A 60,948-nucleotide genomic window follows, 5' to 3' on the forward strand; every position below is an offset into this window, starting at 1 on the left:
AATATCAATAATTATAATATAACAATTTCTGTTCAGTTTCCAAAAATAAATATAAATTATGCCGAATAAACACGGAAGGTGTTCCAGGAGCTTCAAGGGACTTGCACCAGCGGGTGTGTGAGATCCCCGTCGCAGCAGCAGTGAGACTGCACGTTGAGTGCAGTATAGTGGCTGGACCGCATCGCAGATGCTGCTGATATCCTCGCAGTCCATAGAGTGCTGCTGAAGTCCCGTCAAGTTCTCCAGCACATGTATTGGTCTAACATGCCAAAGGGGTTATAAATTGTCTCGTCGTTGCTTTTACTTCAGGTCTCTTCCTGTAGAAACAATACGATAGCTCTCTTGCGTGGAATGTTCTGCCTCAAATTACGTCAAGAGAAAAAGAATATTTTATTAAAAAAAATTCCTAAAGTCATAAAGTATCACGCAAAAGATAATTATAATCACTTGCTTGATGTAATCTTTTGGACATATACGTATGTCCAAAAGTTAACATCAAGTCATGCACTCCATTGCACAAATCTTTCAATGATAATATTATAATCACTTGCATCCCCTTTAAAAAATCGAGATTAAAATGTAGTAAATAACCGGTGAGAAAATTTTACACACAACAGCAAAACCCAGAGAGGTATTGGAACCGTTAACAGGAAAATGCATTGGTAATTAGTACAGTATTTCCATAAAATAATGTTCCAGTTAGAAAACAAATTAAGTAATATGTAAATGTTTATCTGAGCGCTGACTTCTGGCTGAGGAGCAAGTTGCCAACCGCCATATTAGATTGTGAAGTCACGGTGGCCATCTTAGATAACCTTGACCTTTAACCTCCACTCCGATGGCCATATTGGATTTGCCATTTAGTTTTCCTGCAATTTTGGACCCACCATATTGGTTTCTAGAAATTTCAATTATTTTGTTTTCCGAAATTTTTAATTTTAGTATTTTCCGCCAACTAATGCCACAATTTCTAATGTAGCCTTTTTTTTCAGCCGCCATCTTGAAAATCTGCATTTTTTCAACAACAAAATCGGAAAAAATCTGAATTAATAAAATGTTTATATTAAATAAAATTTTAATTTTAACAAACTTTGCTATTTTGAAAATAGACCGCCATCTTGAAAATCCGTAACTATTATCATATTTTAAATGGAAAAAAATTGAAAAATTTTTTTATGAAAAAATTTATTATAAAGTCATCGGTTCGAACCCGATGAAGTCAATCGATTAAAAATGACAACAGATTCTTCCTCCATGGAAGCCAACGGCAGAATGACCTCCCACTACTTATTTCAAGGCAGATATTATGTCAGCCAGTACGATAACACGTTCGCTAACTTGTTTTCGTCTTCTGGAGGTTGTTGCCGACATATTGTTTGAGCTATAAGGCACTACAGCCATATTAGTTTAATTTTTACCTGCTACAGTGCATTATTCATTTATTTCCAGGGTGCCCGCCAACTTGGCCGCCATCCTAAAATTCTCTTATTATATACCTAGAAATTAGGAAATATCCAAAAATTCATCAAAAACTATAATTTTTTTAATTTTCCGATTGATTTTATCGCATAAAGTGCTTAGTTCAATCCGTTATTTATACAAAAAAGTAATTTAATTAAAATGACAGGTTCGAGAAATAAAACAAAAAAAGTACAAACAAAAAATATATTACGTAATTTATAACAAGTAAATTATAGAAATTATCGATATATACAGATTTCTTACAGTACAAAGCAAATCCATTACATGTATTGAAATGTCTATTTAGTTTATTAATCGTCTTATTGGAAAACCATATTTTTAAGACAGAGAAAAATTTTCAATTTCATTAAAAGGTCAGTGATATATTTCATTACGTTTTTCACTTGGAATAATTTCTAATGCTTTGTTACAGAATATATATTTGGAATCCGATAAATGTTCAGTCAGTCCTTTGTAAAACCATATGTGCTTTTTCATGCTTTCATAGCGTATGAACTGACTGTAACACCTGTTGCACTGATATTTAATGCGTTCAGATTTATTATAACAATTGTGTATTACATAATCACGAACTTTCAAGTTTTTAATGTTGTCACAGTATGTACAGTCAGGTGATGGAATACCATCAATTAATTCTTCTTTTATCAATGTCAATGGCACTGTTGACATCGAGATCTGCATCGTAATCAGCATTGCTGGAGTCAGGGTCTTCGACGTTGATGAAGGAGTTGACCTTACCGGTGTTGTTGGTAATATGTCAGACTGAGCTAAAGAACCAACAGATACTTTTGGTATAGATATAATTAAAATCTAAGTTTTCAACTTTCAATTTCTAGTAACACTATTGAGTAACTAGTTACACAATTAAGTAACTGTACTGTTTCTTCCACGAAGAAAGACCACCTGATAGTACCAGCCAAAGCAAGCTGGTTACATATTCATGCGCAACAGTTATGTGAAATTGAGGAGCCAATAAAATTTCATTTTCTACCTTTAAAGTTTTGGGAATGTATTTACAAATAGTCGGGGCATCGGTTTAACACTCAACACTTTTTACACTGAGATTAACGTCACGACGTGTTAAGTTAACAGTTTCAATTTTCATGACGTCTCGCATGCAGCGCTAGCATAAAGGACCTGCCACAATATCACAAAACAGGTTCTTGCTTGCACTTAACAGACCCAGTACATATGTCATAATGTCGAAGGAAGATATCTGGACCGTTACATACTATATTGAATTTGATGCATTGAAGAAGTGTTCTTTGCAGTAAATTATTTGGACACAGTGGCGTAGCTTGGGTGGGGCGGAGGGGGCGGCCCGCCCCGGGCGGCAGCCCGCGGGGGCGGGTCGCCGGTGAAGCGGGTTGAGATCTGATCTATGATTCATTCATTACATGTGTCAGACACACTATAATGTTCCATTTTTATCTCAAATTTTGCGCACCAGCTATTTTTTAATATTTATTTAAAAGAAAAACTGCAAAATCACTGACAGAGCTCTTTATAACGTTTGTTTCTTTACATACGAACAGCAACATCGCATCACGCCGCGCCGCCCGGCGCGCGCGAGCCGAGTTGAGCGGCACTCCTTATTATGTTCATTACTCATACAAAATCTTTTGTTTCACGCGTCGGCCCGTGTCGATGCCTCTCTTTGAATTTAGTACTACGCATTGTACTGTAAAGTTTGACCTTTACCCAGGGCAAACCAAACAACTTCCGCAAACCGGGACACAGTAAAACTCCTATATTGCCCCGTACCGCGAGCGCAGGTAAACCCAAAAAAATTTTAAAACCCAAACTTATATCAGGCTTAAAAATACTAATAATGTCGCGAACAGTGAGAGGAGGCAGCAAGTTAAAAATACGCAAAATTTATATGACAACATTTAATAAATATATCTATCATAAAATAGTTTCATCACAAATCGGCGCATCCATCATAAAATACATACCCTATTACTACTTATAAAAAAATAGCTATATAATAATACTAAAAAAATACTTTAACCATTTCCCCAAAAAATTATAATTTGATCATATACTTCGGAGCTCCGAAAATTAAATATAATTTCCAAAAAGGCATTAAAAATATATAAGAACATATTAATACAAATACAAATACAAAAATAGATACGCACCGGGCGTATCACAGCTGTAAATACCAATTAACATAGGCGAAATCTAGCAAAAAATTGACACAACTTAACATGCAAATAAATATACCAAAAATTTAGCAAATTACAAATTATGGGTTTACAAGCCCTTCTCAGTTAAGTCATTTTCTAACGGTCGACGCCTTTTTTCTTCTAGGTCTGGCAGGGATTGGGTGAAACACGCTGAACGTAAAATCCCAGTTTCAGTTTTATTAGTCCGTTAATTTAAATCCCAAAAATCCACAAATTATAGTTTCGCACCAGGGGTCAAAGGGGTCAACGGCTGGCACATACTGGCTTTTTGACGTCGTGATGTCTGGTCACCAAATACACTCGTTTGCTCACGAGTGTTTTTAATGGCAAACCCTTGCCATTATACGTTACCGTAGCTGCAGGTAATTGTACGGATATGACGAATCCTTCGCCATACCGTCTTGGAGTTTATTTCGGCGCACATAATTCATCCTTGGAAAATCCTCGCGATATTCACACACGCCTCACCAACCACTCGCGTTTATCGTACCAAAGCGTTCTAAATTATATATATATATATATATATATATATGAACCCCGTTCACATTCAAAAAGGAACACTCGTATACAGTTACTTCGATGTGGAACCATCACCATGGCCAACCCGCGTTTTACTTCACGTGCGCGCCCGCCTGGGCCTACCAGGCGACTCCGCTCGCTGTTCTGCTCGCACGCCGTCTAGCGCAGCGATTACCAACATATAGCTGTCAAGATGCTTAAAAATAATTTTGAGGTAGTTCTTGAGGTACTGGAACAATTAACAGATTCATCTCAAACTTCCGAAACAAGATCGGGAGCCAGTCTTCTCCTGACAGCCATGCAGTCATTTAACTTCCTAACTTTTCTTGGCTTTTGGGCTGCAGTGATACCTGAAGTAGATGACGCACAGATTTACCTGCAGCAACGAGGACTAAGTGTGGATAAGTGTGCTCAGAAACTCTGCGCTTTGAAAACCCTCTTGGTGGAAAGTAGAGACCGTTTCGTGCAAGAAGCAATAGACTTTGCTAAGACTCTCTGCGAAAAACTCGGAATCGAACTCAAAACGAGAAGAATTCGCAAGAAAAAACGCATGCATGGCGATGAATCTTCTGAAGATGCAGCTTTGTCTCACGAACAGGAAATCCGTCGAGAGATTATCGCATCATTCGACAAGATCATTCAAGAAATGACGACTCGATTCCAGCAAATTCAAGAAATATCGGACAAGTTCGGATTTTTGATGCAAGCGAAACTTTTGGACAGCAAGTTCGAGTGTGATCTTTCCCATGTATTAGAAGACATCGACAAGGACGAGTTTCAGATGGAGCGGAATCGTCTTCAGCAGTTTGTTGTTGTTGCCTGTTCTGAATCAGAGGAAGATATAAGTGGTAAAGGACCACTGGAGCTCCTTTAGTTCATTCAATAACTGAATCTCGGAATTTTGGTTCCAAATATAGTCATCTTGATTCGTATATATTTGACTTTGGCGATTAGTGTTGCAAGTTGTGAGAGCGGTTTTTCAAAGTTGAAGCTAATAAAAAATTACCTCAGATCTACTATGAGCTCCGCTAGACTATCAAACTTAGCTATATTGTCGATTGAACAAGAATTGGCTGTCAATATTGATTTTGACAAAGTTATTTCTAACTTCGCTGCTCATAAGGCCCGTAGAATCCGCTTGTAAAACCGCTCATCCTATTTTAACTTCAATAAAATGTACCTCATTGCATATGAAATTTAATTTTAATTAAGCACCTATAGAATGGGGGCGGCAAAATGAGTCTCCCGCCCCAGGCGCCGAGATGGCACGCTACGCCACTGTTTGGACACCGGCATCTTTTATGTCTGCGATCATTTGTTGGTTTAGTTATTGATGCACCACAGTATTTGCGCTGGTGCGATGAAACTTTCATTGCATTTTAAAGTCTTTGAGATTGCCGACGAAACTTCAAGTGATATCTGAATACCTGTCGATGTCTCCTCTACAGTTGGTGATACAACTGCCACTGGGACCTCTGCAGTTGGCAGCACCGATGGCGTTGGGATCTCCGTGGCTGCCGTCGGCATACACTGTAAAAAAAATAGTTAAAATACACGTACAAAAATCAGGTATTTTTACATTTCCTGCGAGTAACTTGTAAATACATGTTCATTGTGCGTGTAATTTTACAGAAATGTTCCTATTTATACATATTATAGTATATTAACAAGATAAAAAACACAAATATACTGGAAAATTTACTTGAAAAATGTGTAAAAATACATATTTATATGTACATGTAAAATCCACCAGGAATTAGTACTATTAAACGAATTTATGTTATTTTACAGTCACATTTGTCATTATATTATAACACGTACATCAGTGTACTGTCCGGACCAAACGTTGTGATAGCTGGCAGCGCGTGGGTGAAGGGGCAAGGCGGCGGAGGCGCAGGCGATGCGCGCGCAGGTCGGTACGTGTAGCGTTCAGCATGAAAACATTGCTACGTGACCAACTCGCAGCGCGTGTTACGAGACGTAAGGAAATGGACGGACGTGGACGTGGACGCTGCCGACGGCTCATAAAGTTATTCATAGTCGAGAAAGAGACATTATTGCTGAAGTAGTGAGCAATGATTCAATGTCTTAAGGGGGAGGTTATGAATACATTGTTTATTTATAATATACCTTTATATTTTTGTTTGAAAATTGTATTTATTCTGTAGACATTGATACTTACGATTTTGCTATTGTGAATGATATTGTATCTTTCATAATTTTGTATAGTGGCATTTTATAGTCTAATTTTGCATTTTACAGTATTATGAATTTAACCAAAACCGGCGACCAGGTCAGTTTGATTTTTAAATTCCTGAGATTTATGTTTTATTGTTTCATGTAATTTAACGAGTTAATTACCCGTACAGGGTGATTTTATTTTATTTTCTTTCTACAGTATGTGGCACTTTTACCAAGAGAGTATTATATTTTCATGTAATTGATTTTTTTAAAGTTATACTTGTGACGAGGTATATTAAAAATACGTTTTTTCCCCCTGCAGTAAACTTCATTTGCTAAATTTGTTTGCGCGTAACATATTTATTTCATTACACATTCCTTGATACCGACTCATATCTATATTTAACTTTGTTTTTCATCTAACAACATTTGGAGACAGATGATTATTGGATAAAATATCTGTCGAGGTGAAATTCAGACTACTGGTAACGTGTGCATTGCATTCATATGGGTTGATTACATTGCTGTTTTTGGGTTGCTAATATGTCACATCATCGGTTTTACATTTCTCGTTATATAGTGAAAAAATTATATGGGCCTAACGTGTCATGATAAGGACGAGTGAAACCCAAAGCGTTGTGGCCCAGGGAGCGATGAGAAAGCGATAAAACGCATATGTTTTTGTAACAGAGACAACACGTCCGAGGCGTGCCGGGCCGTGCCGAATGTGAGCCGCGTGTGACCGGGCCGTGCCGACATTACGCGCCTACAGCACTAGGGAGTCCAGCTACCACAACGTTTGGTCCGGACAGTAAAGCTACCCATTATTTTTTTTTAACTAAATTGTAGTACATTCTTAGTGTAAAATAACACAAGAAGTACTACTAAATAACCATAAAATGTGTGTAAAAATACAATATAGAATGTACGGGTAAAAAACTATAACAATAAGTATTATTATATGAATGTATGTAATTTTAGAACTACAAAAGTCACTGTATTAAAACACGTACATCAGTGGAAAACTACCGATTATTATGTTACACATAAAAAGTGGTACCTTATTAGTGTAAAATAACACCAGATGTACTACTAAATAACCATAAAAAGGGTGTAAAAATACAAAATATAAGTACGGGTAAAAATACCCTAACAATAAGTAATATTACACAAATTTATGTAATTTTACAACCACAACAGTCATTGTGTTAAAACACGTACATAAGTGTAAAACTACCCATTATTCTGGTACACTTAAAAAGTGGTACATTCTTAGTGTAAAATAACACAAGAAGTACTACTAAATAACCATAAAATGTGTGTAAAAATACAATATCGAAAGTACGGGTAAGAAACTATAACAATAAGTATTATTACACGAATGTATGTAATTTTACAACTACAACAGTCACTGTATTAAAACACGTAGGGGAGACTGGGGATAGTTGTTACAGGGGCACGTTGATACAATGTAGTTCACGGGATACCCACAGTGAGCAGCACGTCCTTGTTAACGCCTGCCAACCAGCCTCCCGCACTCCACATCGTGTGTGAGTAACAATGCTATCGGGCGCGTTTTTCTCGGATTACAGGCAAAAGTGTGTTTTTCCTTTGTGTGTAGGCAGGTTTTTTGTTTTTTCCATCGTCTGATACTTGAAGATAAATCCTGGTAAGTCATTTATTGCACATGTACTGAGACTCTGTAGATATTAGCTTTCAATAGTAGCTCTCATTGTATTTTTACCCTATGTAGTATGTCTAGTCTAAACCGAAACATAAAATGGCTGCTCTTGGGGCTAGTTGTTACATTATTTTTGGGGCACGTTGTTACACTGTAACAACGTGCCCCTCACTGTAACAACATGCTCCTATTCCAATAATGCATTTATATATTTCTGTACATGCTAGTGTTAGCTCTATAATAGGCCTAATGCGGTTTCTACACTTGTAAAATTATTTGAGTGAAGGTATATTACGTTCTTTTCACTAATATTTTATTATACAGCCTATTATGAGACAAAACATTTCAGGGTGAATATCAGCAACACCTTCTGCAACGTCGTAAAAAGACAGAGAGAGGAAACACCAAGATAGAGATCTTTGAAGCAGCTGCATTAGACGTTAAGATCAAAAACCTTTCTATCAGGAAAGCTGCAGCTTCACATGGAATAAATTTTATGTCTCTTCAGCGATTTCTTCAAAAGTAAAAGAAAATGTGTGGTAAGCCAGCGACGCCAATTCCAATGGGTTATACTAAACCGCGACAGATTTTCTCAGAAGAAACATAAATTGAGTTAGTTGATTACAACACATATAGTTCTAAAATACTTTTCGGTTTGACTACCAAGGATGTTAGAGCCCTAGCATTTGAATATGCTGTAGCAAACAACATATCTGTCCTTCACACAGTGGCGTAGCTTGGGTGGGGCGGAGGGGGCGGCCCGCCCCGGGCGGCAGCCCGCGGGGGCGGGTCGCCGGTGAAGCGGGTTGAGATCTGATCTATGATTCATTCATTACATGTGTCAGACACACTATAATGTTCCATTTTTATCTACAATTTTGCGCACCAACTATTTTTTAATATTTATTTAAAAGAAAAACTGCGAAATCACTGACAGAGCTCTTTATAACGTTTGTTTGTTTACATACGAACGGCAACATCGCATCACGCCGCGCCGCCCGGCGCGCGCGAGCCGAGTTGAGCGGCACTCCTTATTATGTTCATTACTCATACAAAATCTTTTGTTTCACGCGTCGTCCCGTGTCGATGCCTCTCTTTGAATTTAGTACTACGCATTGTACTGTAAAGTTTGACCTTTACCCAGGGCAAACCAAACAACTTCCGCAAACTGGGACACAGTAAAACTCATATATTGCCCCGTACCGCGAGCGCAGGTAAACCCAAAAAAATTTTAAAACCCAAACTTATATCAGGCTTAAAAATACTAATAATGTCGCGAACAGTGAGAGGAGGCAGCAAGTTAAAAAGACGCAAAATTTATATGACAACATTTAATAAATATATCTATCATAAAATCGTTTCATCACAAATCGGCGCATCCATCATAAAATACATACCCTATTACTACTTATAAAAAAATAGCTATATAATAATACTAAAAAAATACATTAACCATTCCCCCAAAAAATTATAATTTGATCATATACTTCGGAGCTCCGAAAATTAAATATAATGTCCAAAAAGGCATTAAAAATATATAAGAACATATTAATACAAATACAAATACAAAAATAGATACGCACCGGGCGTATCACAGCTGTAAATACCAATTAACATAGGCAAAATCTAGCAAAAAATTGACACAACTTAACATGCAAATAAATATACCAAAAATTTAGCAAATTACAAATTATGGGTTTACAAGCCCTTCTCAGTTAAGTCATTTTCTAACGGTCGACGCCTTTTTTCTTCTAGGTCTGGCAGGGATTGGGTGAAACACGCTGAACGTAAAATCCCAGTTTCAGTTTTATTAGTCCGTTAATTTAAATCCCAAAAATCCACAAATTATAGTTTCGCACCAGGGGTCAAAGGGGTCAACGGCTGGCACATACTGGCTTTTTGACGTCGTGATGTCTGGTCACCAAATACACTCGTTTGCTCACGAGTGTTTTTAATGGCAAACCCTTGCCATTATACGTTACCGTAGCTGCAGGTAATTGTACGGATATGACGAATCCTTCGCCATACCGTCTTGGAGTTTATTTCGGCGCACATAATTCATCCTTGGAAAATCCTCGCGATATTCACACACGCCTCACCAACCACTCGCGTTTATCGTACCAAAGCGTTCTAAATTATATATATATATATATATATATATATATATATATATATATGAACCCCGTTCACATTCAAAAAGGAACACTCGTATACAGTTACTTCGATGTGGAACCATCACCATGGCCAACCCGCGTTTTACTTCACGTGCGCGCCCGCCTGGGCCTACCAGGCGACTCCGCTCGCTGTTCTGCTCGCACGCCGTCTAGCGCAGCGATTACCAACATGTAGCTGTAAAGATGCTTAAAAATAATTTTGAGGTAGTTCTTGAGGTACTGGAACAATTAACAGATTCATCTCAAACTTCCGAAACAAGATCGGGAGCCAGTCTTCTCCTGACAGCCATGCAGTCATTTAACTTCCTAACTTTTCTTGGCTTTTGGGCTGCAGTGATACCTGAAGTAGATGACGCACAGATTTACCTGCAGCAACGAGGACTAAGTGTGGATAAGTGTGCTCAGAAACTCTGCGCTTTGAAAACCCTCTTGGTGGAAAGTAGAGACCGTTTCGTGCAAGAAGCAATAGACTTTGCTAAGACTCTCTGCGAAAAACTCGGAATCGAACTCAAAACGAGAAGAATTCGCAAGAAAAAACGCATGCATGGCGATGAATCTTCTGAAGATGCAGCTTTGTCTCACGAACAGGAAATCCGTCGAGAGATTATCGCATCATTCGACAAGATCATTCAAGAAATGACGACTCGATTCCAGCAAATTCAAGAAATATCGGACAAGTTCGGATTTTTGATGCAAGCGAAACTTTTGGACAGCAAGTTCGAGTGTGATCTTTCCCATGTATTAGAAGACATCGACAAGGACGAGTTTCAGATGGAGCGGAATCGTCTTCAGCAGTTTGTTGTTGTTGCCTGTTCATAATCAGAGGAAGATATAAGTGGTAAAGGACCACTGGAGCTCCTCCAGTTCATTATTGCTGTTAAAGGCAGTAAACAAGTTGGTGCTATTACTTCGGCAGAACGAGGACAGTTAGTAACAATGGTATTCACAGTCAGTGCAAATGGGAATTCAATTCTTATGAAATACCCCAAGTGTCTAAAAGAATAATTAAATAATAAGGTAAAAAGATTTGGAAACTTTGATTACTGGGGCCCTCAATTAATAACCATAAAAGTCAACAACAGAAGCGACACTAGGAGTAAACAAAGAAAATTTAGAGACTCCCTACGAATACTTAGGAGTAAAAGGATCGTTATTATATATTAAATAAATAAAAACAACTGTTCCGTCTATAGACTTCCTTATTTTATTAATCATTGTTCTTTTTTTTTATAGATTGACTTTTCCTTAGTTATATCGGTTTTTTATTGATAAGTGATCTTATATAAATCCCTCACAATTACACTGACTATATTATATATATTTTTTGAACTAATTGATTATCGGGCCGGCCCTGAATGTTTAACAAAAATAACAATACTTAAAAACATGAATGAAATCAACATTGGTAACTTTAAAGGTTGTACATATAGTCCTTCCAAAACATAATATAAATTTCTTCTCCTCGAACTGCTTTTTACTGTCCGCTGTCTTAACTGGGTTACACTATTTCTGAGCTCGTGAATAAAAAGATAGAATTATGCGGGTATCACCCGGGGCTGTAGGTAGACGGTGATCGAGGTAGTAGGCCTAATGATGTTGGATTCTGCGCAGGAACCGACTCCAGAGGTTCTGGCAGAGGATTTTGGTAGCCCTAAACTTGGAACCCTGTCTGAATCAGAGGTCCAAATTCCAAAGAATTAGACCTGTTTCCAGACAGTATACATAAATGGCGCAAAAGGCCAAAAGAGGGTAATTAAAAGGGGGGGATGACGTCAAGACTTACCAAAACAGGGTGTTGGTCCTGGTACTCAGGATAGGGCGTCTCGTCTCCGCAAACTCGAACCACGATTCGCGGTAGCCACGGAAGTCATCATGATTAATTAGAAAATCATTTATATTAGAATACTAAGTTTCTCTACTTTCAACTAAACTACTGACTGGTTAATAATTTTAGCTAGGGACTCCATCCCTCTAGTCTGAGAAGACTACATAATATACGATGTCGATGATTCGCCGAAGATCGCAGATACAAACGGTACCAGTCAGCCAGGAGGCGCGCACCGAAGTAAGTTCAGAGCGGGATATCACCAGAATATCATAAGCGCGGGGTCTCTAGAGAATGGGAGGGGGGTTAGGCTCTGAGCCGAAAATTACCGAGTCCACCTGAAGGTGTCCGGCATAAAAAAATTAGATCTTACTGGAGTGACTGCGCGACTGAGGCGCTATCTTTTGGTGGCGAGCAGAAGTACTAATAAATCGAATTGTGGCCGACGAGTGTGTCAAGCTAGGGGGTTAATGGAGTAACCAGTGGTGCCACCTAGCGGCCTGAGACATAAGGAGGGGAAAGGTTGTCGTTACCTCCGCGCGAGCGCGGTAGTGTCGGCGCTGCCGACGCCTCACAAGTGGCATTAGTTACCACAGCCGTCGCTAGGTGTCGCTAAAGTTCAGAATCGTAACTGCGGCTGTCAAGCCTGAGATGGCCTTGACTTCGGTTAACGTACCCGTGCGGTCGTCGCTCCTAGCCACACTTCTGAGAAGAAAGTGGTGGGTGAGCAGGATGAGGAGGATGGCTTCAAAAAATGCATGGTCTGTGGGACACAAGGCCCACGGGATCCTCCTGTCGTGTCTTGCTGCTAGTGAACCTTATACCGATTCGTGACAGAGTTAGCAGGGCTCAGCACTGCTTCACAAGCTGCTGTAGGCAAAAGGTAGTCACGCGAAGAAATAAAGTTACCGGCCCCGACGTACCTGGAGGCGGGAGAAATATTAGCCAGAATGCTAGCCTAGCATGAGGCTGGGAAAGAGAATCAGTTCGCCTCTGAGAACAGAGGCTGAGGGCCTGGCCGTAAATAAAAAAAGATGAGAGAAAAAGAAAAGAAAAAAAAATATATTTTCAAAAATATTTAAGATTACAAAATTTTAAATAAAACGTGCCTAAATCCCTAATACACGGCACATACTCCCCCGCGTTAAAGCGGAGCTTAGGGGAAAGCAAAAACAGAAACCAAAAACTTTAGTAGGACGACTTACCAGGTTTGCCTGTATCCTACTACTTACATGCTAACACACAAAAAAGATTAAACACTCTTATGAACTAATGTGCACATTCTTAATGACTAACATGATTAAATTCATTATCTTAAATAAAATATTAACTTAAGTGGCCACTTAAACTAACACCTTATATTAAGAATTCTTACAAACTAGTACCATGGATTTTTATTGTTACTTAATGTTACTACCTAGGTTTTGTATTCTTCGGTTAAACTCCTTATTGAGTCTTAAATATATATAACTGTATGGCATGCCAAGGCTTAGAGAAAGTAATCGCTCCTATTTTAAATTCGGATGCGCTTTCTTAAGGTGGGAGATGTGCGCTCGTGTCACATACTCTCCGGAACTGGGGTCGGCTAGACTCACAGTCACTGGGGTTAGAAATCGTTGGATCTGTAATGGTCCAGTCCAGCGATACGATAACTTGGCCGATCGCTTATCGATGGCCTTACTCTGCGGGTGTGCTTTGCATATTACCGTGTCACCTACCCTGTAGGGGTTAGGGAAGCGGTACTTATTGTACCTTCTCTGATTTGTTTGGTGAGCCAAATTTAAATTCCTACGCGCCTTTCTCCAAATCTCCGTGATGTCCTTGGGATCATCCGGCAGTAGGTCTTCGAGAGACCAAAGATTGGAAAGGGGTGTGTTGGGCTTATAAGTAAACATAATCTCAAATGGGGTGGATTTGTGTCCTTCATGTCAGGCATAATTAAATGCCATCTGTAACCACACCAAATTACTGTCCCATTTTTCCTGCGCATTCGCGTGGAACGCTATAAGCGCCGAACAAAGGTTTCTATTAAATCTCTCCGTGTGCGAGGGTTTGGGGTAGTATGGCGATGTCGTCACATGCTGTATACCATGCGAGAAACACATGTTCTTAAAAGTTCTGGACGTAAACTGTGTTCCGTTGTCGGATACAATTATGTTCGGTAATCCTGAAGTTTTAAAAATGTGATTTTGTAATGCACGCACAGTGGTGTCAGCTGTAGCCTTACGGAGTGGAATAAGCCAAACAAACTTCGAAAAGGCATCTATGCCCACAAGAAGCATAGAGTGTCCGGAATTGGATCAAGGAAATGGCCCTACAAAATCAATAAAAAGTTTTTGCATAGGTCTTTCGGCTACTTCTGAGGCAAGAAAACCGTACTGTGTATTTTGTGCAGGTTTACTTAGTGCACATAGCTTACATAACTTAACTTGCTGTGTAATGTCCCGGTGCATTCCTTCCCAAATAAAATGGCGTCGGATAACTTGAATGGTTTTATAAATACCTAAATGAGCACCGAGAGGTGAACTATGGTAATATGTGAAAATCATATCACGCAGATTTTGTGGAAGGACAATTTTAAGGTGCCTTGACTGTTGTGTACGTTTTTGTAGAAGACCTTTAGCTAACTTATAAAATTTCGGAGCTGTACCAGTTTTAACTTGTTCAATTATTTTTGCCAAATATGGGTCGGCTTGTTGATGTGTTTGTATGTCCTGAAAAGCTAAGGGGAAATCGGTTAGGAGTGCCTGACACGAAATCTGAGGTTCCTCCTGAGATATTGTTTCGGAGGGGTTCTCGAACATTCGAGAAAGTGTGTCAGCCACAATGTTTTGAGTACCGCGAATATGTTGAATATTAAATTTGAGAGAAGAAATTTTGGTGATCCACCTTCCAAGTTTTCCTAATTGTTTAGGGTGAGCTAACAGCCAGGAGAGTGCCTAATTATCAGTTTCCAATAGAAATTCCCTATGTTCCAGAAACTGTCGGAATTTATCAATACCAAAAACTACTGCTAAACATTCCAACTCATACACCGAAGATGCTTTCCTTTCCTGAAAAGTTAATGTACGTGAGGCAAAGGCAATGGGTTGCCTGGCACCATCTTTTTCCTGAGACAATACCGCCCCTATAGCAACACTTGAGGCGTCTGTTTGTAAAATAAAGGGTTTACTAAAATCTGCCATGCGCAGAACAGGTGGATTCGCTATAGCTTCTTTTAAGAAATTAAATGCCTTGTCTTGTTCAGGACCCCAAATATATTGTGTATTTTTCTTACGTAATGCATTCAAAGGTGCCGCATGCTCGGCGAATTTTGGTATGTATTTGGCATAAAAATTAGCCATTCCAATAAAACGAGCTATGCCCTTTGTGTCTTAAGGTGGTTTGAATTCCCTGATCGCCTGTGTTCGTTCTGGATCAATTGTAACACCTTTGTGTGATACCAAATGTCCAAGAAAAGATATTTCGGAAGCAGCAAATTTTACCTTTTTTGTATTTACAGTGAGGCCTGCCTTGCGCAGTCTTTCAAGGACAAGAGTCAGATGCTGGATGTGTTCCTCAAAACTTTCTGAATAAATTACAAGATCATCTAAATAATTGTAAACAAATTTAAATTTAAAATCTCCTACTACTTGTTCAAGAAGTCGTGTGAGTACTTGAGCACCTGTGGCCAAGCCAAAAGGTACCACATTATACTGGTAAAGATTCCAAGGTACGCAAAATGCGGTAATAGGTTTCGAGTCTTGCGTGAGTGGGATCTGATGGTACGGCGAATTGAGATCGAACACACTGAAATACCTGGCCTTACTAAACCAATGAAAGGCCGAGTTCAAATCTGGGAGGGGTGTTTGCGGTATTTTAATCTGTTTGTTCAGTTTCCGATAATCAGTGACGAAACGTTGTTCCGTGCCCTTGGGCACTAGAAATGCAGGTGAACTGAAAGGAGAATTAGAAGGTTCTATTACCTTATTATCTAACATTTTCTGTACGTGTTTTCTCATAATTTCCATTTTAGGACCTAAAAGTTGATAAGGGTGACTTTTGACTGGCATGGTATCAGTCAATTCAATTTGACATTCAATTAGGTTAGTTCGACCTAATTTCTTAGTTAGCACATCTGAAAATTCATTACACAAATCTCGAATAGCAACTTGTTTACTGGGCTCGAGATGATCCAGGGACAAAGAATTTTTCTCGTCAGTGTTGGTAGAAACATTAGTAATTTGTCCTGACCTTTTATTTTCAGGTTCCACGAATGATATGACAAAATTTTTATTAAATTTAAATACAAAACTTCCTGCTTGTAGATCAATTAAAATACCTGTTTTAGCGATGAAGTCGGAGCCTAGAATAAGCTGCGTGGCTAAGTTTTCTGCCACAAGAAAAGGGAAATTCCAAGTGAATAACTCTATCCTGATTTTCACTATAGCCACTTTGGATATACTAATTGGTTCGTCCGCTGCAGTAAAACAGCGCACATCCGTGACTTCTGTTTTCAGAACCTGCTTGTTCTTCTGTAATTCCCTAAACAAATCGCCTGAAATAAAACTACGAGTAGCTCCTGTATCTATCAGACCAATAATTTGATTTTTGCCAAACATTGCTTTAGTGTATGGTAATACAGTTCGGACGTGACCGAAAATGTTGTGACACTTACGTTTTCCTTTGTTAGTCAGGCTAACACATGTTTTGCAAATTCTTGTGAATTTCTCAGAATTTTCTTTATGATTAATTTGCTGTGTTATAATCTTCTGTTTGTGTTTTCTGTCTTTTTCTGTGTATTTCTTTCGTTTATTTTTCTTGTGTTTTTGTTTTCCTGTGTTATGCCTTTTTTGATTTTCATCTTGTTTTTGTGATTCGTTAGTATGCACATTATGCACTGAAAAATTCCTCTCGGATGAAGTTTTAGGTGGACCAGGTAGAAATTTGCCTGGCCACCGCCTTACGCGTTTTTTTCCTTGTTGAAATTTGGTTTGAAATTTTTGTGGTTACATTGCTCAATGTAATGTCCTGTTTGCTTTCAATAATTACAGAAAGGTGTTTGTTGTTGTATGTTCTTGTTTGAACCATACTTATTATTTCTGTAGTAGTTTGTTTTCTGTTGTGGGTGGCTATTCTGTTTCGTGTATGGAAAACTCTTTGCAGTTTCTGCCTGAGAATCATGCTTATCCACGGACTTCGCTGACCTGTTTCTCTGAGTGTCTGCATATTCGTAACTCATGGCCTGTATACAGAGTTGATCTAGTTCTACAAAACTCCGTGGCCTAGCCTGGAAAACAGCGCGTGAGCGCTCTGCCTGATTTAGTCCGTCTACTATGCAACTATTTCGCTCTCTGATACGCCCAATCTCAGAACCGCCGCGGCTTCTCTGATTGATGCTACATAGTGCGGCAATGCTTCATTACTTCGCTGTAGCCTGTTGTACCATTCCAAACGGTAATTTGTCAAAAGTCTGGCAGGTATAAAAAAATTCAAAATTTCTTCGTGGTATTTGTCAAAAGAGTAACTATTTTCTATTGCTTGACTCGTTCTTTCACTCAGTGGTGGTTGGGTGTAAGGAAAAACTATCTCCAACAACTGTTTGTCAGGAATGCCCCCTTTCTGTCTGATTTTAAGTAAGTGCCTTATGAATTCGATTAATTTATCTGGGTCAAGACCACTTGTTTCTGGAAAACCAACAAGTAATCTCTCGACTGGATGGGCAATTTTCCCATAACAGCTATACTCAGCCGCCCTTGGCGTAAATGGTAATGTTGTTTCTGGTTGATTCTGCGTTGATGGCGGAGGTGGGGATGAAGGATGTGCAATTTGCGTGGTGGGGATGGTAGGGATTGGAGTTCCTTGCCCTGATGTCAATAAAGAATGAAACTGGGAATATGGATTAAAATATGGCTGGTTTGTGGCGAATGGGAAAAACAAATTTTGTTGTGTTAAAGAATGTGGATTTGCAGGCAAGTTACCGGAAAATGTGACACTGGTGATGGGAGCTGTAGAAGCATGTGTGCCTGAGGGAATTTGAATGGTGGCTGCTGGGATGGGAGGGGTTGAAACCGTGATGAGTGATTGAGATGTTGATGTTGATGAAATGGGCGTAACCTGCCTTGTTTGACACAAAGATACTTGTGTGTCGGGTTGCCTTATTTCCTGAGGAAATTCCGGATTTTCACTCTCTACATTTCCTAGTGTTTCCATTCCTAGGTTTTCTGCCTGGGCATTGTTGGCCCGGAGGTCCTGTTGAGTTTCTAATTGAGCTGCCCTAGCTTTCAATTTAATTTGGAAGGCGTTTGTCTGTTGCAGACAACGATTTAGCTCTGTTCGATAAACACCATTGAGCACATCTGCGGAAAGTACCACAAGATTTTCCAGTCGTCTGGTGACATGCTCTAATCGCATAATGTGTCGCTTCACATTGGGCAAATTCTCTTCCACATCTGAATAACTTACGAAAGCAGCTATGTCGTAAAATTTGGAGCAAGCTATGTTGAATTCCTCGAGTATTTCTAAATTTAGATTATGTACTGAGGTAGGTAACTTATCACGTACTGCGGCTCGAAGCCTTTTTCGCAGCTCTTGCGCATTTCCAGTAGTTGGTAAATTACGCAACTGCAACTCGTAACTTAATTCATCTACTAGTAATAGCTCCGGAGTAATCATCCTGTCCGGATTCATAGTATTACACAAAACAAAACACTACCCTCTTAAAATTATCTCTTACTTTAAATTTATAAATACACTTAAATATAGCTTATGATTAAAACAATTGCTTTATTGCGTGGGAAGTATGTGCCTTCATAATTTATTATTATTATTACTACGCGCGTCGGGAAATGAACAGTGTACTCGGGTGTAACAAGCTGTCAGGTTAGCTTGCACAACACGGTACCTACAATGAACGTCACGTCAGCCGGCAGGACTGACCTTGGCGCGTAGCACCTTTAACAAGGGGTTTGGGGGGGGGGGGTATCTTGTCCAGCGGACACGTCTCTGTTGATAAGCCACGCGCGCGGGCTGAGTCGCGTGGGTGGGCAGCCAGCTGCCTCTCGGCTCGCGCTCAGATGTGAACACAGAGACTGAAGTGCAGCAAAACTTATGATAATTTTAAAATTCAAGGGTCAATTTAGCTACTACGTGTATCAGCGGACAGTTCACAAATTACTTACTACAAAAAGATTCTAAGTGACAAAAAAAAAATATAAAAAAATTTTTTTTTTCAATTTTTTTATTTAAATTTTAATTTTAGGTATGACTTTTCAAATTAGGTATGCCTATAGACGTAACCATGCTCTGCTACCATTTTGTAATACCCCAAGTGTCTTAAAGAATAATTAAATAATAAGGTAAAAAAATTTGGAAACTTTGATTACTGGGGCCCTCAATTAATAACCATAAAAGTCAACAACAGAGGCGACACTAGGAGTAAACAAAGAAAATTTAGAGACTCCCTACGAATACTTAGGAGTAAAAGGATCGTTATTATATATTAAATAAATAAAAACAACTGTTCCGTCTATAGACTTCCTTATTTTATTAATCATTGTTCTTTTTTTTTATAGATTGACTTTTCCTTAGTTATATCGGTTTTTTATTGATAAGTGATCTTATTTAAATCCCTCACAATTACGCTGACTATATTATATATATTTTTTGAACTTATTGATTATCGGGCTGGCCCGGAATGTTTAACAAAAATAACAATACTTAAAAACATGAATGAAATCAACATTGGTAACTTTAAAGGTTGTACATATAGTCCTTCCAAAACATAATATAAATTTCTTCTCCTCGAACTGCTTTTTACTGTCCGCTGTCTTAACTGGGTTACACTATTTCTGAGCTCGTGAATAAAAAGATAGAATTATGCGGGTATCACCCGGGGCTGTAGGTAGACGGTGATCGAGGTAGTAGGCCTAATGATGTTGGATTCTGCGCAGGAACCGACTCCAGAGGTTCTGGCAGAGGATTTTGGTTGCCCCAAACTTGGAACCCTGTCTGAAACAGAGGTCCAAATTCCAAAGAATTAGACCTGTTTCCAGACAGTATACATAAATGGCGCAAAAGGCCAAAAGAGGGTAATTAAAAGGGGGGGATGACGTCAAGACTTACCAAATCAGGGTGTTGGTCCTGGCGCTCAGGAGAGGGCGTCTCGTCTCCGCAAACTCGAACCACGATTCGCGGTAGCCACGGAAGTCATCATGATTAATTAGAAAATCATTTATATTAGAATACTAAGTTTCTCTACTTTCAACTAAACTACTGACTGGTTAATAATTTTAGCTAGGGACTCCATCCCTCTAGTCTGAGAAGACTACATAATATACGATGTCGATGATTCGCCGAAGATCGCAGATACAAACGGTACCAGTCAGTCAGGAGGCGCGCACCGAAGTAAGTTCAGAGCGGGATATCACCAGAATATCATAAGCGCGGGGTCTCTAGAGAATGGGAGGGGGGTTAGGCTCTGAGCCGAAAATTACCGAGTCCACCCGAAGGTGTCCGGCATAAAAAAATTAGATCATACTGGAGTGACTGCGCGACTGAGGCGCTATCTTTTGGTGGCGAGCAGAAGTACTAATAAATCGAATTGTGGCCGACGAGTGTGTCAAGCTAGGGGGTTAATGGAGTAACCAGTGGTGCCACCTAGCGGCCTGAGACATAAGGAGGGGAAAGGTTGTCGTTACCTCCGCGCGAGCGCGGTAGTGTCGGCGCTGCCGACGCCTCACAAGTGGCATTAGTTACCACAGCCGTCGCTAGGTGTCGCTAAAGTTCAGAATCGTAACTGCGGCTGTCAAGCCTGAGATGGCCTTGACTTCGGTTAACGTACCCGTGCGGTCGTCGCTCCTAGCCACACTTCTGAGAAGAAAGGGGTGGATGAGCAGGAGGAGGAGGATGGCTTCAAAAAATGCATGGTCTGTGGGACACAAGGCCCACGGGATCCTCCTGTCGCGTCTTGCTGCTAGTGAACCTTATACCGATTCGTGACAGAGTTAGCAGGGCTCAGCACTGCTTCACAAGCTGCTGTAGGCAAAAGGTAGTCACGCGAAGAAATAAAGTTACCGGCCCCGATGTGCCTGGAGGCGGGAGAAATATTAGCCAGAATGCTAGCCTAGCATGAGGCTGGGAAAGAGAATCAGCTCGCCTCTGAGAACAGAGGCTGAGGGCCTGGCCATAAAGAAAATAAGATGAGAGAAAAATAAAATAAAAAAATAATATATTTTCAAAAATATTTAAGATTACAAAATTTTAAATAAAACGTGCCTAAATCCCTAATACACGGCACACTTCCAATGTTTATATTCCCGAGAAGATTTTACAGAGACACTTTTAAGATAGCTGTAGCTAATGGTCCTGTTGGTTCTGTAGGCGAAAGCACAGACAGTGGATGGATTACAAAACAAGAGTTCTTGAAATTCGTTAAGCACTTTGTTAAGAACACACGTTGCACAACTGAACAACCCGTCTTACTTTTACTAGACAACCACATTGCACATCTTTCAGTGGAAGTTATTGACTTTTGTAAGTCTAACGGAGTTGTTATGCTTTCATTTCCTCCACACACAATCCACCGGCTACAGCCATTGGACAGGTATGTTTATGGACCCTTCAAACGTTTCTACAATTTATTATGTGACTCCTGGATGAAATCGAATCCAGCGAAAACGATGAGTGTTTTCAACATTCCAGGAATTGTGAAAGAAGCTTTGCCCTTAGCTGCTACACCAGGAAACATTAAAGCGGGGTTCCAGGCAACAGGAATTTGGCCTTTTAACAGGGAAATATTTGGTGACGACGAATTACTTTCCTCTGTGGTAACTGACCGCCCATTACAAGCTGGAAATGACCTCACTTCACCTAACATTCCTGATATAACTGGTTCAAATGATAACGAACAATCATCTTTAAACACAACTTCCAGCATTGAAATGATGGCCTTAGAAATAACGCAATCATGCCTACCATATTCAACGGGAACAAAGACAAAGTTATCTTCTGAACTTAGCCTACCTGAAAATTCGTGGAACAAGCCCGGCCCTTTTCAACCAAAAGATACAAAAGAAAATGAATTGACAGAAAACAGAGCACACATCACACTTCAGGACATACGGCCTTATCCTAAAGCAGGCGACAGAAAAGGAAAAGCAAGATATAGAAAAACGAGGAAGTCTTTGATCCTGACGTCAACTCCAGTCAAAGAAGCTCTTCATAACGAGGAATTTGAAGGAGAAGACAGAAAAAGAAGAAAACTGGAGACTGCAAACAAGAAGACCGCCCTCAAGAAATCTCGGAAGTCCGATTTGCTTCGCAGGAATATTAGGAAGACTAGAAAACTGAAAAAGAGTCCTAGAAGATCCACATCGTCAGAAGATTATGACTATTTTTACATAGAATGCCAAGGACCTTGGTCAGAGCGGAAGTCAGGAGATGACTGGGTCCAGTGTAAAAAGTGTCTTTTGTGGGCACACTTTAATTGTTCTAAACAGAACGCCTTCTACAAGTGCAGCAACTGCGAAACTGATGAAGACATTGATTTCAGTGATTCAAATTAGAAGGTAAAAATTATTTTGCTTCAATTAAAAAGTGGTTTGTTATAACTCATTGAAAATATTTTAACGGTAGGCCTATCATTATCAAAGTTAGCGTTTTTTCGCTATTTTAAATTTTCTATATATTATGTATGAAGAAATAATTGAAGAACAGGCGTCCATATTATCGTTTTTTTTAAGTACTGCATTCAATGCATTAGTGAATACTTTTAATGTTAACTTCTTAAGAAAGTAACATGCCATTTTGCACTTTCAGCATTTTTTTTTTGTTGGTGTAACAATGTGCCCCTTCTGTGTAACAACTAACCCCGCTCTGGGGCATGTTGTTACAAATTGCATAAAAGGAAAAAACCCGACTTTTTTCCACTCAAAAAAATTTTGTATTCAAGTTTATATTATTAAGTTTAAAGAAGAGACGTAAAGTTAATATGTACACTAAATATCATAGATATATCAGTATTTATTACTGATCAATTAATAAATATTCTAAAATTGTAACAACTAGCCCCAGTCTCCCCTACATCAGTGGAAAACTACCCATTATTCTGTTACACATAAAAAGTGGTACATTCTTAGTGTAAAATAACACCCGAAGTACTACTAAATAACCATAAAAAGGGTGTAAAATTACAAAATATAAGTACGGCTAAAAATACCCTAACAGTAAGTAATAATACACAAATGTATGTAATTTTACAACCACAACAGTATTTGTTAAAACACGTACATCAGTTCAAAACTACTCATTATTCTGTTACACTTAAAAAGTGGTACATTCGTAGTGTAAAATAACACAAGAATTGTGGTATTTAACCGTAAAATGGATGTAAAAAAATCGAAAGTACGGGTAAAAATATCCTTAGAATAAGTAATATTACACAAATTTATTTAATTTAACAACCACAACAGTCATTGTATTAAATAAAGCTGTAAAAATTTGCTAAAACTTAATATTGCACATAAATTATTATTATATGTATTTTTATAAATTAATATCCATTTGCTTTATAGTCCAAGCTGTTTTTCATTAGACACACACACACACACATATTAATAGCCAAATACAGCTAAGGAAGAGCTGCTGTCGTCAGCAGAATTTAGCACATTTGCAGAAGTCAAAGTACTGGTCCTAGGATTCAAAGATGTCTTTGTCATGCGGCCAACCATGCTTTTGGTTGGAGTGAAGCCAGTACAGCATCCAGACATCTTCACTGTTTGTCTTGCTAGAAGTGTTCCATTGATCGTGGAAGTAATCATGCGATTGCGCTTTGCAGTTTTCATGTCATTAACTTGGGAAAAAATTCTCTCTGCATCAGCATTGGCATGAGGTATAGACAAAACAGAGAGAGCCAAGTGAGGGAGCGCCTTGAACACATCATTCCCATGGTCATGCTTGAGCAAGAAGTCGCTGAAAGATAGCAGTGTGTGTGGCTGTGTAATCAGAGATCCCAGTCCTTGCATGTAGCACCGAAACTGTGTTATCTACTGCTCTTATTACACCGAGCTCTCTGTGGTAGTTCCGAGTGGTACCGTTTGGAGCGCTAAACGCTGCCGCAATTGTCGCCGTGAACGAGGAAGATTCTTCATTCCATTGTTGAAGCCCAAGAATAACCATGCGTCTCGTGTACGTCGGTCACGTGTACGTGTTGTGAATATTTTTTGTAGCACGAGGTATTGTGAAGTGGGGCAGCATAAGGTAGGCTATGTACTTATCAATTTCCTGTTTTTTTTATTTTTTTAAATTTTTTTTTTATTTGGGTACGTAGTATAGTGGTCACTGTGCTGAAGGTCTGTAACTACATTGTTTGCTAGTTTATTTATTTATTTTTTTCGTAATTGATATTGCGACGAGAAGCATTTGGCTTTATAAATAAGCCTTGTATAATAATTATGCCTATAGGCCTATTCGTCATTTTATTTTGGTTCTGGCGATAAAGCTTTGCAAAGCAATTATATTGTTGGTAACTGTGATAAAGGGGCTTTAATTAAAATAATTTTAAGAATGCAAACCGAAAGCTAGGTACGAGGTTTCTTAGTCTAATAATGTCCTGGTGTGCAATACATTGCCCGATAAATAAGTTACAGAGCATTTTGTGCAAAAAATTCGAATGCGGGGATAACATTTCAAATCACACTTTTAATTTAGGTATATAGCTTTAAATGAGTGCACAACAAATACTTAATATGAAAATTTAAGATAACGAATTAATCCTTCAATATTTATGCAAAAACTTTTGACCTATTGCATTTGCTATTTACCAGTCTATAGGACTTATAATTTTAGAATATTGAAAATATTGTTATTAAACATACTTAATGTTTTCCAAAATATATAATACAATTATTTAATATAGCATTGTATTTTAATTAAACAAGTTTAACTTACTACTGAAACGTTGGGTTTTATATATGTACATGTATATATATTTTTATTTATTATTATTTCAGTGCCTACCAACAGTCAAAGCATTTAACAGGTGGGCACTTAACAAATATTACATAAATGAATAACAATAACATACACAAAACAATGATAAACACAACAATAAAAATGGGACAACACAAACATAAACACATGACAAAAGACACATATAAGGCTAAATTTGTAAATTTTAAATTAATTTTTATCAATGAAATAACAATAAAACATTATTTACATCAGAAGTTATCTTAACTGCAAGAAAATTAAGAATTCAAAATGTCTTTCATTGAGATTTTTTCCCTTTGGAAAGGGTCTAAATCTTTCAAAATATCATTGCAATTATCAGTACACCGTTTTGATGGTACATTTTTTATGTGATACGTTCGAAAGGGCCGCATTGTTATATGATTGAATGAAGGAACTCGAATAACAATTTTGTTTAGTATTTCAGTGCTGTGGTAAACATTTTTAAAACAATTTATTACAAAAACAGTATCAGTAACTTTCCTTCTAAACTGCAGTGTATGCGTGTTCAGGATTTCAAGGGTTAAGTCGTAGTTAAAATTCTCTGAATTATCATCTATTAAATGTTTGTTATAAATGTATCTAAACAATTTCTTTTGTATATTTTCAAGTCTATTTGAGTCAGTGGTCGTTATAGAGTTCCAGATGACAGAGCCATACTCTAATCTCGATCTTACAAAGGTAAAATAAAGACTTATTACAGAATCAAGAGAGCTAGCCAAATAAGTTAAATATTTTATAAGCCCAATTATTTTGTTTGCACTTGCAATTAAATTATCCACGTGGTGATGAAAGTAAAATTTTGTATCTAGGAGAATACCTAGATCACTCATACAATAAGTTCTTCTGTATCATGTTGTTGTTTATTACAAAGTTAAAATTTTCTGTATATGTTTTCCTAGAATATGATATTATTTTAATATTTTTAAGATTTAATTTCATTCCGTTAGTTTGACACCACTTAGTTACATTATTTATATCTTCTTGCAACAATATACAATAACTTGGTGTTTTAATAGTAGGCCTACTATATATTACACGCATATATGTGTGTATATATACACACACATATATATACACACACACTTATACGTGTCTAGGGCCCCATTCGAGGACCTACTCCCTTTAGGTGAATCAGAGGACTCGGAAGCAACTGACCTGAGACAGTGTTTGCGAGGACAATCGTCTTAACAAGTGAACGAGAGGACCTTTCAATGCGAGGAACTACTGCAGTGTGGCTTCGAATGGTACCACTGTTGGTTTAATCGTTTCACTTGTCAATAATATGCACTTTTTAAATTTTTTTATTTGCGATTTCAGCAAAAATGCAGTTTATCATTACCGAATAAATGCTATATTTTTGCTAAAATAAAGTTTTTATAATCCTTGTTTTTAGTACTATGTAATCACGTGTGAATTAAAATTATTTTAATAAATTATGCAAATAAATTTTCTTTTGCCTATAAAGAAAGAAAATAAATTGCACACTTTTGGCTTGTTTCTTCAATTAATATAATATAAATATTTCCAGAAGTTATTTAAGCCTAATCCTAGATTGGAAAATTTAACATATATAATGTGATACTTTGTATTTTATAAATGATATCTAAAGTCGTATAATGGAAATCGGGAAACACTTGTGTTTTATCGCTTGCACAAGATTGAAAATAAATTCTTTGCTAAGCGGGGAAACAGTCTCGCAGCTTTGTCTTACAGGTGGTTGTGGCAAACGTCCACAGCATGTAAATATGTGTGACAAAGAAATATTTCCTGCGAAAATTGCCAGATATGTAAAAGTATGATGGATTTTTTAATTCATTAGCTTTGACCAGGGACGACGGGAAGGGGGGGAGGGGTGTTTATAGGGATCCATTCCTCCCCCCCTCCCTCCAAATGTGTGGAAATTTTTTTACTCGAGTTGCGTTTGTTATTTTAGCATTCAAAAATTAATAATATTTATAGCAGTACAATATTCAATGTTATATCATTAAAACAGCTAAAATAGACCCATTTTTAACCTAAAAAAAATTCCGGGGGAGGATCCCCGGACCACCCGCTTTATGACGACGGGTGAATAGCCAAATGTTTAATTACCCCCCCCCCCCCCCCCCAAAATAAAATCCTGGCTACGCCTTTGGCTAAGACTATTTTATGTACGTTGTTATAATAATCAAAACACGAAATACAAGCTCCATGAATGAATAGAGGCAAATTATTTCCAAACACATTTTAGTGTCGCGAACAATAAATTTGTTTGGTACCATAATTATTTTTGCTGTATTTTGTGTTAGTAAGCCTTGTGCATTTGAAGAGTTCGTGAGGATCTAATATCACACACTGCGCGCATTACAGTGAATATAAGGACGTCTTCAATTGTAACAGTCCAAACGAGGACCCTTACACATGTGTATTAGTAACCTTGTGTGTTTAAGGCGTTTGCGAGGATTTAATATCACACACTGCGCGCATTATAGTGAATATAAGGATGTCTTCAATTGTAACAGTCTAAACGAGGACCCTTACACATGTGTGTTAATAACCTTGTGTGTTTAAGGAGTTTGCGTGGACTTAATATCACAGACTGCGCGCATTACAGTGAATATATATAAAGACAACTTCAATTGTAACAGTCTAAACGAGGACCCTTACAAATGTGTGTTAGTAACCTTGTGTGTTTAAGGCGTTTGCGAGGATTTAATATCACACACTGCGCGCATTATAGTGAATATAAGGACGTCTTCAATTGTAACAGTCTAAACGAGGACCCTTACACATGTGTGTTAGTAACCTTTTGCGTTTAAGGCGTTTGCGAGGACTTAATATCACACACTGCGCGCATTACAGTGAATATAAGGACGTCTTCAATTTTAACATTCTAAACGAGGACACATTTCTTCGCAGCTTGGTTGCAAAGGATATCACCGGGACGTGTTTATATGACCCTCACTCAAGTCTCTCCCCATACCAGCCCTCCTTTTCGCTGAACTCACCCCATTCCCGTTATATTTTTGCTTGTATATGTCTCCGAGCAAGACGAAGTACAATCCTACAACTTTTAATTCGATAGTTGTGTGTGTGGAGGAGTATTTAGTTTGTCGGGTTTTCGTTTACACAAAGGCATCCCTATCATGGTCTGATAAGCGATATGCGACGTTTCCCTTCTTCGATGCCAGGGGAAGCGAGTGGCGTGGGTAAGTGTGGCGGTGCTGGGCTGCGTGGGCCGAGGTCACTGTGCCGGCAGTGAGGCTGGTGGGGTGCGGGGCTGCGACCCAAATAGCGATATAAAATGTAAAAGTTTTGGCGAATGACTAAATTTACCGGACACAGGCAGCACCCGGGCCTTATAACGCTTTTTTAATAAGTAATTTTATTTTATTTAGGTTCACTTAAAAAAATTGTTTTATTTTTTTTTTCCGCCCGTGTCCGTAGGCCGTTTGGGTGAGGGAGGCACAAGCCTCCCACCCCACTTCGTAAAGTTTTTCGCCGTGAGTCTGTGTACCGCGTGCAGTTTCATGTTTTAATTTCCTAGTTTCTCAGTTCGAAGCATCTACTAATTATCTGACGTCTTGTAAACCGAGATCAGTCATGGCTTCAAAAATAATTTAAACTGACATTTTGTAAATTTTGTAAAATTAATTTAATAATCAATATCTTCAGAAAATACAAATCTTTAATTTCACCACCGAAATAAACTTTCCACCTTCATCTTAAAAGAAAAGGTTTCGTCTGTGTTTTGTCAATCATGGCCGTCATGGCCGACCATTAAGAGGCCTATACAGACAGTCTTCAGGGCGTGATTGTAGGGCCTGTTGTTAAGAAGAATTTGCAGTTTCTCATTACAGATAAAACTGTCTTTTTTTTTTTGTGTATAGGGAAAGGATGAATGGGTCGATCTATAATTTTTATAGTGCTTTTTAAAATTCGTAACATAGGTAAAACTATTTCCGAATGTGTAGTTTTACGCAGCTTTTTTATGTATCGTGTGTAATGCATACAAAAAAGTAGACACACACAACGATAGAGTATTAATCGTTGATTAAAATGGTGTAAAAAATGCATAGGTCACCGCTGAAAATCTCCCAGATTTCTTCTACGACGAAATGCATTTCCGCAAATTTATTCTGCCGCGAAGTGTCTCCCTCGCGCGGCGTATTCTTCAGCCGTCGACTGGACCCGAGGTAGAGGTGGGTCGAAAAGTATCAACCTGATACTTTCGCACTGATACGCGCCTGTATCAGGAACGGCAAACGAGTACACTTGAAAAGTATCAGAGACTTTAGTATCAGTTCAGAATTCACCTGGAACAACACCACGGCCAATGAGCGCAGTACCCGATCGCAGATGACGGTCACTTGGGCGGAGCTTGTGAAAGGGGAGGGAGCAGGAACGACGAATAAGGGATAAAGAAGGGAAAGAATGTAGGGGAGGAAGCGCAGGGGAAGGCGTTGAAGCCTTGAAGGAGAGGCGCAAAGCGATATTGTTACAAGCAGGGCTGCCACTCATGGGTTTTTCCACCCAGATCTGGGTTTTTCCAAAGGTGTTTGGGTTTCTGGGTTTTTAAATAGTGAATTCCAACAATTCTAGGTTTTTTATACTTTTAATTATTTTTATACCTAAAACAATAATATAGGTAGTAGCTACTGTATCTGTTGCAATATCTGTTTGATAAATGCAAACAAGTCTATGTGTTTCACACACAAAAATACATATAACCACAAAACTAGTTTTCAAGAAGCTAAGTCGAATATTAAATTAGACACATTCTTCAAAGAGGCTTGTAGAACACAAAACCAATGCAACAATTAACCTTCAAACCAATCTTGTAGAATCAGACTCTGAATAAAGACTAACGTACATGATGCAGTTTTATAAAAACATTTACTGGTTTAAAGAATGCAGTGATGGTGTTTGTTTTGTCATGTATATATTTGTAGGTTTTTTTATATGTGCTGGTCCAAGAATTACTTATACAGCCATTTTGCTGCAGTGTAATTTTCTTGTATTGGTTGTATTTAACCGTTTTCAGTCTTGTAAGGTAATTGATTGTTTTATATTAAAACCAGTTATGTTTATATTTTTGAATTAGTACGCAAACATTTTCAACGATAGCATTTTAGACGCATCTGTGTTTTTTACCCATGTGTCTGGGTTTTTTTTTTAGGTTATCTAGGTTTTTCATGAATATCAGAGTGGCAGCCCTGGTTACAAGTCGTTTTGTTTATTGTCCTACTTCAAAGTACGCTCAGTGCGCAGTGCGTGCACCGTCTCGTTCAATAATAAAACTAATGAAATTTTAATATTAAAAAGTACATTAATACAAGATATAATATTTATATTTGTGCACCTAACAGCAATGAAAATGCAAATAAATTCTCAGTTGACACTAATAACAGATGTAATCAACATATGGACTTTCTTTTTTCGAAAACAATTAGTAACTAGTGTTTTTATACATTAAAAATTCACGATTTTATCAAAAATAAAAAATAAAAAACAGATAGGTACATTAGTGAGCATACTATATCAATGTTTACGTTTCAAATGTTTCTTCAGATTAGTCGATGATTTATAACTCAGTTTTTGTTTACACAAATTACAATTAGCAAACTCATTATTTTCCGTGAAAAAATTCCACACAAATGAAGTCTTTTTCGTGCACTTATCCATTCCTTATTTCACTATAAAAATACTAACTACAAAGCATGACAGCCCGCAACATGGTGATACACGGCCAGGATGAACTGCAGTGAATGTTGAACTTATTGATACTGGTTGTATCAGGCGGGCATGAGAGTATCAGAGGTAGAGAATTACCAGGCGTGATAAATAATGTATCAAATTCTCCTCCCGGTCGCACGGTCTGCGTACGCGGAGCTTTGTTGCCTCCTGGGACCGTCTGATACAGAAGTATCAGAAACTTGTAACATGGTACAATGCTGTATCAGTATCAGGTTGGGACAGATACCGAAAATTGCTGTAACAACCCACCTCTAACCCGAGGAGAGGAGCGAGCGGCTGCTGTGAAGGCAGAGGAGGGGAAGTTCGTCTGACGGCTGCTCGGTCGCCTTATCAGCGCGTCGGGGTATCGGATATCGCGATAAGCACATGTGTTCGCAGGAAAATAGTCTACCACTGAGGTCGCCTGGTTGGGAAGTAATAAACAAGCGCGACTCCAGAGAAGGGCGCAGGGAGCGATAGCTTCTTCCGAGCCCAAATTTTACTTCTTATTTCTTTGTAGGGAATATTAATGTTAACTTAAATACTTTTGTTAATGTGCTTAACTCTTCTTTCAATCAAAATTTGTACGAAAATACTACATTTCAGTATTTGAGACCATATGTTTTGTGAATATCCCAAGGACAATGTCATGATTATTAACTGCATACTTCTGTGTGTGAGAACCCTGTCCGAGAGGTCTTCCTGGAGCCGCCATTTGTAAATAATTCTAGGATTCAGGCAGTTATTCCCAGAGAAAACCTCAACCACGCTTTATATTAGCTTCACCTGTATGTTTGTATGTTTGTAACAGACTCCTTTGGGTGCGATTTTGACCCACTTTAAACGGTCAGATTTCATTCAAACTTTGTAGATTTATCGAGGACCGATGACAATATACTAATTTAATAAGATTATTCCATTATTTAATTTGCAAAATAAGATTTTTGTCAATTTATATAATTTTCATCTATAGTCGATAAGGCAGGAATTTATGTTAAAATTAATTTCCAACCATTATCTTAAGCAAATTTCTTTAATATTAATAAATTTCCGAATACCAAAGAGAATTTTTAATTCAACAAAATAAGCAGGAATTTAAATTTACAATTTTTTGAAGAAAGAGCCTTGTTTGCTGTTGTAATGAATGGTGATTGAGTTACCTATTAATTTTGTTCTAATAAAAATAATAGTTTAAAAAACTAAAAATACGCTTTTATAAATAAACTATACTTAATAGTAGAAAATAATTAATAGTTCAAAAAACTTAAAAACATGCTTTGTATAAAAAACCAAACTAATAAATATCAATTATAACAAAAAATTTATTTTAATAAGTTTTTATTAAGAAGAGTGAAAATTTTTATTAAATATAAATTAATAATAGTATAAATAAGAAAAAATTACACACAAACTTGACTCTTTCCGCAGTACATTAAAGATTTAAACATTTATAATAAACACTTGGGCAGGTGGTGCTCGAGCCACCGATTACGAATAATAGCTTTTAATCTAGAATTAATTGCATAGCATAATTTTAACGAAGCAGCAATTAGATGCACGAGTTTAAATATCTAAATTAAGTAATAGGGATAATTACATATGGAGCCTAATGAAAAGCTTCATTAATAAAGCAGAGAAAATACCACCGCTTAAATGATTACAATTTTTCATAAATACGATGTAACCTGCAGTTCTCAGTATTTTAGCAAACAAAAAATAGGGTATCATTATTTTTAACAATTTTATATGTTAATGTAGTAAATTTTCTACTTACCAATATTTTTACAAAATAAAATATATTTAAGTTAACTAGTTTATCTTCATCGTATGAAGTTAGTGTACTGATGCACTATTTTGGGAGAATTTCCTTTAAATTTCATACTGTTGTGTCCATAAATTTAGGCTGTACATTGATAATGGAATGTATAGATGTGTAAGTGGATCAGTCATCAAACTGTAACTGCATAGAAGTATGTGTTAAGAGTGGGATAAATAGCTACTAGAAATTCCAGCTGCCTGATATTGTACCTTAGGCCGATATTGCTCTGAGTCCCTCGCGATAGGCGACACTTTACAGTCCCACGATAAGGACCGAAAAGGGTGGGGTGGCACTGCGAGGCAGTTGGATTTAGTTTTCCTTGCTGTCGCTGTGATAGCTCGGGATATAAGAATGGAAGTTCATTTATAAATGGCGATAACAAACGCACGTTTTGTAAAAGGTAATGCTCGTGGTAAATTGCATTTGTCTGTGCGAAGAAAACGGATTAGAGGTAAAAATCTAGCAAATTGGAGGGAGAAAAATAAGTAAGTACACACATTATTTATAGTATTCATGGGTCGTTTTCGTTGCATAGCTTCAGGCAGTGTTATTAATAAAAACATGTTTTTTGTAACCTTGATTTAAGGTTAAAGGAAAGCACAAAGACTGAAGAAAGTACGCCAATTGCAGAAACTACATCTGAGAATGCTAAAAGCAAGAAGAAATCTACGTTATGAATAGTTTATATTGTGTATTTTATTTTGTAATAAAGGAAAAACCTTTTTACTTCAGTTACTACTATTCATAAATATATATGTGTTATATATGTGATACATTATATATAAAATACATTTTAGTGTTAAATGGGATACAAACAAGAGATACTTTTATATGCTACGTAATGAAACAACATTGTAACCCTTCTTTACCTATTACCCTTACAGCAGGGAACCTAACCTTCACAAATGCCCCAAGAGGACTAAATCAAAGGGAAAGAAAAGGTTACATTAAACAAAACAAAGAGCAGAGCTCAGTGGTATAAATATATTTTGATTATTTTGCAAACAACTACTAATATTCGCATCTCAACAGCGCTCAAATACAAAAATGGCTTTACTACAGCAATCAGAGTAAACTTAATAATATCAAAATTCAGGTACAAGGCAAAAACTGTTATAGGGGTGGATAGAGTTTTCTTTTTGTAGTGGGTTCACAGGCTTCACCACAAGTTCAACGTTGTTCATGAGCTCTTACTCCATTTTCATACACCAAATACAATAACAATTTACCTGACAAAAATTTTAAAATACTATTATATTTCCGACTATCCCACCCCGAGAGCTCTCCTATAACAAGTCCAGACACTCTAAACAATAATTTAATTGTGGTAATCTACCAACAGTATGACTATATAGTTCTATAAAATTTTATATAATAGACAGAATTATTTTAACAAAAGACGAGCATGAATAAAATATATTATCTATCGTACATTTAACATTCAATAAAACATGTATGGTAATAGTTTATATCTGACCATAATTTATCAGTGCTCTATTATTTTAATCTCTTACAGCTCATAAAGCTTCATACCACTCAAAGTATCAACAATATAAATATATAGTTCTATAAAAAATTTATATAATAAACACGATATAACAAAATTATAATCTCACTAATCACGCGTGGCAGCCTCAGATGAGCATGAATAAAATATTTTAGCTATCGTACATTTAACATTCAATAAAACGTCTATGGTAATAATTTATACTTGGCCATAATTTATCAGTTCTCTATTATTTTAATTTCTTACAGCTCATAAAGCTTCAAACTACTCAAAGTATCAACAATATAAATATATAGTTCTATAAAAATTTATATAATAAACACGATATAGCAAAATTATAATCTCACTAATCACGTATGGCAGGCTTTATAACTGCCAACTTCATTACAACCATATTAGCTCCAGGAAATCATAAGTTCTCGATTGAGATAAGCATAGAACCACAGGTCTATTTTAGTTGCACTCCAACCTACGGTGGCGGGCAGCATGCCAACAATAAAATGCCTAAAATATTTCCGGCAAAACTTAAATCACCAAAAATTCTAGAACTTATTAAAGGAATCTAGTACGATTTAATTCAAAAAGTCACGCGGTTTCCTCTCTCACACAACCCTTAGGCATATAACATTCAAATCCTTTTTAATATCTCATAACTTCTTACTAGCTCTTCGCCATCCACAGGGACTCAAAGAAAAAATATTTTTCAAGACTCACCCCTTCAGTTGCCATCACGAACAGGACGACGCACAGTATAAATAATTTAAAAAGGCCATTTAAAAGAAAAGATCACTACACCACCACAATTTAAGGACATCTGCTCAGCTGGGACGCCGACTGCAACCACCAACTCTCGAACCAGCTGCATTCCATACGACGAACCATTTAAACTTCGTGGAATTTCGGTCGCTCAGCTAATGACGAAACTTCATTTCTTCCCAAATTTCATTTAAAAAAAAAAATCCGTCGAGACGATCTATTCCCTTCCTCCGCAATAAACAGGTAAAATCAAATCGTAGACCAAATTTAAGTTTATAAAATGTTGTCCTCCTCCTGTGCCAGCTGCTCAAGTTGAATCGGTAGACTCGTCTCACACCTTTTCGCTCATTCCACAACCCGCCATGTGGTGTCGAACTCCCAAAAAAATATTACATAAAAATTTTTCATAACTTCTTAAAATAATTTTCTCACACGCGCCGAAGCTTACTCGTATTTAGAAAAGAAAATACCACTATTATCTTGTCATAAAAATTTTAGCCACAGCTCAATCGTAGCTTCTTCTCCTCATAACTAGCCCGGGTCTATGCTGATATTTCCCTCGGCGTTGCGTTGTCCAGCATAAACGCGCTGAAATGTCTCTTCTCCTCTCGTCCACGAATTACACGTAAATCAAGTAAAGTGAAAATCATTTCTTGAAGACGTGAAGTGCCTTATTCACCGGAGGTACCTATCATAGACCCACACTGACCGTCTGGCTCCACTGTCGACTCACTAGTCCCCTATCCTCTTCTCTCCCCTCTGTCCAGCGCTGTGCTCGACCGGTCGCTTACCGCGCATGCGCGGTAGCTAATTTCAACAGTCCACCGCCCGCAGCGCTGCACGGATAAGCCCGTCTGCTAGCGTACAACTCTCGAGCAAAACACTACTAGATGGCGCGATAAGTCACACCTTCCGACAATGCGCTGACACGAACAAAAAAAAATTTGTGACGCCGTCACAGGCGTCACAGCCACCCCTCCTAAACCGTCCCCCGCCGGCGGGACAAATAGAGAAGGAGAACACAACATACAACCACCTTCAACAACCAGAAGAATATTCACTCACAAGGAGAGAATAACGACTGCTGAGAAACTCCAGAAGGTAAACCCTAACCTAACAACAAAAACATGGGATATAAAAGCAAGAATCCTAAACATTGACAATCACTAGTTACTGAGAAGAGACAAACTTTTTCACTGCAGAAACATGTGCCTTCTTAATAATGAACCCCTTATCAGGATCTCCCAAGCTCACAGTGACCGGCGTAAGGAACGAAAGCACTCGGTAAGGACAATCATTTGCAGGGCTCAACTTACTGCTAATAAAATCAACCTTTTTACTTAACACGACCCTCCTGCATACCACTAAATCGCCTTTCTTGATTTCTGACTCTATCCTTCCTTTGTTATACTTCTTCGCCATCACAGCGCGCGCCTTCTCTAGAGCCTGATCCGTTTCCATCCAGATCTCTTCCAACTCCTTTCCAGAATTTTCCAAACACTCTGGGTGAATTCCCCAGATACTCAACAAGGGGTGTGGCAACTGCCGCCCAAACATAACCAAACTGGGCGATTTACTCGTAGCACCAAGTATTACAGAGTTCAGGGCAACATTAAGAGAAGACAACTCTGATTCCCAGGCTCTTTGATTTCTATGGTGGATAATGGTCAGCGCCACTTTCACCATCTTGTTTACCCTCTCTACCAGATTTGGACAAGGAGAGTAGGGGCTTGTGTGCACCTGCTTGATCCCCCAACGGAAACACATATTTCTCATAGTTGAAGAGGTGAAGTATGTAGCATTATCTGAAACGAGGATCTCCGGACTCCCAAAAATTTTCCATACCTCATTTTCCAACTTAGTACTGACCAAAATGGCCTTCATGTCTCTTAATGAAACAGAATCACGAACCGGGAAAAAGCATCCACCAGAATAAGTATGCAGTTCATCCCTTTGCTAGACCTAGGCCAAAGATATCGATAAACACCCGTTCCCAAACTCTTCGAGGGGTTTGCACGGAGTACTGCCCTACCTTGCTATTTAGCGGTTGTTTAGCTAACTGGCAGTGTTTACATTCCTTAACATACTTCCTCACCTCCTCGTGCATATCGTCCCAGAAAAACTCTTGCCTAATCTAGCTCTCAGTCTTTTTAATTCCCATGTGCGCTCCCACCACGGAATCATGAAAATAACGAAGAAGCATTTCCCTAATAGCCCTAGGGCCCATACACTCTTCTTCCCCTTCCTATTCACATGGTGGATGATGTCTCTCTGTAAAATGTAATCATTTGTATCTCCCTTCTCTATTTTTGATCTCAACTCTCGGCCTTCCTCATCCTCCTGTTGCCATCTAGCTATATCCACAAAGGACTGGGGAATAGTATGAATTGCCAAGCACCTACCCTCTTCTTGCTTCTGCTGTTCCTTTTCCCAGACTGCACAGGCTTTCTCTACTTCTCCTTCCTGGTCCCCCTTCTTCTCAACTTCGAACTCCCCTGGATCATACATCCGTGAAATTGCATCGGCTACCCCGTTGTTACTACCCTTGACGTGTGCGATCTTAAACCGGAACCTGTATAACCGCATAATCCAGCGCCCAACTTTACCCAGCTGTCTGGGGTGTGAGAATAACCAGGTAAGCGCTTGATTATCTGTAAGCAAGTGAAACTCTGTATGTTCGAGGTAGTTTGAAAAAAGTTCCATTCCAAAAATGCACACGAGAGCTTCTTTTTCATAGCTGCTATACATCTGTTCGCACCTGTTCAACGCTCTTCCGGCATAGGCAACTGGTCTTAAATTTCCATTCTCTCCTTGCAACAATACCGCCCCTAATGCTAAGCTACTAGCATCTACTTGAAGTATGAACGCCTGGTCGAAATTAGGCAGTCTGAGAACTGGAGGATGCGAAATAGCGTACTTCAAATCCTCAAAAGCCTTTTGCTGTTCACTACCCCACACGAAATCAACATCTTTTTTCTTTAATGAGTTCAAGGGAGCACATCATTCCGCATAGTTTGAAATAAATTTCGAAAAATATCCTAGCATTCCCACAAAACGCATCACCCCTTTCACATTCTTGGGAACAGGAAAATTTATGATCGGCCCTATCTTTTCCAGATCCATCACCAGGTTACCACCTGTCACGAGAAAACCCAGGAACCTCACCTGTTGTTTGGCCCAAACCACCTTCTCGGGGTTGACTGTAAATCCGGCAAACCTTAACTTCTTCAATACCTTCTCTACATGGACCAAATGCTGTTCAAAGGTCTCCGAAAATACCAAAATATCGTCTAGAAAAGATACAAGGAAGTCAAACTGGTACTCCTCTAGCAAGGAGTGCAGAATTCTCGAGAGGCTCTGTCCCCCGAAATTTACGCCAAAACGCACCCTTTCCCATTCATAGTGTCCCCATGGAGTGACGAATCCTGTATACTTACAGCTTGCTTTATCCAAAACACATAAATCGAAAACCGTAAAGTATCTCCCTTTACTGAGATACTGGAATAGAACTTTGATGTTGGGCAATGGGAACGGGTCCACCTTAACCTTTCGATTCAGAAGCCGGTAGTCGAGGACGAGTTCGTACTTTCCAGGCTCTTTCTTCTTAACCAAGAAGGCAGGCGATGCATACGGAGATAAAGTTCGTTTGATGATTTTCTGTTCTTCTAAATCACAGATTATTTCTTTAAAAGCCAACAGCTTAGGAGAACACTGGTATGGTTTGCATTTCACGGGTTCTTCGTCGCTGACTTTAATTTGGTATGGTAGCAATTCACACTTTCCTAGCCTTGAAGTTAGAACATCAGGAAAAGCCTCAATAACTTTCTGGATTTGCTGTTCTTCTTTCTGGCTCAACCTTCCCTCCTCGACCTGTATTCGAGAACAATTTTCTTTCTTGGACCTCTTCTCCACGACCTCTATAACAAAATCCTTATCAAAATCAAATGTGAGCTGGTGGTTGCCGCAGTTGAGAATCGCTCGAGTCTCTTCAAGAAAATCAAGTCCCAAGATCACATCACTAACCAGTTCAGGGAGAATCCAAAACCTCCGTGTCCAAGAGAATTTCGCGATTTTAAAATGCATTAAAAATAAAACCTTGACTTGATAACTTTCCCCATTTGCAACTTGCAACACGAACCCCTTTCCTACTTGCACCCGGGTCTTCAATTCCGGCATCATCCCCACAAGTTTACTGACAAAATGTTGGCTGACAAAGCTGGCACTAGCCCCTGTGTCTACCATAGCTTGGAACTTATTCTCACCCACTTGAATATCTACCCAAAAACTTCTATACCTTTTCCCCCAGACTTGGCTTTAATTACGGCGACTTGCCCTCCGTCCTCATTCTCTGAAATTTTCTCTGCTTTACTTGGCTCCCTTACATTTCGATTTTGCCACCCCTTTACTACTTGCCCCTCTTGTCCACCCTCAAAGTCTCTCTTCACTTCTCCATCCCTTCTCATCCTGTCATCAGCAGACTTAATCCGACAATCCTTGACCAGATGCCCCATTTTTCCACAATGAAAACATATCTTAGTTTCACGTTTATGATTCCAACAGTCCCTCGAAGAATGCCCCGGTTTGTAGCAATTACTACAAACTCCCCTTTTTGGATACCAAGGAACACTTTCCTGAGCACTCCTAACATCTCTTGTGGATGGAACCTTTCCCTCATTCATTCCACCAGTTTGCTCATCGTAGACCCTACACGTATACACCAGATTGTCGACTTGTATGGCCCAGGATCCCAATTCCTCGTCGTTTCTTGGGCGATTGATGAAAGCACATTGTGGCCGCACCCCTGGATCCATATTATCTATAACCCACGCGATGAGATCCTCAGTACTCCTACTCACCCCCAAGGCTGTAGCATTTTCTTTAAGAGATTGGATGTACTCAACCATGCGCTCCCCCTTGCATTGAAAGCGACGGATGCAACAGTTGATGAGATCTTTTTCTCTTACAGGACACATCACCCTCCATAACCTACTCTTCACCTCATTCCAAGACTCTTTCTTCTCGACCCCTTCTAGCATTAACTCCAGTACTAAACCGGAACATTTGGATAATAGACCTTGAAGCAGATCCACGTCCGACTCCCATAATAGACTGCGCTTCACCTTATCGACCTCTATGATGAACTGCAAAATGGTGGTTGGCTCGTAACTATGCAAGGAAGGAATATTTTTCATGGATGATAATGGTAACGCCAAATTTGCGTCCCCCCTCATGGACCTGCCACCCCTGTCTTCTTCATCTTGCTCCACCTTATTTCCCTTTAAATACTTAACAAACTTTTTCCTCAGTGAATCTATATCTTCTGACTCATCGACATCAAAACCCGCAGCTGTCAAATTTACCTTAAGCTCTGCCTTGCTTAACTTCTGAATCCACGCAGTGAGCATGGCGAGTGCTATAAATACCCACAACCGTAGGTCACAGAAATACCAAAAACATACACCACTAAGACTACTGCTCTAACGAGCAGAGTGGTGCAGCCTGTAACCCTTCTTTACCTATTACCCTTACAGCAGGGAACCTAGCCTTCACAAATGCCCCAAGAGGACTTAATCAAAGGGAAAGAAAAGGTTACATTAAACAAAACAAAGAGCAGAGCTCAGTGGTATAAATATATTTTGATTATTTTGCAAACAACTACTAATATGCGCATCTCAACAGCGCTCAAATACAAAAATGGCTTTACTACAGCAATCAGAGTAAACGTAATAATATAAAAATTCAGGTACAAGGCAAAAACTGTTATAGGGGTGGATAGAGTTTTCTTTTTGTTGTGGGTTCACAGGCTTCACCACAAGTTCAACGTTGTTCATGAGCTCTTACTCCATTTTCATACACCAAATACAATAACAATTTACCTGACAAAAATTTTAAAATACTATTATATTTCCGACTATCCCACCCCGAGAGCTCTCCTATAACAAGTCCAGACACTCTAAACAATAATTTAATCGTGGTAATCTACCAACAGTATGACTATATAGTTCTATAAAATTTTATATAAAAGACAGAATTATTTTAACAAAAGACGAGCATAAATAAAATATATTATCTATTGTACATTTAACATTCAATAAAACATGTATGGTAATAGTTTATATCTGACCATATTTTATCAGTGCTCTATTATTTTAATCTCTTACAGCTCATAAAGCTTCATACCATTTAAAGTATCAACAATATAAATATATAGTTCTATAAAAAATTTATATAATAAACACGATATAACAAAATTATAATCTCACTAATCACGCGTGGCAGCCTCAGATGAGCATGAATAAAATATTTTAGCTATCGTACATTTAACATTAAATAAAACGTCTATGGTAATAATTTATACCTGGCCATAATTTATCTGTTCTCTCTTATTTTAATCTCTTACAGCTCATAAAGCTTCATACCACTCAAAGTATCAACAATATAAATATATAGTTCTATAAAAATTTATATAATAAACACGATATAGAAAAATTATAATCTCACTAATCACGTATGGCAGGCTTTATAACTGCCAACTTCATTACAACCATATTAGCTCCAGGAAATCATAAATTCTCGATTGAGATAAGAATAGAACCATAGGTCTATTTTAATTGCACTTCAACCTACGGTGGCGGGCAGCATGCCAACAATAAAATGCCTAAAATATTTCCGGCAAAACTTAAATCACCAAAAATTCTAGAACTTATTAAAGGAATCTAGTACGATTTAATTCAAAAAGTCACGCGGTTTCCTCTCTCACACAACCCTTAAGCATATAACATTCAAATCCTTTTTAATATCTCATAACTTCTTACTAGCTCTTCACCATCCACAGGGACTCAAGGAAAAAATATTTTTCAAGACTCACCCCTTCAGTTGCCATCGGGAACAGGACAACGTACTGTATAAATAATTTAAAAAGGCCATTTAAAAGAAAAGATCACTACACCACCATTATACAATTTAAGGACATCTGCTCAGCTGGGACGCCGACTGCAACCACCGACTCTCAAACCAGCTGCATTCCATACGACGAACCATTTAAACTTCGTGGAATTTCGGTCGCTTAGCTACTGACGAAACTTCATTTCTTCCCAAATTTCATTTTTAAAAAAAATCAGTCGAGACGATCTATTCCCTTCCGCCGCAATAAACAGGTAAAATCAAATCGTAGACCAAATTTAAGTTTATAAAATGTTGTCCTCCTCCTGTGCCAGCTGCTCAAGTTGACTCGGTAGACTCGGCTCACACCTTTTCGCTCATTCCACAACCCGCCATGTGGTGTCGAACTCCCAAAAAAATATTACATAAAAATGTTTCATAATTTCTTAAAATAATTTTCTCACACGCGCCGAAGCTTACTCGTATTTAGAAAAGAAAACAACACTATTATCTTGTCACAAAAATTTTAGCCACAGCTCAATCGTAGCTTCTTCTCCTCATAACTAGCCCGGGTCTATGCTGATATTTCCCTCGGCGATCGAGGCCTCGACTGGGGGTTAACTGCGCTGCATTTCCCCGCACGAGCCTCGCGTTGCATTGTCCAGCATAAACGCGCTGAAATCTCTATTCTCCTCTCGTCCACGAATTACACGTAAATCAAGTAAAGTGAAAATCATTTCTTGAAGTCGTGAAGTGCCTTATTCACCGGAGGTACCTATCATAGACCCACACTGACCGTCTGGCTCCACTGTCGACTCACTAGTCCCCTTTCCTCTTCTCTCCCCTCTGTCCAGCGCTGTGCTCGACCGGTCGCTTACCGCGCATGCGCGGTAGCTAATTTCAACAGTCCACCGCTTGCAGCTCTGCACGGATAAGCCCGTCTGCTAGCATACAACTCTCGAGCAAAACACTACTAGATGGCGCGATAAGGCACACCTTCCGACAACGCGCGGACACGAACAAAAAAAAATTTGTGACGCTGTCACAGGCGTCACAGCATGATAGCTTTGAAAACTTGTAATATTGTTATGTATATTATCAATTTGTATGTAACCACGAGGTAAACTATTATAACTTATGTATTTTGTTTACAAATCAGCTTTACAGTTTTGTGTAATTATTCGTATTTTGTGCTGTGCTTATAGTGTTGGAACTGCTAAATCTGTAAAACTTAACCTGCAATAAATGTCTTTCAAAGTAATATCCCATGGTATATTTAGTTCATTTCATTTTTATACAACTTTTTTCATTTGGTTGAAAATATTATGTATGCCAAGTGACCTAAAAGCAACTAAAAATTATTAATTGTATATCCACAATCCAGTTAAATATTTGTAAATAAACAGTACTATAAAATATATATGTGCAAAGAATGCTCTAGGAATAGTGTAAATGAGGTGGACGCGAATACAATGACAAGAGAAATGCAGAGTAACCCGACAAGACATGTGTTATCGAAAACCAGACCTTCCTCTATACCCCTTCAACACATTCGTCAACAAGGTGCAGATAACAGCGGGAACCCGACCACTTTAATGGCGAGGATTATCTACAGCGCTCGGGTCTTCCTGAAGGGATGGAATAAAAGTGTCCTATCTCCAAACAGTGAAGTGGAAAATTTTCGGCTCAATCATGAATGTGCAGTGACTTACGCGTGTGCAAGTAATTCGCAATTGTATGAAGATAATTATTTCAAAAAATCATATACTATAAAATAATGTTACATGTAAATCGTTCAGTTTTTACATTTTTGTTATTCCGATTACTTTATTTTATGCAAGTTGTCAATTTACGCTAATATAAACCTTTTTACTAATTAATTTTGCTTATTAACAACAACATTAACCGCATTCTGACAACTGGGATCGGTCATTATACCTTTCCTCAATGATGTGTAAAAATCTCATTCATCTGAGTAGTATATAATAGCCGGTCCTGAAACTGGCTTCTGGCTGTGGTGCCTGTGGTGCCGATCGCCATCTTGGATTGTGACGTCACGGCGGCCATCTTGGATGACCTTGACCTTGACCTTTGACCTTGACCTGGAATTTGATCCTCAAAAATCGCCAAAAATGACCAAAATTGGGCAAAAATTGCCCAAAATTCCTCAAAAATCGCCAAAATTTCAATTTTTTTGAAAAAAATTTCCGCCAAAAAATCTCAAATAATTCCACAGTTCAAAAATTAGGATTTCGAAAATCCTCAAAAGTCGCTTTGCCCTAGAAAAAACGAAAACTCCTAAAAGCGGCTTAAAACTCCTAAGAGCTAGCCGCTTATAAGCCGCCGACCTTGAAAATAAGGATGTCATGGCAGCCATATTGGATGATGATGTCACCGTTGCAAATTTTGTTACGGCCGCCATCTTTAACTTTTTTATTTATTATCCGATTTTAATGAAAAAAAATTTAAAAATTTATAAAAAATCCATTTAATAAAAATTTAATAAAATATTTATAATAAATGTACTTTACGACACGGAGCTCAGAGTCCTCGGTTCGAACCCGGTGAGGGCAAAAAAAACTAAAAATGACATCCGATCCTTCCCTCGTGGAGGGCGCTGGCATACTGACTCCCACCACTTTTTTCAAAGCATATATATCGACAGTGAGCATGACATCACATCCGCCATCTTGTCTTCGTCCGCTGGAGTCCACCATCTTGTTTTCGTCTGCTAGAGTGTGCTGACGTCATGTTAATATATTGTTCTGTTCTCCATACCTTTAACCTTGTATATTAACATTAAACTTTGACCTTGACCTTGAACTTTGACCTTGACCTTGAACTATGACCTTGACCTTTGACCTTGACCTTGAAATTTGACCTTGACCTTGGCCTTTGACCTTGAGCTTGAACTTTGACCTTGACCTTGAAATTTGACTTTGACCTTGACGTCCATCATGGATTCGACATTTTATGTTCAGTACATGCTACCAGGAACTACCACATGCTAGTGGTCATTGCCATCATCTTGTTTTCGTCTGCTGGAGGGGTATCCATATTGTGTGTACTCGTCTTACCAAAATGTTAGTTTTATTCTAACCTGTTACAGTGCAGTAATCATTTATTATTACCGAGGTGGCCGCCATCTTGAAATTTGGCCGCCATCTTGAAATCATGTAATTATTTAGCTAGAAATGCGGGAAAAATTCCAAAATTCATCAAAAAAATCACTCATTAATTTACATATTGAATCGATGGATCCCTGTCCACGGTTCGATTCTTGACCAGTGACAGTTGTAACTAAATATTAAATAAATTTTAGATTCTCTTTTCCATTACCTTTCACAGAGTTTATTAATCATTCGCTCTACGAAAATCAACTCAAGTCAATATTCCTCACCAACGAATTAATACAATACCGCTATGCATTACATGAAAGTCTAATTGTTCAATAATCGGAATAACCTATAAGCCGTTCATGTACAAAGCCACACATATAGATCAATTGTCTTCAGTCCATGAGACCGAGTCATGTAATTAGCAGTCGTATAGGCTAGAAATTTCAGGACCGCATGACCTTCGTCGTTATCTAATTATATACAATTAATCCATCGTGACATTTTTTTATACATACTAAGGGACTAAGTGACCTTGAAAAATATTTTAGTAACACCAAGAGGTTTTAAACTAGTAAATATTCAATCACTACATTTTGTACTACGCGCAATCAACGAAAAGGTAGCACCGCCAACGAAAAAGCAGCTCATTTATCATTGGCTCCAATATTCATTGGCCCCAATATTCATCGGCTCCAATATTCATCGCCTCCAATATTCATTGGCTACAATATTCATCGGCTCCAATATTCATCGGCTACAATATTCATCGGCTCCAATATTCATCGACTCCAATATTCATTGGCTCCAATATTCATGGGCTCCAATTGCTCCAAATGCTACAATATTCAACGACTCCAATATTCATCGGCTCCAATATTCATCGACTCCAATATTCATTGGCTCCAATATTCATGGGCTCCAATTGCTCCAAATGCTCCAATATTCAACGACTCCAATATTCATCAGCTCCAATATTCATCGGCTCCAATATTCATCGACTCCAATATTCATTGGCTCCAATATTCATGGGCTACAATTGCTCCAAATGCTCCAATATTCAACGACTCCAATATTCATCGGCTCCAATATTCATCGGCTCCAATATTCATCGGCTCCAATATTCATCGGCTCCAATATTCATCGGCTCCAATATTCATTGGCTCCAATATTCATCGTCTCCAATATTCATTGACTACAATATTCATCGGCTCCAATATTCATCGACTCCAATATTCATTGGCTCCAATATTCATGGGCTCCAATTGCTCCAAATGCTCTAATATTCATTGACTCCAATATTCATTGGCTCCAATATTCATTGGTTCCAATACTCATCGGCTCCAATATTCATCGGCTCCAATATTCATCGGCTCCAATATTCATCGGCTCCAATATTCATCGGCTCCAATATTCATTGGCTCCAATATTCATCGTCTCCAATATTCATCGGCTACAATATTCATCGGCTACAATATTCATCGGCTCCAATATTCATCGACTCCAATATTCATTGGCTCCAATATTCATGGGCTCCAATTGCTCCAAATGCTCTAATATTCATTGACTCCAATATTCATTGGCTCCAATATTCATTGGTTCCAATACTCATCGGCTCCAATATTCATTGGCTCCAATATTCATTGGCTCCAATTGCTCCAAATGCTACGATATTCAACGGCTCCAATATTCATCGGCTACAATATTCATCGGCTACAATATTCATCGGCTCCAATATTCATCGGCTCCAATATTCATCGGCTTCAATATTCATCGGCTCCAATATTCATCGGCTCCAATATTCATCTGCTCCAATATTCATCGGCTCCAATATTCATCGGCTCCAATATTCATCGCCTCCAATATTCATCGGCTCCAATATTCATCGGCTCCAATATTCATCGGCTCCAATATTCATCGGCTACAATATTCATCGGCTCCAATATTCATCGCCTCCAATATTCATCGGCTCCAATATTCATCGGCTCCAATATTCATCGGCTCCTATATTCATCGCCTCCAATATTCATCGACTCCAATATTAATCGGCTCCAATATTCATTGGCTCCAATATTCATGGGCTCCAATTGCTCCAAATGCTCTAATATTCATTGACTCCAATATTCATTGGCTCCAATATTCATTGGTTCCAATACTCATCGGCTCCAATATTCATTGGCACCAATATACATGGGCTCCAATATCAATTGGCTCTAATTGCTCCAAATGCTTCAATATTCATTGGCTCCAATATTCATTGGCTCCAATTGCTCCAAATGCTCTAATATTCATTGACTCCAATATTCATTGGCTCCAATATTCATTGGTTCCAATACTCATCGGCTCCAATATTCATTGGCACCAATATACATGGGCTCCAATATCAATTGGCTCTAATTGCTCCAAATGCTTCAATATTCATTGGCTCCAATATTCATTGGCTCCAATTGCTCCAAATGCTTCAATATTCATTGGCTCCATTAATTTGCTCGCTCCAATATTCATTGGCTCCTAAAGGCTCCAACAGTCTTTTTGCTCCTATATTCATTGGCTTCATTATTAATTGACTCCAATATTCGTTGGCTCCAATATTCATTGGATACATTATTCATTGTCTTCATCAGTCATTGACACCAACAGTCTTTTGGTTCCAAAAGTCTTTTGACTCCAAATATATTTGGCTAGAATTCTTCGAGTCTAAGAGACTATGAGGCCACATGGCTACGAGTCTAAAATAATCTAGCTGGTTACAAGTTATACATGGCTCGTGTGGCTACATAGCTACGAAACCTCTAGAAAACGAGTTTACGTGACTGTGTGGATACAGGAATACAAGTCTACATGACTACTTGGCTACGAAGCTACGAAGCTACTCGTCTACAAGGCTTCAATTGTCACATCTGTCATCGACGGAATTTTCTCTTTTCCTCCAACTGCACCATCAGCATTGTTTTATAAGATTATAAGGCTACTTGCTTACGTAGCTTCAAGTCTACGAGGCTCCAATACATCATGGCTACGAGACTACGACTCATGAGGTTACGAGACTATGCGATTGCAAGTCTTCAAGGTTACGTGATCGCGAGGCTATAGGACTACGAAGCTTCCAGAACGCATGGTTAAGAGACTGCATGTCTAATTGGCCGCGCGACTACGAAACTTCATGTCTCTAACTGTCTACAATAGCACTATTCAGTGGTGAGAGTTAATTTATCTCATGAAAAATATCCTGTTTAAAGTAGTGTCGATTATTGTCATCAGATGTCATCACGTGTTGCATGCAGGTAAATAATATTTATTTATTTTATGCGGGATGCGGGATGCTCACTATCGATCGCAATAGAACGATGGCTTCGCTAGGCTCTATGGAAAAGGAATTTTGTTCTTCCAGTAAGTGTTTCACAGATTTCTCAAAGCATATTATTAATTTGACTGAGTAATGATATTTTTTTAAATTCCACCTGATAAAAATATCGCAAGTTTTGATTTAGTAGCAGAAAGTAACGAATTAAATGTAACTCCAAATAAAATGTCATGTCTCATTAGAAAAAAAAAAATATCCATGCAGAGAGCGGTTTCTCAGAATAGTCAGAAGCACTTGAAGAAACCACAGGAATGATCGCAAAAACACGGGAAAAATTATCAAAATATTGACAAGAATAATCAGGAGCACACGGAGAAAACCACCATAATATTATCAATAATAATCGGAAAAACACGGAGAAAACCACCATAATATTGACAAGAATAATCGGAAGCACACGGAGAAAACCACCACAAGTTTTCTTTGATATCATAAAAATTCAGAAAAAAATATTTAATAAATAACAAAAAAAATTAATAAAAATTTTTAAATGACAAAATAAAATACAAAAATACATAAAATTCTGGCTTGTACTAGAACTATATCTTTGCTCAACAATGAGAAGTTCACAAGCTAGCAGAATCTGTTTATGTATTTTTGTATTTTATTTTGTCATTTAAAAATTTTTATTAATTTTTTTTTTGTTATTTATTAAATATTTTTTTCTGAATTTTTATGATATCAAAGAAAACTTGTGGTGGTTTTCTCCGTGTGCTTCCGATTATTCTTGTCAATATTATGGTGGTTTTCTCCGTGTTTTTCCGATTATTATTGATAATATTATGGTGGTTTTCTCCGTGTGCTCCTGATTATTCTTGTCAATATTTTGATAATTTTTCCCGTGTTTTTGCGATCATTCCTGTGGTTTCTTCAAGTGCTTCTGACTATTCTGAGAAACCGCTCTCTGCATGGATATTTTTTTTTTTCTAATGAGACATGACATTTTATTTGGAGTTACATTTAATTCGTTACTTTCTGCTACTAAATCAAAACTTGCGATATTTTTATCAGGTGGAATTTAAAAAAATATCATTACTCAGTCAAATTAATAATATGCTTTGAGAAATCTGTGAAACACTTACTGGAAGAACAAAATTCCTTTTCCATAGAGCCTAGCGAAGCCATCGTTCTATTGCGATCGATAGTGAGCATCCCGCATCCCGCATAAAATAAATAAATATTATTTACCTGCATGCAACACGTGATGACATCTGATGACAATAATCGACACTACTTTAAACAGGATATTTTTCATGAGATAAATTAACTCTCACCACTGAATAGTGCTATTGTAGACAGTTAGAGACATGAAGTTTCGTAAACGCGCGGCCAATTAGACATGCAGTCTCGTAACCATGCGTTCTGGAAGCTTCGTAGTCCTATAGCCTCGCGATCACGTAACCTTGAAGACTTGCAATCGCATAGTCTCGTAACCTCATGAGTCGTAGTCTCGTAGCCATGATGTATTTGAGCCTCGTAGACTTGAAGCTACGTAAGCAAGTAGCCTTATAATCATATAAAACAATGCTGATGGTGCAGTTGGAGCAAAAGAGAAAATTCCGTCGAAGACAGATGTGACAATTGAAGCCTTGTAGACGAGTAGCTTCGTAGCTTCGTAGCCAAGTAGTCATGTAGACTTGTATTCCTGTATCCACACAGTCACGTAAACTCGTTTTCTAGAGGTTTCGTAGCTATGTAGCCTCACGAGCCATGTATAACATGTAACCAGCTAGATTATTTTAGACTCGTAGCCATGTGGCCTCATAGTCTCTTAGACTCGAAGAATTCTAGCCAAATATATTTGGAGTCAAAAGACTTTTTGGAACCAAAAGACTGTTGGTGTCAATGACTGATGAAGACAATGAATGATGTATCCAATGAATATTGGAGCCAACGAATATTGGAGTCAATTAATAATGAAGCCAATGAATATAGGAGCAAAAAGACTGTTGGAGCCTTTTGGAGCCAATGAATATTGGAGCGAGCAAATTAATGGAGCCGATGAATATTGAAGCATTTGGAGCAATTGGAGCCAATGAATATTGAAGCATTTGGAGCAATTGGAGCCAATTGATATTGGAGCCCATGTATATTGGTGCCAATGAATATTGGAGCCGATGAGTATTGGAACCAATGAATATTGGAGCCAATGAATATTGGAGTCAATGAATATTAGAGCATTTGGAGCAATTGGAGCCCATGAATATTGGAGCCAATGAATATTGGAGCCGATGAATATTGGAGTCGATGAATATTGGAGGCGATGAATATTGGAGCCGATGAATATTGGAGCCGATGAATATTGGAGCCGATGAATATTGGAGGCGATGAATATTGGAGCCGATGAATATTGTAGCCGATGAATATTGGAGCCGATGAATATTGGAGCCGATGAATATTGGAGCCGATGAATATTGGAGGCGATGAATATTGGAGCCGATGAATATTGGAGCCGATGAATATTGGAGCCGATGAATATTGGAGCCGATGAATATTGGAGCCGATGAATATTGAAGCCGATGAATATTGGAGCCGATGAATATTGGAGCCGATGAATATTGTAGCCGATGAATATTGTTGCCGATGAATATTGGAGCCGTTGAATATTGTAGCATTTGGAGCAATTGGAGGCAATGAATATTGGAGCCAATGAATATTGGAGCCGATGAGTATTGGAACCAATGAATATTGGAGCCAATGAATATTGGAGTCAATGAATATTAGAGCATTTGGAGCAATTGGAGCCCATGAATATTGGAGCCAATGAATATTGGAGTCGATGAATATTGGAGCCGATGAATATTGTAGCCGATGAATATTGTAGCCGATGAATATTGGAGACGATGAATATTGGAGCCAATGAATATTGGAGCCGATGAATATTGGAGCCGATGAATATTGGAGCCGATGAATATTGGAGCCGATGAATATTGGAGCCGATGAGTATTGGAACCAATGAATATTGGAGCCAATGAATATTGGAGTCAATGAATATTAGAGCATTTGGAGCAATTGGAGCCCATGAATATTGGAGCCAATGAATATTGGAGTCGATGAATATTGGAGCCGATGAATATTGTAGTCAATGAATATTGGAGACGATGAATATTGGAGCCAATAAATATTGGAGCCTATGAATATTAAAGCCGATGAATATTGGAGCCGATGAATATTGGAGCCGATGAATATTGGAGCCGATGAATATTGGAGTCGTTGAATATTGGAGCATTTGGAGCAATTGGAGCCCATGAATATTGGAGCCAATGAATATTGGAGTCGATGAATATTGGAGCCGATGAATATTGGAGCCGATGAATATTGGAGTCGTTGAATATTGGAGCATTTGGAGCAATTGGAGCCCATGAATATTGGAGGCAATGAATATTGGAGGCGATGAATATTGGAGCCGATGAATATTGGAGCCAATGAATATTGGAGCCAATGTTAAATGAGCTGCCTTTTCGTTGGCGGTGCTACCTTTTCGTTGATTGCGCGTAGTACAAAATGTAGTGATTGAATATTTACTAGTTTAAAACCTCTTGGTGTTACTAAAATATTTTTCAAGGTCACTTAGTCCCTTAGTATGTATAAAAAAATGTCACGATGGATTAATTGTATACAATTAGATAACGACGAAGGTCATGCGGTCCTGAAATTTCTAGCCTATACGACTGATAATTACATGACTCGGTCTCATGGACTGAAGACAATTGATCTATATGTGTGGCTTTGTACATGAACGGCTTATAGGTTATTCCGATTATTGAACAATTAGACTTTCATGTAATGCATAGCGGTACTGTATTAATTCGTTGGTGAGGAATATTGACTTGAGTTGATTTTCGTAGAGCGAATGATTAATAAACTCTGTGAAATGTAATGGAAAAGAGAATCTAAAATTTATTTAATATTTAGTTACAACTGTCACTGGTCAAGAATCGAACCGTGGACAGGGATCCATCGATTCAATATGTAAATTAATGAGTGATTTTTTTGATGAATTTTGGAATTTTTCCCGCATTTCTAGCTAAATAATTACATGATTTCAAGATGGCGGCCAAATTTCAAGATGGCGGCCACCTCGGTAATAATAAATGATTACTGCACTGTAACAGGTTAGAATAAAACTAACATTTTGGTAAGACGAGTACACACAATATGGATACCCCTCCAGCAGACGAAAACAAGATGATGGCAATGACCACTAGCATGTGGTAGTTCCTGGTAGCATGTACTGAACATAAAATGTCGAATCCATGATGGACGTCAAGGTCAAAGTCAAATTTCAAGGTCAAGGTCAAAGTTCAAGGTCAAGGTCAAAGTTCAAGGTCAAGGTCAAAGTTCAAGGTCAAGGTCAAAGTTTAATGTTAATATACAAGGTTAAAGGTATGGAGAACATAACAATATATTAACATGACGTCAGCACACTCTAGCAGACGAAAACAAGATGGTGGACTCCAGCGGACGAAGACAAGATGGCGGACATGATGTCATGCTCACTGTCGATATATATGCTTTGAAAAAAGTGGTGGGAGTCAGTATGCCAGCGCCCTCCACGAGGGAAGGATCGGATGTCATTTTTAGTTTTTTTTGAACTCACCGGGTTCGAACCGAGGACTCTGAGCTCCGTGTCGTAAACTACATTTATTATAAATATTTTATTAAATTTTTATTTAATGGATTTTTTATAAATTTTTAAATTTTTTTTCATTAAAATCGGATAATAAATAAAAAAGTTAAAGATGGCGGCCGTAACAAAATTTGCAACGGTGACATCATCATCCAATATGGCTGCCATGACATCCTTATTTTCAAGGTCGGCGGCTTATAAGCGGCTAGCTCTTAGGAGTTTTAAGCCGCTTTTAGGAGTTTTCGTTTTTTCTAGGGCAAAGCGACTTTTGAGGATTTTCGAAATCCTAATTTTTGAACTGTGGAATTATTTGAGATTTTTTGGCGGAAATTTTTTTCAAAAAAATTGAAATTTTGGCGATTTTTGAGGAATTTTGGGCAATTTTTGCCCAATTTTGGTCATTTTTGGCGATTTTTGAGGATCAAATTCCAGGTCAAGGTCAAAGGTCAAGGTCATCCAAGATGGCCGCCGTGACGTCACAATCCAAGATGGCGGTCGGCACCACAGGCACCACAGCCAGAAGCCAGTTTCAGGACCGGCTATTATATACTACTCATCTGCATTAACTGGTTTGACCTCTAGCCATTTATCGCCCTCTTAATTCTTCTTCATCATTATCATCAACATCATCATCAATATTCCACTCCTGTTCACCATGTTGTTTACAAGTCTCCTTGTCATTCTGCCTTAGTACATTTCCTCCCTCTCCACATCCTCCCAGGTCCATCCTCTTAGCTCCACTTATTCTCTCACTGTCTCTGTCAATCTTTTTCTGGCTCTTATTCATTCACCTTGCAAATAGTACTTATTCTATTCTAATCAAAAACTGCGTGTCCATCATGATTATACACGCCAAAAACTGCCACACACACTGTTCCATCGTTTATATTTTTGCTTGCACACAAGAAATCACATTGAGGTAAAACGAAAATATAATTAAACCTTCAGTTTCACGCAGCTACTTACCCAAACAAAAATTTATGTGTTGTATAATTATAGACGGGAATAATTTTCACAGCCGGTAAATCATTGAAAATGTTTTAACTAGTAAATAATTTTGAAATATATTTTGACTAAATTATCCAATGTTTTTCCATCAAGTTTTTAGCTAGTGCTGCACCATAGTTCTTTGTTGACTACAAATTTTGGGTCAACTGATTGTTCCTTGTGTCTATGTGCGTATTTTCCTTTAATAGTTGTATGTATAAAGCTCTCGTGTGTTAAACTATTATAGATAAAGTGTTCTGAGATAAACATAATCAACCAATGTACATAGCTAGAGAACAGCAATGTAAACTGGTTGGAAGATGGTGATATAATGCCATACCAAGTCACAGCGGCCACATACATACATAGCCATTGCACTGTTGCCATGCTGTTCTAGACACTCAGTTAGCATGTGGTTTCCACACATCGGTTTGTTTTTTAACCTTGTCCGGCTTTTTTTACACAAAATTTCCCATCTGATAATGATAGACACTTTCAACTCTGAATCAGTAACTATTTGGGGTGCACTTGCCTGATGCTGAATGCTCGAAATTAAACTTACTATTTATGATAAATTATTTATTTTGTTTTGTTAGGACTGTTGGTACCTAAATTTCAACAGATCTCTTCTGATAAATGTGTTTTAACAATCCCATTATGTTAACCCTTAAGTGCAAAAAATATAATTTTATATTTGTTTTAAGTTGTTAGTTTTGTGAAATTTTACTTGTGAGAGCAGTTTACACATATGAAAAATATTTTGCTTGCATAGTTTTCCTATGACTGCAGGCCAATGTAAAATATGAGCCAATTGTGCAGGCATACACCCTGCAAAAACCAATATTTCATTTAGGTATAGGTCATTTTATTAGAAAGGTATATGCCTGCACTGCAAGATAATTTTGACTTTACAAGCTAGCTGCCTTGGGAGAACTGGATGCAAAAAAAAATATTTTTGTGAGGGGTAGCTAATCGCCTACGTAACATATACAAAGCTAACACAATTTCAAACAGATAAAAAATTATGCATTTTTTTGTTGCTATACGCGATTCAGTAATGGGACACATGATTTTAGTTTGATGACATTTTTGTTGTAACTTTTGGCTTGAAGACAGTTATTTAAAAATTATAAACACAGCAGCTGTACAGTCCAATAACATACTCATTACTGCTGAGGAGTTATGTTCAATTTGTAAACACAAACACTAAATTATTTACTTGGACATGTACCCTTATTTAGGAAACTGTACAACGCATTACAATATGAATACCACACCAGGTCTTAACTCAAGACCATATACCTACACATAATATGCTTTCTACAATTCACCTTCCCCTTCTGATTTCTGTGATCCATGTTCTTCCTACTTATCATCACCTAAGTTCAAGGGAGAGGAGTGTGACACATGGTAGTGGCAGTAGTAGTATATTGGAGTTCTTGCATATAGATTATAAAAGCCTGTGTCACTGTCATAAAACTTTATACATCATAGGTTTTAATTTTTAGTGGAATATTTTACAGATTTTTGGTGTTTCCTCAAAAATGTTCTCCCAGTTGTAATGCTTGCTCTGATTTCATGCTATCATACTTTAAGCTACTTGCCAATCAAATCTCACCCGGAAAAAAAAATTCTGTGTACTTTCTCAGTTTTCGGGTGTTGCTTTCAAATTTCAGTTTTCAGTTTAAAGTTTGATAAATGTTGCATCATACATAATTTATCTTTTTTCAGAGATCTAATATATTTTTTTCTTTTTTAATACTCTCAAAAATTTCTAAAGAAATGTTGTCATTTTAACCACATCGGATACTATCTACTATAAATATGGAATACCAAAATTAAGGTCTGCATACAATAAATACATAAATTGCTTTTGTATTAATACTAATGATATGAATGGTAATATACATTTCTAACAGAGTACATATCAAGATAGGCTATAAACGTATGTAACTTATAGAATAATAAATTTAAATGAAGTTAGTAAGTGTTAAATTGAGATGTGAAGGTACACTAGGGTTAATCGCCAATGGTAATAAAATTTAAAAACTATAACAAATTGTACTTGTAGATGATAATTTGCTATTTTATTTGTAGAGATCAAATATAATATTCAGTGGTAAGTGAAGGCTTGATAAAATGTTTTTATTTACAGTGCACTAAACTAATATTCATTTTTTGATGTTTTACAGACTTGTGTTCCATATAAATGGAGAAGGATCTAAGGTTAAAAGAGTAAAACGATAACCTGCTGCTGTACACACAAGAGTGGCGTCATTAATAGAGACTCTGACTCATTTCAAAGAAATGTGGAGATTGTAAATAGTAAAATGATTTTCTTCTTAAATTTTGATATGTACCTCTATAAATGTAAGTTTTAATGTTGATAATGCACACCTATGAATGTAAACCTGTGTCACATTTCTTTATTGTTTATAAAAAAGATTTCGTGATTTGTTATTACAGCCATTTTGTATTATTTCAGCTTTGAGATTATAAATTTTAAGCTGTTTTTTAGTTAAGCTATTTTTAACATGTTTGATGGTAACGGAGCATACTATGTAAATTGTGGTGTATTCGGACTTGTTTATTGTATTATTGTTAGTGTGTTACCAATCAATTCTTATTTGCAATTATTATTTGGGGTTTAAAACTTTAAATTTGTAAAACTTCTGTGCTTCTATTGATAGTAGGATAATAATTTCAGCGTGGTGTTAGTTATTTATGTTAAGTATTTATTCTCTAGAGATTAACTTTTTTGAAACCTTTTACAGTCAAGACCCATACCGACAAGCCATGTCCTCAAGAAACTTGCCTTTGTTGCATTGTTTTTCTTTAAGATTGTGTTTAACTGTAAATAGCGTAAAACAGTCACTTTTTAAACATGAAATATTTTTCTTGGTATAGGAAAACTTTTCCTGAAGACAATGGTCTAGATACAAGTGTTTCCAATGACAATTAGAGATTTTTTTAATTTTAATCTTTGATGGGTTTATTGTAATACAATGAAGTGTTTAACTCATTTACTCAATAATTAATTCATCAACGCACAGCCCAAATCGTTGGATCTAGACCAATGGGTTTTTTTAGCAAATTTTTCAATTTTGCAAAATTTGTTAAGAGGGTGAAAGGCAGTAGAATGTTTTTTTCTTTTCTTTCCCTTAAATTACCTAATGTACCGAGGTGTTATTTTCTTAAGAATGAGGTTTATTTAAATACCTAAAGTATTTTCAGAAATTTTCTAAATTCAAACTTTTAAGCCGTTAAAAAAATTGGTTGTCTGTAAAGTCGGTTTACGGACGATAGTTTAACGTGACAACGTCATAACAAAACATTGATGAAATTATTGATCCAGAAGAAAAGGAAATATCATATTCGGCTTGAGACTGAGCCGTAATAGGTTTTTGCAACCATAACATTTAGGCATTAAAAATATTATATTCTTTGAGGAAGAATTTTTTAAATTTTTCTATCTTTTGTATGATAAAATCTACCTCTGCATACTTTTATAAAAACATTGAATCAATTTTATTGAATTGTCAATATTTTGTATGGATACAAAGGAGTGAAATGAAATGTTCAAATTAATTAATACATTTCTTTTATTTGCATTCATAGATTCAAATATATTTATTACATTTGAAATGTTGCGTGCGACGTATTTCTTTTTACAAGTACAAAAAATATTCGTAGCTACCAAGATTCGAACCGCTAACCTTTCAATTAGAAGTCATCCACGCTGACCACACGACCACGAGTCCATTTTGAGAATACATGTTTCAGATGGTGTAAATTAATACTATTCCACGCACGATGTTTGTTTGAATTTCTTTTAACTAGCATATTATCTGTTGGACTCGAAATATTTACACGCTCGTGGGCTCATAACTATAATACGGTGTGTGATTTAATTTATCAAATAATAACTCATGACAAATAATTACCAATTTCAAACCAAAGCGTGAAAAGTATCATACCAGCAATAAATATTTAGTTACACAGCTAAAACAATACTCATACAACACTGTTTAAATATACTGTATTACAATAGTAATTAAGATAATACGTACTTGTAAGAACGCCATTTCCTTGCGAATATACTCCCGTGGCGTGTTGCACAACAATAACCTCGAACCAGTACGCCGCCACGTGCCGGCCGTTCTCTGTACCGTCCGCAACATACCCGAGAGATGCCACGCATGTAGTGGGACATCGGTAGTGGGACATCCGTAGTGGGACATCCGTAGTGGGACAATTTCGTGCGTGCAGCCAGCGTTCATCGATTTATTAGACGTTGTCACGTCAAAAACAAAATAGGTTTCTAATTAATTATCTGTATCTGTTAAATTTGTTGAGATGATATCTTGATAAGAAGTAAGGTTGTGAAAATTTCTACAAATCAGTTTCTGGATTTTATGAAATTTGAAACTTAATGATGTGAAAAGCAGTAAAATGTTAAGACTCCTGTAAAATGAGCATGACCATGGAGAAATAAGCAGTTACTTTTTGCCATATTTAGAGATAAACCTCTTTGGTGTGGGCCTGTACTCAAGAAAACATTCTAACGATCTCCTTGAAGCATTGTCGAGTATTTAAGTCTGCTATGTTATGTTGGGGGGGGGGGGGGGGGGTCCGTATTCCACGTAATACTTTGCGAAATTTATTACTGTGATATGTGCACAAATATTATCGACAGCCAGAAGATAGCGATGTAACACTCGATTAATTTGAACTGCTCTAACTTAGGACTAGAGAGCCGATAAGGGGAACATGGGTCGGATATAGAGCAGTGTATGGAATGAAGGGTGGGGGAAACTGTGCTCTCCAAATGTCATTATTCAAGCACAATTCACACATGGGAAAATAATTTATATCAAAAGAATACCTCCAAAGAATTTCCTCAGAAAAGGGCTGTGGGGAGGGCATGTATATTAAAGACAGCTGCCCAACTGTTTACCTTACATTATTCCACGCGGGCAAAGTCGTAGCTGGGCAGCTAGTTTTGGTATAAGATGACAATATGAGGTATAAAAGCAACATAATGTAGTTATTAATCCTTGTTTTAATATGTACGGTAGTAAGATATAAGTACCTATATGTAGAACTAACACAATTTGTAGGGGCGCAAACACTACTTCTCCCTGCAAATCATTCTGTTGCTGATCAAGCGCTCAACCTCGGATATTTTATTGCGAGTCCTCAACAATCAGTGATATATACACCAGCTGCTACTACCAATTAATTGAAATACAAACACATTGTTATCTATATGTCAAGTCTCAATTTCTGTACGATGCCTATAAACAGTAAATAGGGTATTTGATTGTAGTTAAAATATTGAATTAAATGTTGTTAGCTTTACAGTAAACATTTTTCAAAACCAATTTAGCCAACGCATTATTCTGAAATAATTATGATTCTTATAAGAAATCATTAATTAAATAATTAAATTCTCATGTTTGACCACGTGTTTGAAAACGCACGGGATTGGCTGAATCTGGCGTGACGTCACCTGCTTGTAAACAGTAAATGCCAGTCGAAGTTTTGTACGGTGCATCGGTGTTTTCTTAAAGTTTTTTTTCGTCATATTAACTAGTATTCTTATCTAATGCTGACTAAAAGTAAGAAATTATTGTAATTGTTAGAAAAAATATAATGGAGACCAACTTCATTAAAGCTGACAGTGGAAACCTCCCGAGAATAGACGCAATAATGGTCGGACTATTTTTTAAAAGCAATCCCGATTTTTATGCTGCAGAATTAAAGAACGTGAAAGTAGCGTTGTGTTATTATAAATGATTAAAATATACTTTTAAATAATTAAGTAAATTATAAAAGCCTAAAAACATTTTATGATTGTAAACATTTTATATAATGTTGACAGATTGATTGGTTTGACCATCAATAACAAAAGTAGGGCTCCCGTTAGAACTAATTTAAAGCGAATAAAAATGAAATGAAGTATGTATTTCAATGTATATAGGTATAAAATTATTCCCCAAATAATCGTTTTGTGAACCAGGGTTATGTCAACATTACATTAATAGGCAAGAGTTCCGTATCGCGTATCCAAATTGGTCTCTTGCTATGGATGGCATGAACCTGTACATTTTTTGTTACTGTGGTACATAATTGTTCTGTTTTAGTTCGTCGAAAGATCCTGGATATAATCCAAATTTGTGGTAAAATAATTACTAATGGTCGTAAGTTGAATGCACGATATATTTCACTTTTTATTCAAATCAAGATCATAATTCATTGGTAGATCACAAGTTTTTGTTTTTTTGCAGTATATTACCACGTACTGAATTCAAACAGCAAGCATCATTTACTACAGGATCAATAATTATAGAATCATGCCATTAGGAGTAATGCTGGAATCACAATGCCCCGACGGCCCCGACACGACAGGCCCGACCAGTTCAACAGCCAATGAAATACAAGCTCGCCGTGACGTCAGCCCGACGGCCCGCAAGGAATAGATTCTATTTATAATTTCGTCGTGTCGGGGCCCGACAGAAAAGAAAACGGCAACGGAAAGGAAACAGCACAGAACTATATTTCAAAAATATTTACCTACTTGGTAAATCTTTTTGCTGAAAAGTGAAATTTCGTTTTACGTGTGGGTGAATTGAAAATTTTGTAGCTTGCCTTGGTCTATTTGTATAGACATAAACAGATATAATCGTGTTTATGGTTAAAGACTTTATTTTAGAATCCATCTTTTAACATTTCGATTCTTTTTAATTCTTCGCACAGCTAACATCAGGAGTATTTTTCTGTCCCTCACTGACATATCTTTATCTTGTTTCCTTGTAACTATTATAAACTACACTCTGTTTTACGAATCAACTTAACCTTACTTCGTATCGCAGACGACTAAATGTATTTTTTGCACTTCAACTGTCAATAATAAATAAAAGAGCCTACTTTGTTTTTAGCGCATTATATGATGTATTTTCATTGAAGTATTTAGCTTGGCACGATTTGCTGAAGGCCAAATTGAAAATCGTCGGGTTATTTTTGCCGTGGTATTGTGACCCTACGGTTTTAAATATGTCGTGCTGAGATGCTGCACGACAGTTTGTCGGGCCTGTCGTGTCGGACCCGTCGGGGCATTGTGATTCC

General features: G+C 37.6%; 1 long non-coding RNA gene across 1 annotated transcript; it reads left to right on the forward strand.

Annotated features, from left to right (window-relative positions):
- The first annotated feature begins 24,147 nt into the window (after window positions 1-24,147).
- Window positions 24,148-58,868, forward strand: LOC134536686 (uncharacterized). Its single transcript, XR_010075839.1, has 2 exons — window positions 24,148-24,291; window positions 56,013-58,868. It is a non-coding gene; the product is annotated as an uncharacterized LOC134536686 (long non-coding RNA).
- The last annotated feature ends 2,080 nt before the right edge of the window (window positions 58,869-60,948 follow it).

The sequence above is a fragment of the Bacillus rossius genome, chromosome 11 (genome assembly GCF_032445375.1).
Source record: "Bacillus rossius redtenbacheri isolate Brsri chromosome 11, Brsri_v3, whole genome shotgun sequence".
NCBI lineage: Eukaryota > Metazoa > Arthropoda > Insecta > Phasmatodea > Bacillidae > Bacillus > Bacillus rossius.